This window comes from Eutrema salsugineum, unplaced genomic scaffold, assembly GCF_000478725.1.
Source record: "Eutrema salsugineum unplaced genomic scaffold, Eutsalg1_0 scaffold_14, whole genome shotgun sequence".
In the NCBI taxonomy this organism is placed as follows: Eukaryota; Viridiplantae; Streptophyta; class Magnoliopsida; order Brassicales; family Brassicaceae; genus Eutrema; species Eutrema salsugineum.
In genome coordinates this window covers 4,970,504-5,040,689 of record NW_006256877.1, presented here as the reverse complement: position 1 = coordinate 5,040,689, position 70,186 = coordinate 4,970,504, and the positions used below count along the sequence as shown (strand labels likewise).

Genomic DNA, 70,186 nt, shown 5'->3' with positions numbered 1-70,186 from the left:
GTTAATCGACTGGGTATGTATTGGATTGAGGTTTTAGATGCTGTAATTGGTTGCTAATCGACTGGGTATGTATTAGATTAGAGTTTCTCCACGAGTTAACAATTAGATCTAATTAAATGAGAGAGATAGAGTAACAATTGGTATTACCTGTGTATTTCTGGAAACAATTGGAAACATTTCTTATGCGGTTGAGTATGGTCTATGTGTTATTTTTTCAGGTGATAATGATAACGAACCTATTTTTTGATTACGGGGGATATTATTCAACTTCGGAGGATAAATGGATTTCAGCCCCAGCGTCCATGTATGGTATAATGTTTAAGTCTTCAAGTTTGGAGGAGATTACTTATTCTGATTTAGTGGAAAAGATATGCACGAAGGTTAGGATTGTTGAATCTTCGAGTAAGTTGATACTGAGTTACATTCCGGTACTATCGCAAACTCAGAAACAGTTTTATATTTCGAATGATGACGACCTAGCCGTGTTCCTGACCTCACTGGATAAAGAGGGACGCAGAAGTATTATTAATGTAGAGGTCATCAAAGGTGTTGAAGTTGGAGAGGGATTTTCCAGAGTTGAGAGGGTAAGTTCAGTTGGTATAAATTATGGGGGGTTGCGTTTAGGTAATGGTGGATCAAATAATGGTGTACTTGCTATTTACACAGGCAACTGTTCAGCAGGACAACAACATCATGAGAATATCCCATTGATAGAGGAAGCTGACGGTGATGAGGGAAAAGATGGTGATGATGTTACACGTGATGGAGAAGATGGTGATGATGTTACACGTGACAATGGAAAAGATGGTGATGATGTTTCCCGTGAAAATGCTGATGTAGTAGATGATGATGCTAAAGCCAAGTTTGATAACGAAGAGGAGGAATACATAGGATTTTGATTATGGTCCCCCTCCTGAAGTTGTAGAAACACAACATTTTGAATGGGAAGATGGTATGAATCTGAGAGTGGGGCAACAATTTGCATGTAAACAAGATTTGATAGATTTAGTGTATAGAGCTTCACATCAATATTGTTTTGGTCTGACTATAAAGAATTCAGATAAGAGACGATATGTCGTGAAATGCAGTGAAACAGGTTGTAATTGGTATTTACGAGCTTGGAAGGATGCGAAAACACTCTGTTTTTCTATAACAGTATACCGAAAGATGCATACTTGTTCTCGGGCCAGTGCGAGTACAAACAGCAAACAAAGGAAAGGAACACCAGGATTAGTTGCAACTGTTGTTAAGGAGTTGTATCCAGGGCGATTAGATACATCAACTCCTCACACTGTCATGCTTTTGGTTAAACAAAACGCTTCCGTGAGTGTGTCATACTCCACCGCATGGAGAGGAGTACAGCAAGCTAAATCTCTGGTTCGTGGTTATCCTGCAGACAGCTATAGAGATCTGTACTCGTATTTGTACATGCTACAGAAGGTGAATCCAGGAACAAAACACAAGGTGTTACTGGACGAACAAGGAAGATTCAAGTACTTATTTGTCGCTTTGGAAGCTTGCGTTGAGGGGTTTGTAGCTATGAGAAAAGTGGTAGTTGTTGATGCAACTTTTTGAAAGCCGGAATGGGTTGTCAGCTAGTCTTAGCTGCTTGTCAGCTAGTCTTAGCTGCTTGTCAGGATGGTAGTCGTCACTATTATCCGATTGCTTTTGGAGTTATTGATTCAGAAAAAAATGACAGTTGGGAGTGGTATTTCAGGCTGTTAAAAACGGTTATACCCGATAATCTTGAGTTGGTTATTGTGTCGGATAGAAATTTAGGCCTCATTAACGCAGTAGCTGAGGTGTACACGGAAGCTAAACATGGGTATTGCACCTGGCATCTTTCACAGAATGTGAAAATGCAAGTTCAAGAGCACTGGTAAGGGATACGACCCCGATTCATGGAGTGCGCAAGGCAGTATACAGAGGCCGAGTTTCTCGATCATTATTCGAGGATGGCATTAAAGTATCCTGCTGTGACAGATTATCTAGAAAGGCGTGTAGAAGTATCAAAATGGGCCAAGTGCTATTTTCCAGCAGAGAGGTACAATCTAGATACTAGTAACGTTGTACAGTCTTTGAATAGTGTGTTTAAAGATGCAAGGAAGCTGCCATTATTACCTATGATAGATGCGATTGTTGACAAGTTGTGTGAATGGTTTAACAAGCATAGGAACGAGGCTGCTTCAACGCCACCAGGACGCAAACTGGTTGCCTTTGTGGAAAATATTTTTCACAGTAGATGTGCTGAATCTAAGAAGCTAGGTGTCACCGAGTTAAACATGATTTAGATTGAATACAGCATTCTTGGATTAGATGGGATTAATTACACTGTGAGCTTGAAAAATAAAACTTGTTCGTGCAAGCTTTTTGATATAGACAAGTATCCATGTGTCCATGCATTAGCCGCATTAGAAGCTTACATGAAGCGGCCAGACAGAGAAGTGGATATAAACGTGGAGGACTTGTGTTCGATGTATTATTTAACCGAGCAGTGGGCTTTTGCTTATAACAGAACCATCTATCCTGTTCCACATAAGTCACAATGGGTTGTCCCCGATGATGTTAAGCAATTGAGCGCTTTGCACCCCCGGTTTACGAGCCAAAAAGGTGGGCAAAACAGCAGAAAAGGCGTCCATCTGTTGGAGAGCGTCGACCGAAGTCGAAGAGGACGAAGACGATACAAAATTTATAGCTATATTACTGGAGGTGAAAACGCTGGAAGTGAAAACGCTGGAGGTGAAAATACTTGATGTGAAAATGCTGGAGGAGGTGTCTCAGGTGATAACGTGGTTTAGTTTGGATAATGGAGAGATATGTTGGGATTGTATTACTCGGAAATACTTAGTACAACCATCTTTGGATTTAGGTTTTATGTTGTAATTGTATTACTCGGAAATAATTAGTACAACCATATTCATATTTGGATTTAGGATTTATGTTGTGGTTGTATTACTCGAAAATACTTGATGCGGTCAATATCTTCAAACGACGTCTGGTTTGAGTTAATGCGGTCAATATCTTCAAACGACGTATCGTTTCCCCCGAACGTGATAAAGCGGATTGTTATTTAACGTGGACCCAAAGTGTTTCTGAAACACAATCTCATTCATATACAATGGCTAGGCAAAGCGGATTTTCTGATTTGCCCATAGAGATGAAATTGAAATACTAAAGAAGGTAGTCAGTTCTAGCACTCGCGATTACTGTAGGGCTTTAGTGGCAAGTAGGGATTTATACCAGATCTCCAAGGATCCAATCTTCCTTCGAACCGTGGATTTGCTAAGCGTGCCCACACCTTGGTTCTTTGATATGGCATGGATGAGAATGTTCAAGGACAGATGTTTGGCAGAAGGTAATCCTACGGCTCTATTTGAAAGAGGTCTTTCAATTTTTTTCTATGACCATGATATAGAGGCAGGGATGGCAATGCTTAAGGCGTCATCGGAAGCGGGATTCTCGTTGGCAAAATATTGCCACCAAATGCTTGTCCTCGTCATGTCTGGATGCGACGTGAGCTTAACATCTGCCCAAGATTTTACACGGGCGGAATCAGAAGAAATGCGGTTACGAATTCAAAGAGCAAGCCCTAGAGGACCCCCGTATGTCACTCCAGCACAGTTTGGAGAGAGGATTACATTGGTGGTGGACAAAATAAATAACTTGCATTGTGGAAGTGGAGACATTCACCCAGTTATAATAATGATGGGATATGCAGACGTGCCCCCCGATTGGTGCGATTCTTGCCACTGGACAATGGAGGCGGACAATTCCAATGGGAACTTAGAAATCGCTTCGTGAAAGAGTGGCCAACTTGATCCATCAGAGTGAAATTTTGTTTTTGTTTTATTTAAGTATTACTCGTATAACTTGTAAAAACAAATTAAAAGGGAGATAAAGAAGAAAAAACTACGTGGATGATGAGTAACTAGAATTATTAGTACAACGACGTTAAACAAATAATTATTGTTCTGTCATTTGTTGATGAGTATAACTACGCTCTAGTTATACTCATTTGTTGTTCTGTCGACCACAAATAATTGTGAACTGGGGTGGAGAAGCAAAAGCGAAAAAGTTGTGAAAAAGAAAAGTGAAAGTAGTACTTTTAGGTCAGAGAATGTCGTGTAAAAGTTAAAAACACGATGGAATGTTCGTCGGAAGAAGAGAAAATTGATCATTTGTCAGATATAATATTATTATAATAATAGAAAATAAGATTAAAAGAGACCCGTTTCCAGGTGACGTCGTTTCGAAGAAGTTAACCAACCCTTAACCACCAATAGGCCAATTTAAACCGATTTCATAATTTGGAGATTGCAAAATACGACCACGATAAGAATCAGTATTTTAAAAAATGGTCGTTTTCATGCTAACACTAACAGGGACAAGTAAAGAGTGTTTTAAACTATTAAGAATAATGAAGAAATAATACGAATCTCACCATAACCCGACACTTAAGGCAATCTCCTTCTATAGTGACATTGTCAAGCTTATTCCATCAATGATGGAAAGAATATGTATCATACTTTTCCTCGAATTTTGTTTGATGAACAAGTTGATAATTTGCTGTTATAACCAATTATGAAATGTATTACCGGCATATATTCATGACATTTCAGTATTATTGCGAATACAGTATATCCACCAAAAGTAACACTATGTGGACGATGTGTATAACTGGAAAACAAGGCACAACTACGTTTAAAATTCCCAGTTGCAATAAACGACATGTGTCCATAATAAAATAAATTATGTCAGCCACACGTGAGTTACGACAGGTGTTCTTTAGCTGAACACGTGCCTATGTGTCAGGTAGAATATTATTAAATAAAAAATATTAAATAAGACCTGTTTCCAGGTGACGTCGTTTTGAAGAAGTTAACCAACCCTTAATCACCAATAGACCAATTTAAACCGATTTCATAATTTGGAGATTGCAAAATACGACCACGATAAGAATCAGTATTTCTAAAAATGGTCGTTTTCATACTAACACTAACAAGGACAAGTAAAGAGTGTTTTAAACTATTAAGAATAATGAAGAAATAATATGAATCTCACCACAGCCCGACACTTAAGGCAATCTCCTTCTATAGTGACATTGTCAAGCTTAGTCCATCAATGATGGAAAGAATACGTATCATACTTTTCCTCGAATTTTGTTTGATGAACAAGTTGATAATTTGCTGTTATAACCAATTATGAAACGTATTACCGGAATATATTCATGACATTTCAGTATTACTGCGAATACGGTATATCCACCAAAAGTAACACTATGTGGACGATGTGTATAACTGGAAAACAAAGCACAACTACGTTTAAAATTCCCAGTTGCAATAAACGAGACATGTGTTTTCATTTGAACATGTGTCTTATTGGGTAACAAATAGACCCCACTACAATTATTTATTATTTCTCGGGTTTATCCATGAAACTCAAATTTGTTTTCCCCGCCCCCAAAACCTCAAACATTTCCAATTTTGAGTTTCCCCCCCAAAACAGACATTTCCAAATTTGAGTTTCCCCCCAAACATCAAAAATTATTAAAATATCTGGGTTTACGCACAAATCACAACCAAAACACAAAATACTCACTTGTTTGCAAAACAATATTTTGTTGCAAGAATGCCAAGTCTCGGCTCGTCGTCCGACTCGGACATTTCAAGCGGGAGCCCTCAACCCGAATTGTACGAAGTTTTTCGAATCCCGCGATTCTGTTATTGTCATCGTAAACCAATCATCAAAACTTCCCACACTGTTTTAGATCCGGGAAGAAGATTCTTCGCTTGCAATAAGGAATACGTAAGTTCAGCTGTTGATTGCTTTTAATTTTGTACCAAAATTATTTATACAGTTTGTGTCTTGTAGAATCCCGGATGTCATCTCTTCAAGTGGTGTGATGAGGCGATGCTAGAATAGATTGCAGATGTTCGGCATGATTTGACCGAGATGCAGGGCCGGAGTGGTTGGACTAGAACCATGAACCGGATTCACTCGACGGAAATTTCCCAGCTACAGGAATCGGTAAACAACCTGAAGGAGGAAATGGTTGAGGCAAGGAGGTCTCATGCTCTCCTTTATGAGATGGTTTGTGACTTGGTTTTGAAGGAAATGGATAGGGAATTGGAACAGACGCGAAAAACTAAGATATTTAAGGAAGTTAAGGACATGGTTGTTCTATCTGTTCTTGCTGTGGCCTCTGTTTCTTTAACTATTTACCTGTTCAAGTAGTTACGATTCATGGTTGTACTCAAGACTTACTCAATTTTCCAAAAACATGTGGTTACACCAAGTGATACATATTTTTGATTTTTGGGATTACATGATGATACCGAGTATTACGTATTTTCGATTATCCGATAACATGTGGTTACACCAAATAATACCGAGTATTACAAATTCTCAATTATCCCAAAAACATGTGGTTACACCAAGTAATACCGAGTATTACGTATTTTCGATTATCCGATAACATGTGGTTACACCAAGTAATACCGAGTATTACAAATTCTCAAATATCCCAAAAACATGTGGTTACACCAAGTAATACCGAGTATTACAAATTCTCAAATATCCCAAAAACATGTGGTTACACCAAGTAATACCGAGTATTACAAATTCTCAAATATCCCAAAAACATGTGGTTACACCAAGTGATACCGAGTATAACAAATTTTCAATTATCCCAAAAACATGTGGTTACACCAAGTGATACCGAGTATTACAAATTTTTAGTTATCCCAAAAACATGTGGTTACACCAAGTGATACCAAGTATTACAAATTTTCAATTATCCCAAAAACATGTGGTTACACCAAGTGATACCGAGTATTACAAATTTTCAATTATCCCAAAAATATGTGGTTACACCAAGTGATACCGAGTATTACAAATTTTCAATTATATCGAGTATTAGGATTTCCTTAGTAGGGATTCCTTATGTATCGACTGAGATAATATAGTGGATAGAATAACACAAGGAATATATATATATATATATATTATATATTATAGCCATAATTTTTACTAATAATTTTTTTGTTAATAAATATATTATAGTCATAATTTTTAAATAATAAATATTTTACAGCGGAATATATTTAAACATAAAATTCATTATTTTATTGTGAAAAACACCATGAATTAATGGAAATTAATTCATGGCGTGTTGCTCGGTCATCAGGCGGGCCTCCTTCTTGAACCGCTCCGGTTCCAAGATGCACATGCGTGCGACGTCTGCGAGGTAGTTGTCCTCTTCCTCGACCATAGGGTGAAGCAGCATGTCATGGAGCGCTTGGAGGAGTTCCTTGACCGTCGTTCCAACCTTCCACGTAGCGGTGACGAGTAGCGAATGGAAGACGCGGGGTTGGTCGATGTTGGGATGCAGAATCGACATCTTCCACAACACCATTGGTGGCTTGAAGGGGTAATCCGGTGGGAAATGGATGGAGATGAAGAAGATGCCCCCTTCGTATGGACTACTAGGGGGGCCCAACAGCGTTGCTTGCCATTCGTAAATGTCTTCCGCCACGGGACCTACACTGAACCCATTCGCCGGAAACCGCACCAACTCCTTCAGATGAGTCATGATCCACGCCTTAGGGGCCATTTTGAAGTGATAAAGAGAGAAACGATAGCACTAAATAGAGAGAAGAGGATTTAGAAGATAGATATGAGTAAGAAAAAGAGTGAGTTATATTTATGGAAAGAAAAAGGCAAAACCCTAGGGTGCGACTCATATAATAAATACCCTTCATAACCGTTTAGCATTATCGTGCGGAGCAGTTAAAAGTCACATCTCCTTTCTCTCCCCTAATAAACCGGAAAATATTTATTTACTTAATGTAAAAATCAAATAAAGTTTGGTAGTTGTACCAGTCTTACAGCAGTTAATGAAAGCATTAACAGTCGTAAGACTGGTACAACTAGATCAATAAATGCGTGTCGTTCCCTCTTTCCTCGTTTTTCGTCCATGCAACGCATCTATACAATAAATAAATCCTCTCACGTGAGTAAATTCTGAGTAAACAAATATCATCCAGGGAACATTGTCTATACACTAAACATATTAGTAGTCTTCCCCACAAAACTAGAAATTCGAAAAAAACTGAATAGTATTGCCCACTCTATAAAAAGACACTTGAGATATTGTAGTTCTAGAATTCTTCAAGTCGTCAACAAAATGGAGAAATCAGATGGAAAAAAATATGATGAGAATGGTCTGCTGATCATCAACCCACCACCTTTGAACATGAGATTTGGTGTGGTGGAACCTAAGTCGCCACCTTCGCCAGCTGATTCTGAGATTGATCAAGCAGAGCTGTGGGAACTATTCAAGCAAAATCTGCCAAAGGTAGTATATTCTCTCTGTTTAATGGTTTATAAATATGTCCTGATCATGAGTGAAAATATATATCTATTTTTTTGTTGAGGAGAAGGACAAAGACATCTCAGTCCATAAACCTGGAGATAGGATTGAAGTGCATGCATTGCGGATTCGTGGAGAGAGAAATCCGAAACATGGACACATCCGAATGGGTAAGTAATTAGTCATTTGTTTTGGTCATGACAAATATAAAATAAGTTCAAATCTATATGACTGGAAAATAATCAGTTGATGTTGTTTGGTTTTTTAAATTTTAATTGTAGACAAAACTCATTATTAAGTAATAATTCTGAATACAAATTTAGGCTATATGATTTTTAAACATAAATGAGATTTTCTACGTTTCTGTTCAAAGGGAGAGATGAAGAATATAAAGAGGAAGAGGTCTGGAATGGCATCGAAATTCAAATGAAGCTTTTTTTTTTTTAACAATTCATATATGTAATCTCCTATTGTTTTTCCTCAGAACCTTGATATTTATGGTAATTTGATAATTTATCTTCGGAGAAATTATTTATGTTTTGGTTCAATTAATTTCATTATAAATTAATAACTCTCTCTAAAATATAAGACTCCCAATGTATATTTTCAATAACGCATTTACGAGAGTAGCAGTTATTCCGATATTCCTCTCTCTCTCATACGGTCGCGTTTATTCGACGTGACTACTGAGAGACTACTCACATCCTTTCACTTCCTCCATTTTCTTTTTCTCTATTTAAGTTCGCAAAGAAGTTTCAAAATCCATTCTACTTCTTCATTACTTTTCCAAATCCATCACTTTTTCCTTCCTCCTCTCTCTTAGGGTTCCTCTCAGATTTTCCTTTTATATTACAATCCATCAATTTCTCTTAAGGTTTCAGAACTTCTCTCCACAAAACTCGGCCTCCACCACTTTCATATATAAATCCATGGCAGAGTACTCCTACCTACTAGCCCTACCAGACGAACTACTGGAAAAGGTTCTAGCGAAGTCGGCTAACACAATTGGTGACCTTATACGGATTCGCTCGATTTGTCATAGGTTCAACGACTGCACCAGAGGCTCTGGCTTCTACGCTGAAGTTGATCCCTTTAATATGGGGCATCCAGAGGATCAAGATGTCCATCTCATCATCGATGTCTTCAGAGAGTTCTATGATGCACGAAATCCAGGCATGATTTTCATGCGAGGTATGCAACTCTTTTTTCATCGAAAAGATTTTGGAGGGATTCTACTGATCAAGGAAGCGGCGGATAGAGGGTACACGCGTGCAGTATATGTCTACGGGATGTTCATGAAACTTGTTATGGAACATCCGGAGGGTGATGAGTACCTCAACAAACTAAGCCGGGAAACAATAAGAAAGTGCACCGGCGACCTCGTTGCACAAGTATATCTTGGTTGGCCAATGAGTTTGCCAGAGATATTCAATGAAGGCCACCGTCGCTTTTTACATTGCCTCAATAATCTTATCCACTGTCCGTGCGGTACAGTTAACCGATGGGAGCGTTGGTGGAATGATGAGTATAAACCAGGGAACATCTGCGACTACAGCTTTTTAACTCGCAAATGCGGAAGGTTCTTCCTATATGTGTACCGGGTAGTTAGGGTTTTTCCTGATATGGGAGACTGGTGAATGTGACTGATGTTTTCTGTCTTATGTTTTTTGTACTTTCTTATGTTCTGGATTCCGTATGTGCACATTTCGTTATGTTTAGTACTCCCTTATGTTGTCCTTATGTTGTGTACAAACATTATTCTACTAATTTTAACTCGAACCGTTTAGGCCTAGTATTCCACATATATAAGTGGTTACACCAAATAATACTAAGATGGTTACACCTAATAATACTAAGTTACACCAAATAATACTAAAATGGTTACACCTAATAATACTATGTTCCCAGGTTTATAGGTGGTTTCACCAATAATACCAAGTTTTCCCAATATTTGGTTTTCAATAATCCAAAATCAATAATAGAAATAGAAGTACATATTTCAAATGTTCATAGGAGACTTAACGTCTCTGTTTTGTGTTTGGCCCTAGCTTCGATTGCTCTTGTTTCTGTTTACCTGCACCCACTTCTGCGTTCACACCGTCAGCACCGTCTGGTTCTACCTACACATACCAAGTAATACAACATAGTGTTACCACGAAATATAAAGTATTACAAAAAAAAATGGATATTACTCTTCAAACTTCAATACCTCTTTACTTCTAAGCAGGTAAGGAGATCGGGCTACAAGCTGCTCCGCCTCTTTCAGCTCCGCCTCATTCATATCCGGCTCTTTCTGCTCCGGCTCTTTCTGCTTTAGCTCTTTCTGCTCCGGCTCTTTCTGCTCCGCCTCCTTCTGCTCCGCTTCCTTCTGCTCCGCTTCCTTCTGCTCCGGCTCCTTCTGCTTCTTCTTCGGCTTCTGCTTCGGCTGTTTCTTCTTCGAATGTTTCTTCTTCACCAGACTTTCAAGTTTCTCTCCAGCTTGATCATGTTCATGTTCTACATCATTTCAAAAAACTTCTCCTCCCTCATCTCCTGGTCCTTCCCTTTCTCTTCTTGTCTCTTTTACATATTGTTCTACAGAGCAGAGTCTTGTATCAAAGCCATCCATTCGGGCACTGATTCGGAGAAACTGAGCGTCCATACTCTTCTGCAAGCTCTGAAGCTGTTCCACAATTCCAAGAGGCGCCTCCTTCTCCGTCCCCACATTATGCTTAGCCGCTACAGGATGGTTTACCCACTCCTTATCATCTCGGGCATCAACATCGATCTTGCATATCTCTTTCCAGAATATCGGCTTCTTTTCCTCAACTAAACGCTTCGTCCAATTTTCAGGAACGATATCACCGATATCTTCCTCTTCATTCCTCTCCATGACTCCCACAAGCATAATTACCTCATCCTCGGATGGTTGCAATATACTCTCGATGACCCTAGTGTTACCCAGTGTTTCATAGAGTTCCGACAAAGGAAAACCTTTTAGTGTGAATGGTTGGTACTTCTGCCTGCACATCCGGGGACAACCCCTCCCTGCTCCTCTAACATCTTCTCTGTATTTGTTCTTCAGACATGGGATGGCCTCAAATGCTAGCAACTACACATAAACCCAACAAATTACACTTACGCTCATAGTATTACATAGTTACAAATTCTTTATAATGTGACATACCTCCAAGGGAGTAACAAAGCTTGGAAATGTCCACGCATCTGGTCCGACGACCCCATTGAAATGCCTCATTGTGTGCTCAATCTCCTTCATATTTACATCGAATGAATATTTACCCCAAGGAAACCTTTTACAAGCCTTGAGATCATCCACAATCCTCAGGAATAACGGGTCAACAGATGGTGCTCCCTTACCGGTTTTTGTTTTCCCACTAATTATAGAGGATAAGAAGTAGACGACACACATCTTCAACCGATCAGGATTAACTAGTCCTCGCATTGACTCTAGCTTTTTCTCAACAGCAGCAAGGGAGGGGACGGTTTCCTGGAAATATCTATTCTTAAACGAAGAACTTCCTATGCTATCATAGTCCTCTGGGTACGGAAGACAGTTTAATCCACACAAAATGGCATGCTCTCTAAGGGAATAGAGAATTGGTACGCCATTCACTACAAACCAAGCTTCCCTCTTCTTATTTGTGTTTGCTGTCCGAAGAAGAAGCAACCACATTCCCATCATCTTGTGTGTTGTGTCCTCATGCATGGCCCTATGCATATGCCAAAAGTGCTTGAACTGTGGGTGTTCTGTAAACCATAACAGCTCATGTGGTTCAAGGTCTAGGGACTCCAATTTAGCAACAGCTTTGTGGATATAACATCTTGTTCCCAGCTTTATTGAATTATGATACTGACTGGGCTCGAAGAACATTCTAACGGGTGGCAATGGCTGATTCTCCTCCTCCTCAGCCTCAGCCTCAGTTCCCCTCCACAACACTATCTGATTATTACCCGTCTCTGATTCGGCAACTCCTTCAACCATTTTCTCCTGCGACGATTCGGAATCTGAGTAAAGTTCTAGTCTAGCATATCTAAACACTCTTTTCCTTGCCTAAATCCATGACTCTATTTTGTAATTGCCAACCGAATAGAGAACATATAAATCGAATTTTGGATTCTACACAAAACCGACTTGAAATCTACAAAGTAATCTAGATAGAAATTAGAAATCAGAGGACGAAGACGAACGAACCTGATATAGCGAGGCATTGACTTAAGTCAGGCAGCAGCAAATCACTCTTAGTTGTCCCAGAGAATACTAGGCGAAGACGACGACGAGAGGACGATTTTGAAATTTGAATTTTTTTTTTCTCAGACTTACCACAATTTTGTCTCCAATTTTTGACCATAAACCCGATTTCTTCGGATTCAATCCGATATGACAGACTGGATGTGGATCTTCGTGGTTGGGTTAGTAAATATGAAACTTTAGTAAGGATCTGCCAGTATTTGACCGATTTTCTTCCTTTTTCTTGTTTTAAAATAAATCGAAAACAAATTAAATATTATGAGGAGGAGATTTGAAAATTTCTATAATGCGGGAGGAGTACGCGAGATTATCTCTCAAATCAAAGCCAAACGATAGCTGAATCGTTTGATTATATACTTAATTTCTAATGTTCAATATATATATACATATATATATATATATCTTTATATGTAGTGGGAAAAAAAACATTTTTTGATTAATTTCATTTGAGTGTGATTGGGGGCGATGTATGGCACTGCTTACTCATGCTGTCAACACCACCACAACTTTCTTACTTCGATACACTTTCCAGGCCACGGTATACGCGATTTGGAGGGAACGAAGCAATAAGAAACATGGCGAGCATAATTTATACTCATAATCTCGAGGAGGCGTCAACGGTCTTCAGGATGGTGAAGATGATAGACAAGCAGATTCGGAATCAGATTTGTTCAATCCGCAGTAATGGCATGACGAGGTACACAGATGGGCTGGAGATTTGGTTCACATCAAAGATAATAGCAAAGTGTGATTTCATTGCTGTTCTTTAATAAAATGTAAAAGCAAAGCTAAAACAAGTTTGTAAAACATTATATATTTTTTTTTTAATATAATTTATCATTAGATTCAAAAAAAAAAACAGTTGCAAAACATAGATACAATATGTGTCGGTGACAATCTATCTCACACCTAATACTCTCAAAAGTAGTTATATGTATAATGCATGTTGAGAAAACAATAATGTTAAGAGATATTGGGATACTAGTTACATCATAAGTGTCTACAATATATAGATGTAAATCTAATAGTTGCAACTTTGTTGCTAAATTCAATTCCCCAGTTTTAACGATTTAGTCAAAGAGTTTCTCCATCTATATGGTCTTTATTAAATGCATAAAACAAACCCACACATCACAGCCTCACTTAACACCTCGTAAAGGGTTTACTGCCTCACGCGAGATTCCACGTCTTTTCTCAATTCTGTTAAATTTTAATATGTCTAATCTAAATTTGTATTTACTTAGACTTCGTAATTTAATAGTATGTAACTGGTACTAGTGTTGTGTCATTTAAATTTGGTTAGTTTTGTTTTTTTAATTGAGAAGATATATATTTTATAGTTTACAGATGAATTAAAAAAATTCACATGTTATAAATTAAAAAAAAAAAAATTAAGAGAAAATTATAAATAAAATTCACACGTTATTGTAGAAACTAGAAAGGGAAAAACTTTTGAAAGGAACCAATCACAGTACGACAAAGTAACATAAATAAAGGAAAAAACATCTTTGTCCTAATTACATATTCTACTTTTAGTAACTTTTTACACATACATGTGTACATAGTTAATCGGGTGTTTTTTTTTACTTCGTGGCCGGTTACGTTTTTGGGATCGATGTATTTTTTTTTTATCGATGTATTTTTGACATGAATATGTTCCAGTCTTCCAGAGCTAGTCCGTATCCATTAAAATCTGAATATCCCACTGAATACAGGAAACGTTCCATATAGTTTTTATTATCCATCACAAGAAAATTTTTAATATCCATCACAAGAAAAACTATTAAATTTTAAACGTTCCATATAGTTAAAAATCGCCAAAAACACGGGTCACTATTTTTTGTTCCAACGTAAAATTTTAAGCAAATAGTGAGCTTTAATAACCATCACAAGGAAAACTTTTTAATTTTAGTATTTAAGAGTTGTTTTCTTGGGATGGATATTAAAGTTCACTATTTGTTTTTCTTCTTAACTTTTGGTTATCTGAATGCTTTGAATCGAATCGACTAAAACAGATGATGAACCGAATCAGATACTGCATATATTTCCCAGCTAATGTGTATGGAGGGTGCACATGCACTGATGCATCCATTATATTTAAAATTTTATGTACTTTTTTTATAAAAATTTAGGTACTTGTTAGCTAATTTTGTATTTGTACCCATTATAATTTGGAACTTGCATCCATTAAAAATATAGATAAAGTCCAAAAGAAAAAGAAAACAAGTTAAATGCATTTAACAGGATAGAAACAACTTACCCAATTTATGTTACCATTTTTTTTTTAATTCATAAGTAAGATGAAAGTATGTATTTTAATATTTATTATTTAATATCTGCCCATGCACACGTATATATAGACTGAGATTGTGAACCATTATGCAATAATCAAAGTGAAAAAAGAAGGATACTGATAGTGATATAACCAAACCGTTCATGATTTACAAAAAAAAAGTTATATAATAATAATAATAATACTAATACTAATAATATAATAATAATAGTAAAATTAAAGTCGTTCTTTCATCCTGTCTTGACTATAAAGTGCTGTGTATTGTTAATCTATTTCTCCAACTTTTGAGGTGGTTTGGAAAAGCTGTCTCTATATATCTTTCGTCGTCTGTTTCAATCACGAGCCTCTTTTCAATCATCCACTTACGTTATGTCCTACGATCTTACTGGTCGTTCATAGTTTTCTTGTCCTGTAAGTTTCTCGCCACACGAATTGGAGAAAAAGCCGTTTGTTTTCTTGACTGAAAAGGGTCTCCTTACGTAAGATTGTTTATTTGTCTTCCTTTCCTTAGATTGAGTAAAGTGGAGGGTCTTGGATTCTCTAAGGTAACACAAACTCTGATCACGTGTCTTAGTTCAAAGCCTCTTCTTTTTTTTTAAACTAATGTTAAATTATATTCAAAAAAAAATAACTGTTGCTTAACTTTGATCAAAAAATTTCAGAAATAATCAAATAATGTGATCATGAAAAAAATTTGAACTTGTCTGGTTGCAAACCAGCGTTGGAGCCCATCATCATATCACCTATCCCCTGCATTTCTTATAGCACAAAGTTGATTTCGGATTGACTTATCCACGATCTTCACTATTTTGTACACTTTGTACGTTGGAGAAGGTTTTTTCTCATGTCGACGATTATTCCTCTCTCTCCATATAAAGTGAACTGTAATCTGAAAGGTATATCGGAGAAGGAAACTTGATGTTTTGTCCAAAGGAGGCTTCACCACCAAGGCAACTATCTTGTCCCATTCCCAAGTAAACTCATTACCCAAAATTCCTTTGACGAGCTTCCCTCAAACTTTCTCTGAATAAGTGCAGGAGAAGAACAGATGATTCCTGGTCTCAGTTAGATTTCCACATAACCTGCAGCTATTATCTGCATTTGCATTCCATGCCTGTATCCTGTCCCCCTGTGGCAAGTCGATTCTGAATAGCTAACCAGAGCATAAACGAGTATATTGGGGTAGCTTGTGAAAACCACACCCCTCTTCGATAGTTATATATATAATATATGCTTTTGTGGGTCTAAGAAGCAGTTAAGATCTATATATGAAATGTGATTTGCCACAAAACACAGCATTTTTATTTATTTATATAGGATTAATCATAAAACTCTAGACTGAAGGCCGTACATCTTCTAAGTCCATGCAAAACAATATTTTACGTCCATGCGCTACCAATACCAAGTTTGTTCCAAACATATTGTTCTGATAAACTCTTGGTGGGCCTAGAGACTTTCATATTAGCTTTCAGCTTTATATAGCCAGACTTGGAAAATTTTCGCACTCACTAAGTCACTATAAGGCCTTCTACATATAAATTCACATTCTAAGCCATTTTTAACATATTTTTCTTTTTACCAAATTCTTTAAACATTTTTTTTTGGTTAATTGTAAACATGCAAAAACGTTAATCGCAGACCAAAAATCTACTATTTGCATTTAAACATTGCGTTTACAGTTTATAAAACTAAAAATGTTTTGTATTTCGATATATATCGCATAAATGCAAACGCAACAATTGCGTGCCTTCGTTCAAATGCAACAAAAGTTCAGAAATTTCTTTTTTCAAAAAAAGAAAGAGTAATTTACCAATTTAACGTCCTTATCTGAGATAAATCTCTGGATATACATCTTTAGATACATACTAAAGCCTTTTTAAACCATCTATACAATGTCATCTCTTAAACAAGAAAAAGGGCTCTGATTTTGAAGCTGCATATCACTAATCATTTGCTTAAGAGTAAAAGTTTCCTCTTTGAGCTGAGCATTCTCTTCAATAACCTTCTCGCGAGACTCCAAGAGGCGGTTAAACTTATGAAGCAACTGATGATTCTCATTCCTAAGCCACATCACTTGTGACCAAAGCTCATCAAGCTGTCTCTGCTTCCTCATACGTGATCTCCTTGCTGATTCTCTGTTTGATAATTTTTTCCTCTGCTTCTTCTCATTGATTATATCCCTCTGATTCTCCTCTGCTTCATCCGAGGTGGAGTAATTGCTGCTCATGAACTGTGGAGTGTTTATACTATTTTGGAAGCTGTAGAATGAATTAGGGTTTTGCCCATTGACGCCAAATGGCGAGGATGTAGGGAAATGGGAAAGGTACGAAGGTGGGCAACCGTGGAGGCTGAAAATGTTGGTTGATGGTTGCATTATTGGTGGAGACTTGGGACGCAAGGTAGGTCTCTTTCTTAGGTGATAAGAGAGAGACGAAAGATAAGAGGATTAGGAGTTGTGATGAATCTTTGGTGCGTGAAGAGAAGAAGTGTTCATATAGACTAGTAGAGGACAGAGTGGACCCCGGTTTCTTCAATTGGGTCAAACCAATGTAAAAGCATCTAACAATCATGCAGCTAGGATGTGAATATTTATATAAAGGAAAAATAAATACAAAATGCGATTTTTTTCCACCTAAAAATTTATTGAACTACTTTAATGAAAACTGAAAAAGCTTTAAGCTTTTTGGAAACCTGTCTAAAATAGTTGTTGCTAAGTTATTATGGACCGCATGCGTACTTTCAAAATTTTAATTTTAAAATTGCATGAATGCACCACAATTGAATGGTAACAAATAAGTAATGTTTTAAAACTAGATAGGCAACCGAACCGGGAAAACTTTTGGGTTGTGGGTCAATAGTCCGACCGGAGTCGACGAGGCTTGAATACATATTTCTTTGCTACAAACTAGAGTGGTTTATAAACCCTTTTGGCCGAAACAAAGGCAAAATCATTAAAAGTAACAAAACTGATTAGAGAGGTAATGGCTAGATGTGAAAGAACAGAAACAATCCAAGCTAAAGATATGGATGGAAGGAATATCTGAAAATAAACTTAATAACGTAAATTTGTTTGTATAGCTTTCATAAATAATCCAAGGTAAAGATCTCGAAGAAGAAAATCCATCGACCTTATTGTTGAACGTGGGATCGCACGGGTCAAACAAGTCAACTTATGTTGGAGAGTTCGGAGATTTTCTGTTAAATAAAGTTTAGGTCGACAACGAAATAAGAACAAAGTTTAAGAGGTGGTGAGGTGAGTTTGACGAGATGGCGATGTGAATTTGACGAGGTGACGAGGTGTGGTGAGCTTGACGAGGTGACGAGGTAAGGTCAGCTTGATGAGGTGACGAGGTGACGAGGTGAGGTCAGCTTGACGAGGTGACGAGGTGAGTTCAGCTTGACGAGGTGACGAGGTGAGGTGAGCTTGACGAGGTGAGGTGAACTTGACGAGGTGACGAGGTGAGGTCAGCTTGACGAGGTGACGAGGTGAAGTCAGCTTGACGAGACGGCGGTGGGGTGGTGGTGATTTTGGCGAGGTGATGGTGAATTTGGCGAGGTGGTGGTGATTTTGGCGAGGTGATGGTAAATTTGGCGAGGTGGGTGTTCTCATTCCTTCACGAGTTTGTTCTCTTCTCCATTCTAGATCCCCCTTTCTTGGTCTCTTCCTCTCTTCTATTTATAGTGAGCGAGTAGGTGATGTGATGACGGTGAGCTGACTTCGTGGCCTTTGCTAATGGGCCGAAATTGTAATGTTGGTGGATTTTGATGGGCCAGTTGGGCTAAATAAGGGGTGCTAAACCCACCTCCAACAATTGCCCTCCCCCCAGTTCGTTGAAAGAGAGTTGCTCGAGTTTGGCGAACTGCAAGATATGCGAAGAGCTGCGAGGTCGACAAGCTGTGAGGTTGACGAGCTGTGAGGTCGACAAGCTGCGAGGTTTACAAGCTGCAAGGTTTACGAGCTGCGAGGTTGACGAGCTCAAAGTCAAATAGACGAGGAGCCGCAAAGCTGCAAGGTTGATGAACTGCAAGGTCGACAAGCTGCGAGGTCGACAAGCTGCGAGGTCGACGAGCTGCGAGGTCGACAAGTTACGAAGTCGACAAGCTGCGAAGTTGACGAGCTGCGAGGTCGACAAACTGCGAGGTTGACGAGCTCAAAGTCAAATAGACGAGGAGCCGCAAAGCTGCAAGGTTGATGAACTGCAAGGTCGACAAGCTGCGAGGTCGACGAGCTGCGAGTTCAACAAGTTGCGAGGTTGACGAGCTGCGAGGTCGACAAGCTGCGAGATTGACGAGCTCAAAGTCGTATAGACGAGGATCCGCAAAGCTGCGAGGTCAACAAGCTGCGAGGTCGACGAGCTGTGAGGTCGACAAGCTGCGAGGATGACGAGCTGCGAGGTTGACGAGCTATCTAGCTACAAGATTGACGAGTAATATAATGCGAGTTTGAACTTGGTTAATCGAACATATATATATAGACTGAAATAAATGCGAAGTGGGAACTCGGCTTATTAGATCTGTAGGTGTGAGGTAAGACCTCGGCTTATCCTGTTTTGTTTACGAGTAAGGACTCGGTTTAGTATGCTGTAGGTGAGAATATTAGATCGGCCCACCTGTTAGCTTCTTAGATCGCATCCGAGTAGCGAAGATGTGTTCGGCATTTTTACTCGTGCGATCTAAGAGATTATGCGGGACTGGGCCCGGCTTACTTTCGTATAGTCATAAGGTTTTTGTTCCTTAGGACTTATAAGAAATTGCACTACTGGGAATGCATTTTTTATGGATCGCGCATCTAGCTAGGATGTCGATGTCAATGATGTCGAGGTATTTCAGCGAGTTACGTTGTAACTACGATTTGGCTAGATGAGCTCGGCTTTAAGAAAAGAGAGTAAAAAATGAAATTGGCTCAACACTTATCTTGTTTGTACGTGAGTTCCTTTGTTTGATGTCGATGAGCTACGAGGTTAGCTCAATTATGCATGGTTTCTTTTGGCGAGGTCAGCTGGGTTCTTAACATTGCCGAACTGCTTTGGGGTGTAGAAAATCTTCTTGCCCCCCTTCCTGGCGCGCCATTTGTTGAATGTGGGATCGCACGGGTCAAACAAGTCAACTTATGTTGGAGAGTTCGGAGATACGGAGTCTTTGCCTAAAAAAATGCGTTGATTTTCTGTTAAATAAAGTTTAGGTCGATAACGAAATAAGAACAAAGTTTAAGAGGTGGTGAGGTGAGTTTGACGAGGTGGTGAGGTGAGTTTGACGAGGTGAGGTGAGCTTGACGAGGTGACAAGGTGAGGTCAGCTTGATGAGGTGACGAGGTGAGGTGAGTTTGACGAGGTGACGAGGTGAGGTCAGCTTGACGAGGTGACGAGGTGAGGTCAGCTTGACGAGGTGACGAGGTGAAGTCAGCTTGATGAGGTGACGAGGTGAGGTCAGCTTGACGAGGTGACAAGGTGAGGTGAATTTGATGATACGGCGGTGGGGTGGTGGTGATTTTGGCGAGGTGATGGTAAATTTGGCGAGGTGGATATTCTCATTCCTTCACGAGCTTGTTTTCTTCTCCATTCTAGGTTCCTCTTTCTTAGTCTCTTCCTCTCTTCTATTTATAGTGAGCGAGTAGATGATGTGATGACGGTGAGTTGACTTCGTGGGTTTTGCTAATGGGCCGAAATTGTAATGTTGGTGGATTTTGATGGGTCTGTTGGGCTAAATAAAAGGTGCTAAACCTACCTCCAACACTAATGGACTATTCCATAAGCTTGGAGAGAAAGCAACCAGTTATGTCCCAGTTTTATATGTCCTAATTTCCGCTCTTGTTTCCGGCTTAGCTTTTTATATTTCAAATTTATTGTGTTCGCTTATATCTTCCATCTTTCAAATGTCTTCTACATCTTCAACAAGAGCCATCGCGTTTTATTGTGTAGGCACACAATCGCTGCATTTAAAATCTAAGATAGCTTCAGTTGCTGTTTTTGCAACATTTTGCAAAAAAAACTGTTGAAAATGTTCTTAAGGTATTTTTTTTGGGCGCTCTTTTTAGCCGTTAAACCTAGTTGATACACAAAAATTCAATTCTAAGCTCATGAGAGAATGAGTCAAAATATTCAGCTGCAAAATTCTGAGCTTATCTTATCTTCGAGTGAAAGGACCCACTAATGTGAAATTTTGTGGGGGAAAAACCTTGATCCAGTGAACAATCGATTATTATATCTACCCTTCCCACCTAATTTTGATATACCAAGTCAACGTTTCTGTTTGTGATTAATTTTGCATTGAATATAGAGAACTGAGAGACTCTAATTAGTGCGCCAAGTTGGTATCGTATATATCATTGTGTGTGTGTCTATATAAAGAGGTTAGTAGGAAACTATATTTTCATCACAAATACCATACTTTGTATGAATAGTACTTAAAGAAGATGAAAAAGTCTTTGTATTCAGCGAGTACCATTCTCTTCTTCATTTCGATTTTTCTAAACACTTTTGCTGCAACTCCTACTGGTCTCTTGTGTCATCCCAACCAAAGGGATCTTCTTCTCGATTTCAAGAATGAATTTCAAAATGTTCCTGAGCATTTTTGTTCATTCTACTCTGATGATCTGTGCAGCGCAAAGAACTGGGATAAAGAAGAGGATTGTTGCTCTTGGGACGGTATCACATGTGATGCCAAGTCCGGGGAAGTGATTGAGCTAAATGCTAGTTGCTGCTTCTATGGCCGCTTCGATTCCAATAGTAGTCTTTTTAGACTCCAGAGCCTGCGTTCCCTCAATCTTGCTTACAACAATTTCAACTCTTCTCTCATACCAACTCAATTCAATAAACTCATGGAGCTAACACAGCTCAACCTGTCTTTTTCTTCTTTCTCTGGTCAAATTCCAACAGAGTTTCTTCAGCTTACCAAGTTGGTGTGTCTTGATCTTTCTTTTAACTTTCTTTTATCTTTTGAAAAGTCAGTTTTTAGCAAACTTGCTCATAATATGACAAACCTAGAGGAGTTAGACCTTCGCATGGTTAACATTTCCTCAGAAATTCCTCAAAATATCTCAAAACTAAACTCTCTCAGATCTTTAAACCTCCGCAGTTGCAGTTTACTGGGGAAAGTTCCACATGATCTTTTCTTGCTCCCTACCATACAGTCCATTAGTGTGGATATGAATCAAAATCTAGAAGGGTCTCTTCCAGAGTTTTATGGAAATAACTCTCTTGTAATATTAGACCTCTCTTCCACATCTCTTTCCGGTAACATTCCAGATTCTATTAGCAACCTCAGACATCTTAGTGTTTTGAGACTTAAGTACTGTGAATTTTCTGGAAAGATCCCATCTTCATTTGGAAATCTTTCTTCTCTAACCACTCTTGACCTTTCTCATAATCGTTTCAGTGGTACGATTCCTTCTTCAATCGGATACCTTTCTAATCTCACCACTCTTGAACTTTCATTCAATGATTTTAGTGGTTTGATTCCTTCTTCAATTGGAAACTTTTCTCAGCTCACCAAACTTCCTCTTTCTTCTAATAATTTTAGTGGTTTGATTCCTTCTTCGATTGGAAACCTTTTACTCTTAACGGATATCGACCTTTCTTATAATCAGCTTTCTGGTGAAATACCATCTTCCTTTGGAAATTTGAACCAGTTGACTAGCTTACGTGTAATACGTAACAAGCTTACCGGTAACTTTCCCACTAAGTTACTGAACTTGACAGAGTTGACAAATTTAGAACTCTCTCAAAATCAGTTCACTGGCACGTTTCCTCCTAACATGAGCTCACTTTCCAAGTTGACAATGATTTCTGCATTTGACAACGCTTTCACTGGAACCCTTCCTTCTTCTCTTCTCAACATTCATAATTTGACTTCTATATTTTTGGGTGATAACCAACTCAATGGCCCTCTTGAGTTTGGGAATCTATCTTCACCATCTAAGCTAAAAGCGTTGTACATTGGCAACAACAACTTCAAAGGGCCAATCCCAAAATCTATTTCAAGATTGATCAATCTTGAGAGCCTTGACCTTTCCAATCTCAATACAGAAAAAACAACAGTTGACTTTTGTAGCTTCTCGCATCTCAAGTCACTTAAAGACCTTGATCTGTCCCATTTGAACACCACCACTATGATCGACTTGAATGAAACTTATCATGTCTAAATTCGCTCTCTCAATTGGTTCTCTCGAGCAACCAAGTTTCAGACGCAAACAAGAGTTCAACTTCAGATCCTCCATCGCAATCGATGATATCTATTTTGAGGTTGTCAGGCTGCAACATCACAGAGTTTCCAGAGTTGATAAAACACCAGCAAAAAATGGCAGCTTTAGACCTTTCCAACAACATTATCAAAGATCAAGTGCCAGACTGGTTATGGAATCTACCAGAGTTGAGATACGTTGACCTTTCCAACAACATTGACATCAGTTTTGAGAAGCATTCAGTATATGATCTTCCATCAAATCCATTGACAACGTTAACTTTGTCAGCATGCGGTATCACAAGGGTTCCAGAATTCATAAAAAAGCACCAAAGTCTAACTTCACTAGACCTTTCCAACAACAAAATAAAAGGTCAAGTGCCTGGTTGGTTATGGACATTACCAAATTTGATGCACATGGATCTTTCCAACAACTTTTTCATCGGTTTTGAAGGATCAACGAAACCTGGATTATTCTCTTTCCCGTTAACATCTATGAAGTTTTTGTTAGGGTCTAAGAACTATTTCTCTGGGGAGATTCCATCTTTCATATGTGTGTTGCGCTCTCTAAATACTCTTGATTTATCAGACAACAAGTTCAACGGCCCAATCCCTCGTTGCATGGAAAATCTCAAGGATACTCTTGCAGTTCTGAACCTTCGTGGGAACCGTCTCAATGGAAGTCTTCCCACAACAATATTTCACAGCCTAAGGTCACTTGACGTAAGCCATAACCAGCTGGTAGGGAAACTCCCAAGATCTTTGGTCAGTTTATCTACTCTTGAAGTTCTGAACGTGGGAAACAATGAAATCAATGACACGTTTCCTTTCTGGTTAAGTTCTCTTCAAGAGCTACAAGTTCTTGTCCTTCGCGCCAATGCATTCCATGGACCGATTCAGCAAACTCGGTTTTCTAAGCTGCGTATCATTGACATATCTCATAATCACTTCAGTGGAACTTTGCCACCAGATTCCTTTGTGGACTGGAGTTCTATGTCCTCACTGGAGACAAACGAAGATCAATCAAATCTAAAGTATATGCAAGAGGAATATGGCTATTACCATGATTCAGTGGTTTTGGTGAACAAAGGTGTAGAGTTGGAGTTTGTACGTATCCTAAAAATCTACACAGCATTCGACTTTTCGGTAAACAAGCTTGAAGGAGAGATTCCAAGGTCCATTGGTCTATTAAAAGAGCTTCATGTGCTTAACATGTCAAACAATGCTTTCGTTGGCCACATCCCATCATCTATGGCGAACCTGATAAAGCTCGAATCACTAGACGTTTCTCAAAACAAGCTTTCAGGAGAAATTCCACAAGATTTAGGGAAGCTCTCGTACCTTGCGTACATGAACTTTTCTCATAACCGGCTTGTAGGTCCAGTACCAGGAGGCACTCAGTTTCGAAGGCAGCCTTGCTCATCTTTTGAGGACAAACCGGGTCTTTATGGCCCTTCACTTGAAGAAGTTTGTGTAGATAAACGTGAGACAACACCACACCAATCTGAAACGCCAGAGCCAGAGGAAGATGAAGAAGAGGGTTTTAGTTGGATAGCAGCTGCAATAGGATTTGGACCTGGTATTGTCTTTGGATTAACGATTGGATACATACTGATAGCTATGAGGCCCAACATCCACCAATTCTGTACCAGTACCGCAGGAGGAAGAAGGCCCAGGAAGGAGAGGCGACATCTGCCTAAACCTTACTCACGAGGTAACTATAGTTAAGGAATAAACTCTGGTAACTTGGATCCCGAGGTGCTGCAACGACTCACGTGGTGTGTTGGGAGAATGTTGGTGATGAGTCTTAGGAGATTCCGTAGTATATGAGTGAGTACTGGTATTAGCGTCTGTTTCATCAAAAGATTGATCAAAGTTGTTAGGGAGGTGAGAGACTCCATTTTCTCTCAGGTCGTGTAACTTGATCTTTCTGAAATACAAATATCTATCCTATTCATCTTTAAGCTCTCTTTTGCTTCTACAAATCGTATCAACTTGGTATCAGAGCGGTACGTGACTGTGGACCGTCTATGGCACCAAAGCGAAGCGACGTAGAGAAGGGTGTGGAGGTCTCCTCGGCGGATCCTGGCAAGATCGCAGCCCTGGAACGATCGGTTGAAGAGATCCGTGGGCAACTCCACTGTGTCCACGAAATCAAAGAGCAGCTGAGCTCTGTCGAGGAGATGCGCAAGCAGATCAGAAAGCTGAGTGTGCTGGAACGTATGGCGCAGCAGTGGAGTGAGCAGCAGGAGGATCGACGCCAGAAGGAGGAAGTTCCAGCGGTCTCTGATCCGGTAGCTACTCCGTTGGGAGTTACGGTGGCGCAGGACAGCGGGATCGAAGGGTCGGTACGTCGCGGAGCTCTCTCTCCCCAGAGTCCTCCGTGGGCCGGGTCTCAGGAGGGTCACAAACCTCTTACCCGAAGGATCGAGATCCCGATGTTCGATGGCGACCGCGTGGAAAGTTGGGTGATGCGTGTGGAGCAATATTTCGAGCTGGAGGATTTTTCCGAAGGCGAGAAGCTCTGAGCAGCTCGGATGTGTTTCGAAGGTGATGCTCTGTCGTGGTTTCGTTGGGAACGCGATCGCAATCCCTTCCGGAGTTGGGACCATCTCAAGATGCGGATCCTGACTCAGTTCGCCGCGGCGGCGGATACCAGTGCCGGCGAGCGGCTGCTGACTTTGCGACAGGAGGGGACGGTTCGTGATTACTGTCGCGAGTTTATCGCATTGGCTACCAACGCGCCAGAGATTTCGGAGAGGGTGCTTGAGATGACGTTCCTTATCGGTTTGAAACCTAAGATCAAGGCCGGTGTACGGATGTTGGGGGCCCGAGGGTTGGAGAACATGATGAGTGCGTCCAAACTGGTGGAGGAGTGGGCCCTACTGGATCTCTCGGAAACGACGTTAGGTGGTGGCGGATGCGTGACCAAATCGATGGGGTCCCGCAGCACGACTGCTCATCACGTGGGTCAACAGGGGGCGTTTGTTGGGCCTCACCAACATTTCGGCCCAATCCAGGGAAGTGGGTCCTTTTCGTCTAAGCCCAGAACGAACCCAGGAGCTGGAGGGGGATCATATCAGGGTAGAGGCGGTGGTCCACGACCCAACAGTAACAACCACAACCGATTGAAGCCGCCGTTCTGCCGTCTGACTCCGGCGGAGGTCGCGAAGTGGCGCGCAGAAGGTTTGTGCTTCCGTTGTGACGAGAAGTACCACAACAACCACGAATGATCGGTGCCGGAGCTGCAGGTGTTGGTGTTGCAGGACGATGGCACGGAGGTCGACATCGAGGATTTCGTCGCGGCAACAAAAGGGGAGGTCGACGCCCCTATGACCGAGCTCGCTGAGCTCTCTCTTAATTCGATGGTGGGCATATCTTCCCCGCAGACGATCAAACTCAGGGGATCGATTCTAACGGAGGAAGTCATCGTGCTCATTGATAGCGGTGCCTCTCACAATTTCGTATCCGAGAAGATGGTTCAGAAGTTGGGGTTGGCGATTGACACCACCTCGGGGTACGGTGTTCTGATGGGTACCGGTATCATTGTGCGTGGCAAAGGGCTATGTCGGAATGTGACCTTGGTAATGCAGGATTACTCCGTGACTACCAGTTTCTTTCCCCTTGAACTGGGTAGCGCAGATGTGATCTTGGGTGCGCAATGGTTGGAGACGTTGGGCACGACGAAGATTAACTGGAAGTTGCAGATACTCAAGTTCAAAATTGCTGGAGTAAAGGTGTGCTTACAGGGCGATCTTAGTCTGTGTAGTGCCCCGATTTCACTGAAGTCTTTGTGGAAGGCGTTGGCACAACAGGGAGAAGGAGTATTCGTGGAGTTTAGCGGTCTCCAGACTACGGAGACTCCAGTCACACCGGTTCCGGGGGTGTTACAAGGTGTTCTGGAGGAGTTCGAGGGGGTCTTCGCAGAACCTCAGGGTCTACCTCCGTCTCGGGGCAAAGAGCATGCTATTGTTCTCGAGCAGGGGGGCTAAACCAGTGAGTGTCCGCCCGTTTCGAGACCCTCAAGCGCAGAAGGAGGAAATCGAAAAGCAAGTGTCTGCAATGCTTGCCGCTGGGATTATCCGTGACAGCAGTAGTCCTTTTTCGAGCCCGGTCCTCTTGGTCAAGAAAAAAGACGGGAGTTGGAGGTTTTGTGTCGATTATCGGGCTTTGAACAAGGCAACTGTGCTCGACAGCTATCCCATTCCGATGATTGACCAACTGCTCGATGAACTGTGGGGAGCAGAGGTCTTCTCGAAGCTCGACCTGAAATCCGGTTACCATCAAATCCTCGTGAAGGCTGAAGATGTCCAGAAGACCGCTTTTCGAACGCACGGCGGCCATTATGAGTTCATGGTCATGCCGTTTGGCCTCTCTAACGCCCCGGCGACGTTTCAATCGCTTATGAACGACATTTTCCGACGTTTCCTCCGACGTTTCGTGCTCGTCTTCTTTGACGACATCCTCGTCTACAGTAAGACAATGGAGGAGCATGTCTCTCATCTCCGAACGGTGTTACAGGTGCTTTATCAGTATCAGCTCTATGTTAATCGCAAAAAATGCCAGTTCGGGAGTCTTCAGGTGGAATACTTAGGCCACGTTATCTCGGCCGCGGGTGTAGCTGCTGACGACAGCAAGATTCAGGCTATGACTACCTGGCCTCAGCCCAAGAACATCAAGGAGTTGAGGGGGTTTCTTGGGCTGACCGGTTATTACCGGAGATTCGTGCGCGGATACAGAGAAGTCGCCCGGCCTCTCACCGAGTTACTGAAGAAAGACAACTTCCATTGGACAGGGGCGGCTACGAATGCCTTCGAGGAACTGAAACGCGCGATGACATCCGTGCCTGTCCTGTCATTGCCCGATTTCACTTCTCTCTTTGTGGTCGAATCGGACGCCTCAGGAACCGGATTGGGGGACGTTCTCATGCAACATCAGCGCCCTATTGCTTTTTTCAGTCAGGCTCTCACGCCGCGACAACAACTCAAGTCGGTCTACGAGCGAGAGCTAATGGCAATTGTCTTCGCCATTCAGAAGTGGCATCATTACCTGTTGGGCCGGAAGTTTCTAGTTCGCACTGACCAAAAAAGCCTGAAGTTTCTGTTGGAGCAACGAGAAATCAACGTCGAGTATCAACGCTGGCTCACTAAATTGTTGGGATTCAACTTCGAGATTGAATACAGACTTGGGTTGGAGAATAAAGCAGCCGACGCTCTGTCTCGAAAGGGAGTGTCGACGGAGTTGATGGCATTGTCGGTTCCGGCCGCGTTCCAGCTCGAGGAGATTTGTGGTGAAGTGGAACGTGACCCGGATTTAAGGAAAGTAATGGAGGAGTGCATCAAGGATCCCAACTCTCATCCGGACTACTCGGTGATACAGGGCAGGCTGCTACGCAAGGGTCGTCTGGTATTACCTCGTACTTCACAGCTGATTGGGTTGATACTACGTGAGTTCCACGATGGTAAGATGGGGGGCCATGGTGGCGTCCTCAAGACTCAGAAACACATTGGCGAGCTGTTTTACTGGCAAGGGATGATGACGGAGATACGTCGGTATGTGGCGGGTTGTCAGATTTGTCAGAGGAACAAATATTCGACTCTGGCCCCGAATGGTCTGCTTCAACCCCTCCCTATACCTTCAAGTGTCTGGGAAGATGTCGCTATGGACTTCATTGAGGGGTTGCCACGGTCGGAGGGGTACAACGCCATTTTGGTGGTCATCGACCGGCTCACTAAATATGCACATTTCATCAAGCTGAAGCATCCCTTCTCCGCCACTGATATAGCTGTGATCTTCGTGCAAGAGGTTGTGAAACTGCATGGTTTTCCCCGGTCCATCGTCTCTGATAGGGACAAGGTCTTCACTAGCAGTTTCTGGAAAGAGATGTTCCGACTGGCAGGCACTAACCTGTGTTTTAGCACCGCCTACCACCCACAGTCTGACGGGCAGTCGGAGGTCACAAACAGAGGCGTCGAGACTTACCTGCGTTGCTTCTCGAGCGAGAAGCCGCGTGCCTGGTCCAAGTTCTTAGCGTGGGCAGAACTGAGCTACAATACGTCGTATCACTCCGCTATTCAAATGACTCCTTTCCGTGCGCTCTATGGTCGTGATCCACCTGCGTTGCTGCGTTATGAGAACGGTTCAACGACAAACGCGGATTTGGAGGAGCAGTTGCGTGAGCGGGATGCCACCCTGTCCCTGCTTCAAACACACCTCCACAAGGCGCAACAGGTGATGAAGAGGAGAGCTGATGAGCATCGGCGTGATGTGGAATTCGCGGTAGGCGATATGGTGTTCCTCAAGATGCGCCCTTACCGCCATCGGAGCCTGGCTCGCAGAACGAACAAAAAACTGGCTGCACGTTTTTATGGGTCCTTTGCTGTTGCTGCGCGAGTGGGAGCAGTGGCGTATCGCCTTGCCTTGCCTCCGGAAGCTCGTATTCACCCCACCTTCCATATCTCGCAGCTGAAGAAAGCGATTGGATCCGACATATCACCAGTGTCTATCCCACCACAGTTGACCGCAGATGGCGTGTTAGAAGCTGAGCCCGAAGCTGTTTTGGGTACACGGAAGAATGTTAACACTGGACAAGCTGAGGTACTCATCAAGTGGAAGGGACTGCCTGACTTTGAATGCTCTTGGGAATGGGTCAGTACGATTAAGGGCCAATTTCCTCACTTCGACCTTGAGGACAAGGTCAATTTCGGAGGGGGAGGGGGGGTATTGATAGCTATGAGGCCCAACATCCACCAATTCTGTACCAGTACCGCAGGAGGAAGAAGGCCCACGAAGGAGAGGCGACATCCGCCTAAACCTTACTCGCGAGGTAACTATAGTTAAGGAATAAACTCTGGTAACTTGGATCCCGAGGTGCTGCAACGACTCACGTGGTGTGTTGGGAGAATGTTGGTGACGTGTCTTAGGAGATTCCGTAGTATATGAGTGAGTACTGGTATTAGCGTCTGTTTCATCAAAAGATTGATCAAAGTTGTTAGAGAGGTGAGAGACTCCATTTTCTCTCAGGTCGTGTAACTTGATCTTTCTGAAATACAAATATCTATCCTATTCATCTTTAAGCTCTTTTTTGCTTCTACAAATCGTATCACATACTTGTTTGCTACAAACCGGAGTGGTTCATGAACCCTTTTGGCCGAAACAAACGCAGAGGCTAAAAGCACATGAACTCATTTAAGAGGTAATTTTCTGATTTATGAAAAAATTTGTTTGGAGAACATAGTGGAAGACAAAAACATAAAAGTGATATTACTTGAAATTAAAATTTCAAGAATAAAACTAAAGCTTATCACAAAAAAAAAACTAAAGTATTTAACTATTTTTATTCTTGGCATAAATATAATGTTTTTGATTGTATAGGCTACCTAAAGAATCTTGAAGAAGAAAATCAAAGCAACCATACGAACTCCAAAAATATCAACTTCAAACTTTCTGCACATCAAAAAAAAGGTTTAGATTTCAGAGAAAGCATCAAAATATTATCTTACTCTATATGGATTGGTTTAGATTTCTGTGATTTGTTTCATGTTTAGCTTGGTGTGTTTCTCATTTACTATGTTTTTAGTCCAGTTTTGTTGTTCTTTGTAACTGAAAAACTCGATTTCCCACCACAAATCACTTCTTTTTGAATGGACATGAATTAAGAGAGTGTGGAACTGAAAAAATATGTTTCTTCTTTCTCTGTTAGGTCACATAATCATAATATCAAATCATGTTTAAACACTAAAAATAAAAAACACTAGAAAATGTTGAGTAATGAAAAAAATAAAACGTTAGAAAATATATTTTCGTTCAAAAATGTGTCTTTTTAATTGCTTCAGCGCCAAATATCACGAACTATAATTTCCCTCGTCTTCCTTCACCTCCCATTCTCTGGTTCTTCTTCTTCCCCCAATACGTCTTCTTCGCAGAAACCCAATTCTCATATCTTTCAATCATCTCCATTGTTTCTGGAATCGCGCGTTAATTCAAGGTAGGGTTTATAGATCTTACAAGTTTTTTCCTGGTGAAATCATCATATTCCGAACACATTCCAACTGGATCTCGAGAAACAATTCGATTTCGAAAACTAGGGTTTCGATTTCTACTTCTCTTATCAGTTGAATCGAACTTCAACGTCTTCGATTCCTGTTTATTGTGTATGGTATTCAAAGATTCAGTGCTATAATGCGTTTCAATGGATTTTTAACAGAATCGCTGATATCGTCGAGGTTCTTCGCTGCTTTATGCTTTTCCGAGATATTCTTAGTCAACGGAACAATGGCGATTGAAGATAATCGGATCATCTCCTCCGATGATACTACCGGTCCACTGCTGCAAGAATCGGAGAGAGACGACGAGATTTCTCATCACGACGAATTCAACGGAGCTTCTTTCGGTGGAGCGGTTTTCAATCTGGCCACAACAATCATCGGTGCTGGTATAATGGCTTTGCCTGCGACGATGAAGATCCTTGGGCTTGTTCTCGGAATCGCAATGATCGTATTAATGGCTTTCTTGACCGATACAACGATTGAGTTCTTGCTTAGGTTTAGTAGAATCGGGAGAAAAAGATCTTACGGTGGCTTAATGGAAGATTCTTTTGGCAAACCTGGAAGGATTATGTTGCAAGTTGCTGTTCTTGTTAGCAACATTGGCGTATTGATCGTTTACATGATCATCATTGGTACTTTTCTCATCCTTCTTTGGTTTTGATCGCAGAAATTGAACTTTCTGTTAGTTTCTTGATAGTCTTATAGCTTGTTCTCTTTGGATCTTGATAGATACTGTTCATCATTGGTACTTATCTGATCGCTATTTGATTCTGATTGCAGAAATGTAACTTGTTCTAGATTTATATTCGATTTGCTGTTAGTATCTTGATAGTGGTTATTGTCTTCTTTCGACTTGAAGGTGATGTTTTGGCTGGAAAGAATGTATATGGAATCCACCATGCTGGTATGCTTGATGGATGGTTTGGGGAAAATTGGTGGAACAGAAGAACTTTTGTTCTTCTTATTACTACTCTCTTTGTGCTTGCTCCATTGACATGCTTCAAGCGGATTGGTTAGTAATATGTCTCTCTTCTTCTTCAAGTTCTGTTGTATAAGACTCTTTGCTTCATGACTATAATCGTTTATGCTTCATTGCAGATTCTTTGAGATTCACATCTGCCATATCAGTTGCTCTAGCGGTTTTTTTCCTTGTCATCACTGCGGTAATTGTCATCATAAAGCTGTTCACTGATGGTTTGATGATGCCAAGACTTCTACCAAATGTCACTGACTTGGCCTCATTCTGGAAACTCTTCACTGTTGTTCCTGTTCTTGTCAACGCATACATTTGTCATTATAACGGTACACACTCGAAACGCTTTTTCCCCAGCTACATTAGAAGAATCAAAATATGAACCTAATGGTTCCATTTCAACTTGGTTGTTTCAGTTCACAGCATACAGAACGAGCTTGAAGACGCCTGTGAGATCAGACCTGTTGTTCGATCAGCTCTTACCATGTGCTCTTCTGTTTACATCATGACAAGCTTATTCGGATACCTCTTGTTTGGTGAAGCTACTCTAGATGACATTCTTGCAAACTTCGATACCGATCTTGGAATCCCTTTTGGTCCGGTACTAAACGACGCAGTGAGATTTAGCTACGCAGCTCATCTCATGCTTGTGTTCCCTGTTGTTTTCTATCCTCTGCGGGTTAACATCGACGGTCTCTTATTCCCTACGGCTCCATCTCTTACCAACTCTAATCTGAGGTTTGGCTCTATCACTGCCGGTCTCATTGCAGTGATCTTTGTCGGTGCAAACTACATTCCAAGCATTTGGGATGCTTTCCAGTTTACTGGAGCAACCGCTTCTGTCTGCCTCGGTTTCATATTCCCTGCTGCTGTTATCTTAAAGTAAGATCCAACGCTTCATAATGCTCAGATTCGTTTTGGAACCTACTGAATCGTGTTATTGAATGTAACTCTTGTGTTTCTTTTAGGGATCGTCATAACCGAGCAACAAACAGGGACAAGACTATAGCCATTTTCATGATCATTCTTGCGGTGTTCTCCAACGCAATCGCCATTTACAGTGACGCTTACGCCTTATTCAAGAAGAACGAATCTACATATTCAATATGAAAAGGGTGGTTTTGTCTTCTTCTCTCACTCTACGTGAAACCAAGTGTTGATACGATGTCTTTAGATGATTTTTGAACGGCATGATAAATAGTTGTAGAATCTCTGTATATAGAGTAGGGAGAGAACAGGTTTTACTTGTTTTCATTTAACATTGAACTACTAGAGAGAAATGAAAGATGTTCATGTAATCAACAAAACAGAGATTTTGTCTGTGATTCCAATTGAGATCATACTCGGCTCTAACAGTATCCAAAGTAGAACATTGTTACAATTGATATAACTGTCATTGTAAATATTAAGATACAAACAAAAAAAAAACAACAAGTATCTATTAGGAGTCATTGGCGCAACTTCAAAAGCAAAGTTATAAAGAAAGAGCCTCAAACAAAGGCTAACGAAGAAGAATCAGAGAAATGAAGAAAGTGTTGACTTTGGGAAGTTGACTATCTCCATCTCTCTGTTCTTTTGCTCAATCACTGGAATTAGGCTGAGAAGGGAAGCATGGCCTCCACACAGTTTCTTTGCCAATATCCATTAATGCTATACCTTTTACTGTCAATTCTGCTCTAATCTGATCACTTTTCTCAAACTCTTTATTCTTCCTCGCCATTATCCTTTCTTCTATCTTCTGCGAAATAGCTTCTTCGCTCAATCCTGCTCTTGTTAGTGTTTTTTGTTTCATTTCTTTCAAAATCTCGGCATAGCTCAGGGTAGTGAGCAAACCAAGTACATCAAGTACTTCCCTAGCTGCTTTCTCTATCTCAACGAGTGATACAAGCAGCGACATCTGCTGCTTTTTTTGCATTTTCTACAAAAAAAAGATGATTATACACAGACAAGTTTAGTATGCATAGTTGTGAATGCAAGAGGTACAAAAAAAAGAAGAAGAAGAGAAAAGCAGAAACCTTGAGCTTTCCGAGAGAAGCGTTGATAAATTTCAATGCATCTTGGTAAGCACCCGTAAGTATATGGGCGGTATTCAAATCGTCTAACATCTTTGCTTCAAACTCACTTTTCAGCTTGTTAATGATGTCTTTGGCCTCTGCAGTCTGTTCAGCTTTTCCAGAGTCCTTAGACATTGCTTCTCGATATGGCAAGAGAGCATCATCAAGATCTTGCAATGTCTGATACAAAAAAAAAAAGATGAGAGGTTACATAGTCAGGACTAAAGATTCACTTTGTCTCAACTTTAAATTTTTGTGTTACCATATAAATCAAACTGTTGAGTAATATTGGAAACATATCTGAAGCACTGCACCTGATAAACATAATATAAAGCTTCTGATGAACTGTCTAGCTGCGACTCCGAAAAACTCAGAGGAGACCGGTACTGTGCACTCATCAAGAAGTGCCTCAGAGCCAATGGATGGTAACTATCTGTGATCTACACAGATTCAAACCAAAACAAGAATCAAAACCTGTTAACAATTCTACATTTAGCACAGAGAACACACTTAAAGGAAAATTCAATTATTATAGTTGAAACAAATAAGAAACATACTTCTCTGATTGTTTTAAAGTTTTTCTTTGATTTTGCCATCTTCTCGTTATTGATAGTGACATGCCCATTGTGCAACCAGTAGTTAACACCACCATCCTCACATGCAGCACATGTCTGAGCAATCTCATTTTCATGATGAGGGAATTTCAGATCTGCACCGCCACCATGAATGTCAAATCTCGAAGACAGATAATGAGCACTCATTGCACTGCACTCGATGTGCCATCCTGGTCTTCCTGGACCCCAAGGACTCTCCCAACTCGGCTCATCGGGTTTTGCAGCCTGCATTGTTCAAAGTAACCTCATTTCATCATAAACTCCAATTCTCTAGAGTCAGATATGAAAGTTGAAAAGATTTTGAAATCTCAAACCTTCCACAATGCGAAATCAGCAGGGTTACGCTTTCTCGAATCAACAGCAACACGCTCACCAGCTCGTGTATGTTCCAGCATTTGCCCAGATAGTTTACCATAGTTTGGTGATTTGTCTACCGAAAAGAACACATCGCCTTCCACTACATACCCACAATCTTTCTCAATAATCTGTAACAGGCAAACATATGGATCATGATAAGTCCGAGCTTCATGTCGTATCACACACAGCGTTTAGGTAGACCAAGAGAAGAAGAATGTGAGATCTCTTATCAAGCCAAACATACCTTTTCTATCATCCTTATTATGTGATCCATGTGGTCGCTGACACGAGGCTGGTGTGTGGGAAGGAGGCACTGAAGAGCACCCATATCAACCAGATACTCCTCGCAAAAGCGATTACTCAGCTCCAACGGGTTCTCTCCATTCTCATTAGCTCGTTTGATAATCTGCAGAGATCAGTAACTTTCATCTTGTTATACCAATAGTTCACTAAAAAGCACATAAAGACTCAAAACCGCATAAAAACGTCTTGTTAAATTCAGGATGTTTCAGTGAATTCGTGAGTTGTGCTATATTCAGAACGTCACAAGACGAGAGAAATAGCCATACCTTATCATCAACATCTGTGAAATTCCTGACGAAGTTAACTTCATAGCCCAAATGCTTCAAGTATCTGCATAACCAGTAAACGTAGAGAGACAATAAATACCGAATCCAAGAACATTCCTTGATCCAAGCCTCAAACTAAAGAAGAAGCTAAACCCGTATGCAAATAGTTCAAACATTTTTATCTTCAAATCTAGAGTTAAGAGATCGGGTTTCAGAACTGCATATCCCCAATATAAACCTCGTCGATCTAACAGATTCAATTTCAAACAAAAACCCTAATTACAAAAATTTGTTCGAGAAGAAAGAGACCTGTAAAGGACATCGAAGGAAACGGCGGCGCGAGCATGGCCGATGTGACTGAAATCGTAGGCGGTGATACCACAGACGTATAATCCGATTTTCCCGGGATTGATTGGAATTAGAACTTCCTTCTGCTGCGTCATCGTGTTGTAGAGCTTCAACTCCATTTTCTCCGCCTCCATGGTCTCAGAATCCCCACCACAACTCCACGGCGAGGAAAACAAAAGTCGAAAAACCCTTTTTCTTATTTTTCTGTAACTTAATAATGGTTTTTTTGTGTGACCTGTTACTTTATTTCAACAGTTTCTCATTACTTTCTTTACCGTGGGTGAATTAATTTTTGAAGTTTAATCTCCGGGTCGGACCCAATTCGTTTCTCCATGGGTGTGGGTTTAAGTTAAAAAAAAAAATTGATCCATTATGGATATGGTTTAACCGTGTAAGTTAAAAAAATTTAGTTTTCATTGGTAACAATTTTACGGAAAATACATGGCGAAAATAATTTTGCAAAATAATCTACTTAAAACTTATTTTTCTGCATAATAGCTTGTTTGTATTCGTTAAGTAAAAATACAATCTAAATTTTTGTGTTTTATATTTTATTTTGCAGATTTTTGTTGATTGAAAAAATATTTGCGGAATCGAGTTTAAAAATACATTTCTGCAATTCTGAAAATTACTAATCAAAACTCTTGATCTTTTACGTGGAATGGAGGGCCAAACAAACGAGATCTGTTAGATTATCTACAACGCAGTATCAACCGAGTTCATCAGCGGGGTACAATGTAATTTGTTTTAATCATTTTGGTCCACATAATCGTTGATACCGTCTCAAAGAGATGAGCCGAACGAACCTGTATCGTCGAGGTTCAATGGTACGTGGCACACGCGTATTAACTGTTGGAGGGAGTTAATTTTTTATTATGGAAAGTAATTTTTTTGGTTCAGTTTTTTTTTTCCCTCACCAAAAATATTATTAAAAAATTCTGATAAATTCTAACATGAGTATCAGGGTTAGACATGGTCTTAGGACCACGGTTTCTATAACAAGTGGCGGAAGCAGCATAGAATGAAGGAGGTCAACTGGCCTATGTAAAATCTGCAAAAAAATTGAATTGTTGTTGATTTTTTTATTTTTAATTGAGCCATCATCTAAGTCCAAAATAAGGATTGGCCTTTCTAGAATTTAAAATTCAAATATAATCTAATATTGTGACTCATGTAAATAATTTACAGCTTTCGCCTATTACTATATTTAAATCTACTCTGTTTCAATGTCCTTTATATATATTATAATTCTAGGGTTTTTTTTCTTTCAATTCTGATAAGTAATCTAATCGGATACACTCATACACGCGAGATTTCATGATGAGATTAGGAATGATGATTCCTCTATATTATTAAGACTTTATGTGAGATTGGCGGAGACGCAAAATAGCTTACGAAAAAACAAAATGCAAAAAATGGAGTTTCTTACGTGAAAAGCAACCTTAAACCCTAAGAGAGAAAAACGATCCATACATAACTAGCGTTGATGTGCACTACTTCCACAACCATGAATGGAGAAGAGCTACCTTTTATAAGAAGATATATGACAATTTAGCCCACATTTTTAAGATTGAACTATCCAATTCTTTCCTTAATAAGAAAACATAATCCCACCTAACGACTAGGTGCTCGATATTATTTTTATACCAAATTTGAGATGATGTCTAATACTACAACAAAACTCCGAAAACATAACACGCCTACACAAACACATATTGTAGAGATGGCCTAAAAGCTCATTGGATAATCAACCATCAAAATTGTCATCAATTATGATACTGTGGCAATGGCATATCAACTGGCAAACATAGGAGAACTCAGACCAAAGCAAGAAAAAACTAAAGAAAATATATTGAAACGGTTGGAGAAGGTAAGCTGCATATTGACTAAGTCTTCACATTTGTCTTTTCAATCTGCTTGTTTCACCCTTTGGTATCTAATTCAGTTTAGGCTGATTTAACTTTCCTTTATTCATAAATATAATTATAGACATTTCATTTAATTCATAGACTCCTCCTACTTTGCTTCATCCTTGTACGCATGTTTGCTTATGAAGATAGCCAGGAATGAGCAGAAAGTAGCCGAGGTAACCTTTATGTTAATCTGAAGTGGTAACATAAAGTGTTCAATCTCTAAATTTTCATTTTTCATGTAGAAAGTATAGCAGTGTATCTTGTGTTGTGATTCTCATGTTCTTTTTTCTTTCAATGATGAAGATGACTTCTATGATCGGACCAAGAAGAAACCATCAACAAATAAATTAAAGGAAGCGAAAGCCAAACAGTAGAAACTGACGTTGACTCTCTTCTAGAAAACATAAATTACTTATTTCAGTGTGATAAGTTCTAATATAAAGACTCTCAAAGTAACATATGAAAGCCTTGGGACACACTTACATAAACTTCATATTCTCCACATAGTGTAAAAAGGTGTCAATAGTTATATCATGATGCTTAAACTCTTCTATTCCCTGTATACTGACCCTTGTTAAAGTTTTCCTCTCGAGATTGTAGAAGAAAACGTAGAAAAGGATTGATAGGTCGTCGTCCTTGTCTAGGTCTTCGTTGTCGTCCAGGTCATCGTCCTCGTCCAGGTCGTTGTCATCGTCCAGGTCGTCGTCGTCTAGGTCAACGTCGTCGTACGACGACCAAACAATTTCACCTGTACTAGTCATTCCAACAAACATCATCATCTCATTGATTACATCAGGCAATACGTAGACATGCTTGGACCATTTATGATTTCCAGCATCTTCTAGAACCCACAACACAAGTTCTCTATCCCGATCTATATCCCAATCATATATACCTAATTTACCTTTGTAGTTGAACAAAGTCAAAGAATCCCCAAAAGAAGAATCCTCTACTTCCAAGTCTTTATTTGTGTTAATAAAGCCAAACTTTTCAGACCTAACGTCGAAGGAAACTATCACAGAAGATTGTCCAAACTGAGCTCCGAAATACAAAACACCATTTAAGCATACTTCACCACGCATTCTAAAATTCTTAATAAAATGGAACTTGTGTTCGATCCTTCTCCATGAACGTTTTCCAGTCTCCAATGTCAAAACCTGATGAGTATTGGGTCTTTCATCACTTGACGAGGTCATACACAACACTTTGAACTGTCTGCTGATCGGATCATAGCCAAGTAAGATTCTTGAAATCTTCGTGGGGGAACTCTTAGCTTCCACTTCGACTAAGTTGTTTGTTTTTATAAGCACTTTAGGTAAAGTTAGGAACCCTCCCGTGGCAGGGTTACAAATTACCCGCGGCTGTCTTATTGTCCATCCGTTACGCAAGACCAATCCACAGACCGTGTGGGTATAGTACATATTAGATGAAAAATATTCGGGAAAAGACGCATAACGGGTGGCTACAAGAGAAGAGTTCTTATCTGGATTCTGAGGCTGAGTTGAAGAGTAGAAGAATGACTTGCCATTAGCTTTTACGGTGAAAAAGAGGCGAGGACGAGTGGAAGACTTAGTCAGAAACAACTCGGTGAAATCAGGAAGACGAAGTATCCATGCGCAGAATTTTGATACGCAACGAAACCTAGCTATAGACTTTCCAGAGACTCGAGAGAATATATCTATAAGTAGATCAACTGGGATTGGGTCTGAGTATTTTCTTACCGAAGACTTTTTCATGGCGGATTTTTGCAAACCCTAGAATCGCTTCTGAGCTTAAGACCAACGAAACCCTAGTCTTCGGAGTCATTTATATGCAAGAATCCTAAATGGGCTCTAGTAGGCCCAACCTATAATAATAAGTGTGTGACTCCATAAGTATCATCTTCCACTTGGAATCGTTATCTTCTTTCTTAGCATCATTGGTTACAATACATTGAAAGATCAATCCACGAGAGAAACCAAGGTACGTAGCTTGCGCCATCGGGTGAGTCCTTTTCAATAAACTATCATTGTGTTGTGTATTGTACAGATTAACGAAAGTGAACGAGGGATGGTAGATCCTCTAATATTCCAAGTAACAGCTTTTCGTTAATCTTACGACTTGACACGTTTCGTGATATATGCACAATGATGTGACTTGCATGCTAGATAAAGGCAGATTGAGAGTGGCAAACAAAGTGACATTCCTAGTTCCTACCATTCACTGATACAAGGAATATCACTTTATTTTGATCATTTTTAAAAATTTATTGTTTATTAATTCTTGTCTATATTATTTGTGCACTACAAGAAAACATACTATATCTGATACATTATTTTGAATTTTATGAAATTATTTTTATTATATTGATAAGAAACTGATAAGAAATTAGTAGGAAAGATTAGTAAGAAATTCATCAGAAATAGGTAGGACGTAATATTTCGTAAGAAATTAGAAAGAACATAAATCGAAGGAAAATGGTAGTAATTTAGTAGGAAATTTTCAACTAAAATCTTACCAAAATTTCTGTCAAATTTTCCTACCAATATTTTCGTAAGAAATTTCCTATATATTGTTTCACTCGGCCATCCTGTTGTGTGTCATTTCCCCCTTGGTTCGACTCCGAGTCATCCGTTATGGATCACCCAATTGACCATGGTGATTCACGCGGATGTTTTCCGCGTTCTTGTTCCCCCAATCTATTTTTGATCTGATGAATCTCTTCCCAGGCTGCAATCTCTTCCCCTGATCCAAACCTTCTTTCCTTCCCAGTCGATCTTTTTGATCGCTCATGGCTACTCTCAGCCAGATCTTCACTTTTTCCATCAACACCCTTGGCCATAGATTACTTCCTTGGCCCTGTGTTACTGTCTGGAAACAACCGTTTGCCCACAATCCTTGTTTGGATTGCGGTAGGCCTGGCTCCGTTCCCGTACTCCTGGTGGTCCATGCCTTCGGCGAGTTTCTGTTTTGGTTGAGAAATCTCCCTTGGCCATAGATCCTTTCTGTATCTCCGTGTTTTTGTGTGTGTGTGGGTGGGTGATCCTATAGCTACAAAATGCCATCCTTTTATAGGATATAGATGGGTGTCTCTTTCCATAACTGCCCATCATTCGCACCCCGATCTAAGTCGTCTATTTCTCCAAGGGTCTAGATCGCACTCGTAGGATTCATAAGCGGTTATTTAATCCCTTGCACCTTTTGGTCGCATCCTCCAACCGCCCATGACCTAATTAAAGCCACCACAGTCCCACCTACCTCATCAACTAGCTGTTAGTCCATCCAGCTGGATCAGTACTCGATCCGCTTATCCAGCTAGTTCAGCTAGTAGCTCAGCTACTTCATCTCTTACAGCTGGTTTAGCTCGACAATTTCCTCTTTTTTATCCCACTAAGTCACTTGGCTCGTTTCTCGGCCCTGACTAAGCTTATATGATCACTCCTTTAACATGCATTGTTCACCATCATTTCCTTGATCTGGCCCAATTCACTTCTTTCCCTAAAACAAATTGGCTCATTATAAGTTCGCGGAACACGGACGTTACATTTTTGCTGATTGTTTTTCGGTGTTTCAATGTCTTCTACATATTACAAAACTAGGGTTTCTTTTTTCAATTCGACAAGTAAACTAATCTTATACATGTGAGATTTTCTAATGATAATCCCTATATGTAAAGACTTCACGTGAGATCGGTGAGATCATAAAATAGCTTACGGAGAGAGAAAATAGACAAGCGCAGAAATCCAAAGCAGAAAAAAATAGTGTTTCGTACATGAAAAGCAACCTTAACTAAACCCTAAGAGAGAGAAAGGCGATCCACAACTAGCGCTAATGTGCACTTCGTCCACCACCATGAATGGAGTTTATAATTAAGAAGACGAGTAACAATTTTGATGCTTCCTGATGAAGTGATGATCATTAAGTATTAAATTGTTTAACTCGCATCATAGGATTGTATTATCCAATTCTTTATTTAGTTTTTAAGAGATTTTGATCTCTCCTTCAATCAATAGAGTTTTACATGATCCGAACGTTCTTAGGTTGCAGTGAGTCGCACCGATAGTTGTCTATACATGTGTCTGCTTACGGCTCCATAACAACTCTAACCCAAGTAGCTCCGACAAAAATTTGGTTCTCATTTCTCCATTCATCATATTCTTTTTTTAGCTAATAGTTTAATACTCCCTCCGGATTTATTTAGTTGTCGTTTTAAGGTTATGCACACAGATTAAGAAAATATTAATTGTATAATTTTTCAATATAAAAACATCATTAATTATCTCTTTAAACACAATTCAACCAATAATAAAACAAATTACATAATAAAAATAATCCTAAAAAATAAAATCCTAATAAATGTTGCATTGAAAACTGAAAATGACAACTAATTTAAAACAAACAAAATTCTCTAAAACGACAATTAATAAAAAACGGAGGGAATAGATAGTTTAGCCAAGTTGACTCTTTTACGTTGTAATGACTCAATTCTTTACTGAAAAATAATTTAATTCTTTTGTTTTTTTAATTGAAATGGTTGCACACATATACACAAAATTTGATACATAATTTTTTTATTCTTTTATATTTGTTTTATTATCAATAATATTATAATTTGTAAAATTTCTTAATTTTTAATGTTGATAATAAGACATTACTTTATGTATATTAAAAAAAAATAATGTGTCTAAAGAAAATTGCAGTTTTAATCTTAAAATTATAGTTAATTTTTGAGGTTTCATAATCTTATTTTAAATATATATATATATATATATATATTCAGTTTGGAAAACTTATTATTTCATATAATATTTATAATTTAGTATATTAAAACTAACTAAAAGTATAACAAATTAATCAAATGCTATTTAATAATCATAATAATGATACAAATATTAAAAATCATAATTCAGTTCTTCAAATAAAAAATTCATTGTTTTTAAGTATCTTAATTTTATCTTCAATACGTTTTTATAAAATAACAAAAATAATAAAAATAAAAATTATTTTACTTTCTTAACTAATTTAATCAATAAAAATTTCTGATTTAATATACTACATTGAAAAATAATAATCTTATATATAAAAGACAATCTATTCTCTCCAGCTGAGTGGCACATCAGCAATGGAGAAAGTGACATGTGACACATTCAAAAATTGACAAAATACATAATTAATTAAATTTAAAGCAAAACACATTAAAAACATAAATAAATATTAAAATATTTATATATACATTAGATGCAATTCAATTTTAATTTAAATATAGAAAAAAATATAAATATTATATAATACAAGATTTTATAAATGCACTATTCTATTTTCTTCTCTAAAGTGATTTAAATTTTATTTTCAAACTAAACATATACTAAATTTTAATGCAAAAAAAAATTGAGACTGAATAAATTAAGAAGTTTCAAATACTCTTATATAAAACTTCAACTAATAAATTATTAAACACAAAAATATTTAATAAACGATTAAAGAGATAAAAATTATTAAAAAATAATAGTATAAAGAAAAGTGTGAACATACAAATGTCATACATGGTTTTATTTTAAATAAAAAAAATCGAATCAATAAAATATATAGAACAAAAAAAATCAAAATGGTAAATTGAAAAAGTTAACAAGTATTTAATTAGTAAGATTTACAAAAATAAAAGAATTTGTATGAAGATCGAAGAACAAATAAATATTCCTCTCTGATATTCAACGTATATTTTTAAGTGAATTATTACGTTTTCATACAAAAGTTAAAATAATAGATTTTTAGTCTTTTATTATTTTGGGAGAAAAATTAGACTATTTGGCACAACCGGTGTAAAAAAATACAAATAATGTATCATCAAAAAGAAATCGAAGAAAATATAAATATTTTAAACGCAAAAATATTGATAATAAACATAAAATGTAATACAGATTTAAAAATATACTATTTAAATATAAATTAAAACAAGATCCGCGCATATGTGCGGATTCTCTCAGAGTAATTATAATTCTTGCTTTTAGATTCATGACAACTTTTGTCTTGTATCATATTATTTATGGTAACTTTTAAATAATTTTGAATGATTATACCTCATTTCTTCCAACCAAAGTGAATAAATTTTTTATTTTATTTAATTTCATTCTTATTATATATGTTTTCTATGGAATTTAAATAAAGAGCAAGATACTGAAATTGCAATCTATTCTTCTTCTTTAGCTACTTTAATCGATATAATTTTGAGTTTAAATTACATATGAAAAAGCAAACTTATACGCACAAATATTTTGTATCTAATGATTAAGCAATGAACTTTGAAAAAAAATTACTAATAATAGAAACCGACAAAGTAAATATGATTTTCGTTTACCTGGAAGATATAGAAGCCGGAATTTTTTTTCCAGTGACATATATTGGTTGTGGTAAATTTTCAATGGTTCTTTGATGAGATCATAAACCTAATTAAGTGATGATGATTCAGTTCTCATACTCAGGGATTTACAAAGAATATTGAAATAGCAAACATTATTTTATATCAGAGAAAACTGGTTTTTACAATTTGTTTTTTTTTTACCTTCTTTGAAATCGTTTTCTTTAATCTATGGATAAACTCTTTCTGTTATTTTTTATTCTTTTAATATTTCATCAAAACACAAATAAGCAGTCAAAATCAATACAACTTACATAAAAAATTCAGTAAATGAATCACATAAAACAACTCAAAACAAAAGATATTACATTAATCTATGACAATCATAAGCTGAATATTAAATGTAATTTTTTTGTATCTTTCTCGCATTATCTTTTTCATGCGATCACGTGGAAAAATTTTATGAACATGTGGCAACAACAAATTATTTTATTTTCTTAACTGATTTAACCAATACAAATTTTTGATTTAATATAGTACATTGAAAGACAAACTAATAATCACAATTGTGTGAGTCGAAACCTGCATAATCAAAACTTATCAAGAAAATCAAAAAGGAAACTGAAATCTCTATGGTTTATCGCAAGAACAAAAAGATCAAAAGAGGTTTTTATTTCTATTTGGGAAAAGCTATAACTTGTTAATTATGCTTAAGTGCTTAGGGTTGAAAAAGATGTCTTAATGAATTTTCCTAACTCGCTATTTATACAAGTTTTATAAACCACATAGCCGAAAATCTCGGGAAAGACTCTCAAAAAATTTTCATTATTCTTTTCCGCCACCTCAAACCCTCGTCTAGGGCTAAATGCTTCGATTTGTTTGATGGGCCTTCTGACAACCGTGGCTCGGCGTTGTTGACGCTTCTGGATCCCCAGATTGGTCCATCTCTCCCATGGGCTCGGTTTCTGGGCTTGTGTCGACCCATTCTTGTTCGGCTCAGCCCAGCATCATCTCTGGTACGACATACCAAACTGAATCCATGGTTCGGCTTGGTTTAATCTTCATACCGGGGTTGGTCCCTCTTGCTCAAGACATCCATTGGGCTCGGTTTGGTAACGATGAACTTGGCCCCCCCACCTCGGGCCCAATTTTCATTCTTGGTCATTTTCAATTGTTAAACTTAATGGAGTGAAAACCGACCCAACAACAATTCTTGCTTTCAGATTCATGAAAACTTTTGTCTTGTATTATATTATATATGGTAATTTTTAAATAAATTTAATGATTATATAAACCTCATTTTTTTAACCAAAGTGAATAAGTTTTTTCATTTAATTTAATTTGATTCTCATTATATTTTTTTCTATAGAATACAAAAAAATCAAGATAGTTATATTATGTTCTCCTTTCTTAGCTACTTTAATCAACACAAAATTTTCTGTTGAATTTACAAATAAAAAAGTAAACTAATAAGTACAAATATTACTCTCGTATCTAAGAAATTTTAGTTTTAAAACCAAGACAAAATATGATTATGGAATGAACTTTAAAAAAAAAATAGTAATAACAAAAACCGACAAAAGAAATATGTTTTTCGTTTACCTCAAAGATATAGAAACAGTAATTTTGCCCAGTGACATATATTAAACGCACTCACGATCTTATGTAACTTCAATTAAGTAATTTCAACTTCTATATAATCTTCAAGCCCGTATGTATTAGAAATCAAAACTGGAAAATCTAGCACAAGCCCTTTGTGGTAAGTGGTTGCGGTCTCTCCTCCTTGTTTTGAGGCTTACCGAATGTACTCGGATGCTGCTTGGTCAGCTAATTGTTACTTTTGTGATTCAGGTTGGGTTGTTAAACCCTCGTCAGATGTCATGTTATTCCAACAATCTTCCTTGGATATCTTGGTCTCTTTTGCCTTAATAACATAGCCTTTTTCTCTATTCTTAGTGCTTTGTTTATCAAAAATGTCGGGTATTAATCACTTGACATGTTTTTCGGATTGCTTGAAATTTATCATTCTTTTTAAATCAGATGACCAAGCTTTGGAGATTTATGATCTCTTTTTCGACATTAAAACAGTTTGTTGTGGTTTTGTCTATATCTCCTTTCATCATATTTTTTGTTTAGCTAATGGTTAAACAAATAATTTAGCCAAGTTGGTTCTTTTACATTTTACATATTCCTTCTTTAGTGAAAGCTAACTCTATCCTTTTGCTTTTTTGAATTGAAATAGTTGCACACACATAAAAATAACTTAAAATTTTATTTTAGTTTTGTGACAAAAATTTGAATGCTAATATAGAAGTCTCTAAATATGTGTGTATACATATGTAAATAAATTTTACTATTTTATTTGTTTTTAGTTATTTATATAATTGAAACATCTCATTTAAATTTAAATTTTCTTACTTTGATAATATTTATTTTAGTTTTTTATTATTAATATGAATTTTATACATAATTTCTTTATCTTTAATATTTTTAAAAATAATAATAGAATTTAGAAATTTTTTAATTTCAATGTTAAGGTGGGCCAATGAAAACTTTATATGGAATTTCCTTATTCATCAATAATATTAGAATTTGTAAAAAAAATTTAATTTTTAATGTTGATGTGGACCAATAAAATTATCTAAAAATTAAAAATAAAAACAGAAAGATATAATTATATCAACAAGAAAGCATATATATATACTAAAGTATTATTAAGTAATAAAACATTTATGTGTTAAAAAAGTGTATTATCTAAAAAAGATATAAATTCTAAGCAAAGAAAAAAATCAAATAAAAAAAGAGAGATTATGAAAGCAAAAAAAAGTAAAATGGAATGAATATAAAAAAAAACAAAAAATCTAGTTAAATTTATTTATGAATGTATTATTCTCCTTTCATTAATTATGAAAATTAGATTTTTTACATTTCATTAATTTATAAAACTTAGATTGTTTACATCTCTATCTCCAAGATGCATGAGATAGGTTTGCTTCTTAAGAGCCCCCAATAAGTGTAACTGGTTGTGTTAGGTTTGTCTTTCGTATGGAAAGGTCATAAGCATAAACTTTTCTCAGGTTTGTCAAATGTCTTTTCCTTTAATTATCTTGTTCCAATATATTATCTAGATGGATTCTAGCTCTATGGAAATAAAACTGAAAGCTAATTGCTATATAACTGTCCACGCAAATGAGATATAAAGATAAAACAAAACGTCCAAGAAGTTGCTTCTGTTTTCGTGATTAACCTGGGTGATTTGAGACCCGATATTCAGGAACCCGACTAATCTGAAGGACGGATTGGATCGCAAATCTAGCCCTCCAAGGTTAATGACTTGACCAAAGCTTTTTTAATTCGGCTACAATTTGTCACTAGACCACAACAACTCTTGGCTACTGGCAAGTCCAATAAGTTTCATATTTTTGACCAAATTACAGCATTTGGCTCAAAACTACTTTCTTTACTTCGCGTGCAACAATATCTACTCTCTTCTCAACACACGTACAAGAAGATAAATATAACCCATGAAAAGATAAAGAATAATAAGAATCCTCTAGGGAAAGAAACACATATATAAGAAGAATTCTTGTTCCATCCATATAATGAATGAACACAAACTCTTTCACATAAATAAACCAATTTATTAATGAAAATATCAAAAAATACTAATTTGTTTCAGAAAGATAGAACAGCATAATTTGGAAAAACACAACTAGAAGAGAAAAACACAATCTTAGTTGCATAAATAAAAAACGTAAATACCTTTATGATCATTTAGCAGGATCCGGCCTCTCTTGACCGAGACAAAATAAGCATCCTAATACAATAATGCCAAGAATTAGAAGGACACCGGATATGAATAAAATCAGAGTCTGTGACATTCTCTTCTTCTAAGATCCTATTTTAGCTTCCTCTTGCCTGTGCTTTTTGTTTCTGTAATCGAAATTTTAATTATAAATGATGAGGAATTGTATAACATAATATATATAGTATAATATTTTAGCATATTACATCTGGTATATATAGTTTTTATAGTATAATATCTTATATTATTATTTGAGAAGGACAATTTTAAAATAACTTTCATTTTATGTGTGATTTACAAGAGTGACATGCTGATGTGTTATCATAAAAGATTTTCTCAAAACACATAAAAATGCTTGTTTTACTAAAGTAATTACATCATATGCTATTAATTTGGTTAGAGATTAATTTATATCAATTATATATTTAATACATAATATTAATTTGTAAAGATATTCTTTCTCTTTCTATTTCTTATAAACATATTTATAAAAATTTAATACATAGTATTACTTAGGTTGCTAAACATTATGTTTCTTTATATCATATTTCTTTGATCTTAATTTTGTTATTAAAAATCACATTATCCATTTAATAAAAAAAATCTAAATTTTTTAATCTATATATATATATATTTTTTATATATTAAAAGCAAAATATCTTAGTCTGATATTGAACCGGTTATATAAAACGTATTAATCTAATTAAATATATTCAAATTTGCAATTTCATCCATATAAAAAATACTATTAAAATTAATTATAAAACCAACAATTATCTAGTATTTATGCAAGTATATTAGAAAATAAATGTAATTATAACCATTATTTGTAATTGTATAATCAGCACATAAATTTGTAATTGTAAATATCAGTTAACATTTTTAGTTGTATTTATATATATTATATTTACATATTCGAAGAAAAAAATTATAATTAATATTTATTCTGCATCATGTGCGCGGCTAATCACCTAATATATATAGTATGATAGCACACTATATATAGTATAATATTTTAGTTTAGAAAAAAAGTTAAATAGAAAGAAAATAAAAAATTAATTGTTGAGACGAAGCAAATTTGACATCATAGAAGAAAGGAATGTAAACTACTTTGAGTTTATTTGGTTCAATAGTTACCATTTCTCTACTAATACAATTATATGAATCTTATATATAAAAGTTGGTCAACTCTCTCCAATTGAGTGACACATCAGCACTGGAAAGAGCGACACTTGTCCTAGAAAATTATATCTACTATTAATGCATATAAAAAATTAATTTAATTTTTATTCTGAATATTATATCATCAGAATAATATAAACTAAAGTTAAATTTGAATTAAACATCACAATGTATAAAAAAAAAATTTAGATTTTAGTTTTGTTTTTCTATGTGATTTATTCATATTTTTAATTAATAAAGATAATTTATTCATAAAAAATAAAGAAAAAAAGATAAGTAATAAAACTAAAAATGAGAATAATAGATTAAAAAAAATTTAAACAACTGAAGAACAAGTTTTTAGAATTAAACATTCATTAAACAATCAAAAAGATAACAAATTATCAAAAATAAAGAGAAAAAATGATAAAATAAAAAAGAAAATGAATATGATAACAAAGAAATAGAATCAATGAAATATGTAAAAATAAAACATGAATATGGTAAATTGCAGAAAGTAAAAATGATCGAAAAAACAAGTTATGAAATAAAAAATAAAAAAATAGGTTAGAATTTCAAACAACCGAAGAACAAGTTTTGAGATTGCTAGATTGAGATTTCAAATGATTGGTAGATTGAGATTTTAATGAAAAATGTAAAAAAAATAATAGATAGAAAAGATTATTAGAGTCATAAAAAATATTAAAGAAATAAAAAAAATTGATAATTGAACTAAAAAATTAAAAACATAAGTAAATCAAGATCCGTGCGTTGCACGGATTCTCTCATAGTGAACACTCTAGTTGAAGATGCAAAAAACGTCTAAATAAGCTCTTTATTCTTAGGCTATATTACAAGAAATACTCGACCAGATTTCAGCCGTGGCTCAAGATTACTCTCTTCACGTTGCTTTCAACACTAAATATGCTCATCTCAACGCAGTTACAAGAAGAAAACACAACCACTCACAATGCATATATAAATGAATTGACTTTCTGTGCTGGGCTAAAGAATCCTCCAGGGAAACACATAAGTATATGAATCTCTCAAGAAGAGATAACGACAAACATTTTTCACCTACGAGCAAGTCTTTGTCCAGCTCCAACCATTAAAGCCTTGCCAAATGAAGTCCACAAGCCAAAGCAACTCCTCCTACAAAGATCCATTTCCAATCTACACTGAATAGCTTCTTTTGTCTCCTTGCATTCTCCATGGCTCGTCCTTTCTCTTCTTCCTCTACCCTTGATGTTTCCACCAAATCCACGTTCAGTTTTGCAGTGATTCTCGCGATGTAAGCACTCCGTGACAGAGTCGCCCCTTGTTTTCTAGCGGTTTGGTAAGCCCTTAAGCCGGAGTTTAGCTTTTTGACGGCTCCCCACATGCCATGACGGACTCCTAACTTTGCTACGTCACAAATTATAAGTAATAATATATTCTGTAAATTTTATTATTATTGTTTTTGCGTTCACGCTATGCGTGAGTATTTTATAGATAAAAATTATATACAATCAATTATATTCATTAAGATATAAATTTATATATTAGTGTTTTAATAATATATTAAAAATATTATGGTGTTAATCTAATAATTTTAATGTAAATTGTAAGGTTTTAACGGTTTTTTATTTTAATCTATATACAGTATGTCATATTTTAAAAACATATTATTTGTTCAAACACTTATAAGTTAATATACCCAACCCAACTAAATTTTTTTTACAAATGAATTAAATGCTAGGTTTTTAAACATAGTATTGACATGATGATAAAATATCATACATTCACTTCTTTAATTCAAGAAGATAATTTTGTTTTCATCATTTTCACTTTTATTCTAATTATATATATGTCTTTTAAAAACAATAAAAACAATAAAATTATAAAATTTAATCTTTTTGCTTCTCTTGTGTAACCAATAAATTTTTTTATTTTGATATATTAATTTAAAAACAAACTAATAAATAAAATGTTTGCTTTGAGATTAATAACAACTTTAAATTTGAAACTAAAACAATAGTTGAATATAAAATGAATAAAATTATACTAAATTTGTGAATTAAATATGTTTTTGTCAATTGGTTTTGTAAACTTTTAAATAATTTTTCAATGATTATACGTCATCTTTTCTAATAAGAATGAAATTTTTTTCATCATGTTCATTTTTATTCTTGTTATATCTGTTTTTCAATGAATATATCAAATTTATTTATTTTAATGATTCTGGTATGATTATATTCAGTTTCATCATATTCATTCTCATTTTTTCTAAATATAATTAAGTAGGAAAAATCGATACAATTTAATACATACAAATTTAGAAAAATAAAATAACAAATTGAATAACTAAAACTAATATATTGCATTTCCAAGTCGAATATACAAAATGTAAATTTTTTGATCATTTTCACATAATATAATACATGAGATTATGTGGAAATATGTTTTTCATATTTGAAAAAAACAATTAGATGAATATAAATCATAATTATTAGTTATTTAAAATTTTATGTGAAAAGCCTTAAAATCAATTAAATTAAACTTGTATAAGTAGCATATATTTTTTATAGATAATAAATTATATTTGTAACTTACACAGTGATAATGAAGATTTTAATATCATGTTGGTTTTTTTTGTTGCTAATAGAAATTTCTTTATTTTTAATTTTATTTTCTTAACCATAATATTAGAATTATGAATTTTTTTAAATTACAATTTTGATATATATGAACACAATTGAATTTTTAAATGCTGATGTGGATGCCTTGAAAATAATTTAGCTTTAGCTCTAACAGTTATTAATAATAGAATAATTTTAAGTTAACAATTTTCCTATATTGTTTTGTATTAACAATGTAATTTTATAATTTTGAAACTTTTTAAATTTTAGTTATTGATGTGGACTAATAAAATTGATCTTTTAATATTTTGTGGTTGTCCTTAGAGGCATATAGCTTCAAATTTTATTTTTTTTATAAATGTATTTTTTGTTAACAATTTAATTTTAAAATTTAAAAATTTTCTTAATTTTAAATATTGATGTAGATCAATAAAATTAAAATTTTAAATCATATGTGGACATTCTTAGAAGCATATTTTTAAATTTTATTAGTAATAGACTTAGAAATCAAAGCTGGAAGATCCCACATGAGGCCCGTTGCGGCAAGTGATGTTGGTCTATCCTCCTTGTTTTGAGGCTTACCGAATATATTTAGATGCTGCTTGGTCAGCTAATTGTTATATTTGTGGTTCGGGTTAGGTTGTTAAAACTCCATCAGATGCTATGTTATTTCAAAAATCTTCTTCAGATACATCAATCTCCTTCCTCTTTATGACAAAACCCCATTAGTGTCAAGTATCAATCACTTGACATGTTTCTCGAATTGCTTGGAATTTATCATTTTTCTCAAATTTGGTGGCCAAGCTTTAGAGATTTTACGTTTTCTTTTTCAATATTAAAGCAGCTTGTAGTGGCTTTGTTTATATCTCATTTCATTATATTTTTTTTAAATTTAGCTAATAGTTAAACATATAGTTTTATTCAAGTTGGTTCTTTTACTTTATAATGACTCATTCTTTAGTGAAACCTAACTCTATTTTTTTGTTTTTTTTTTTATATTTGAAATAGTTGCACACACAGAAAAATAAACTTAAAATTATTATATTTATGTGACAAAAATTAAATGCTAATATTAGAGTCTCTAAATATGTGTGTATACATCTAATTTAAATTTAAAATTTCCTATTTTAATATCATTATTTTAGTTTTTATTATTATTATAAATTTTTTATATAATTTCTTTAGATTTAATATTTTTTTAATTTTTAATGTTGAAATGGACCAATAAAAAATTTACACATAATTTCTTTATTTAGCAATAATATTAAAATTGTAAACTTTCTTAAATTTCTTATTTATCAATAATGTTAGAATTTTTAAATTTTTAGATTTTAAAGGTTGATGTGGACTAATAAAATTATCTTATAAAATCTTATGTGGACACCCTGAGAGGAATTTAACTTTAACTTTTATTAGTATAAGATTTATCTATTTTATTAAATCGAAGCACTTTTTTTTAAACACTCCTAAAGATTTTTTTTTTAATTCTGTTTGGAAACAGTTTTAACATTATCTCAATTTTTTTTTACAAAAATAAATTTATAAAATAAATATAATTAAGAATTTAGGATAAAAATATCTCAACAAATATTTGAGATTTTTTGTTTATATAAAAAAGTAAATAAATATTGATAAATTGTTTTTTGAATTTATATTTTTGATTCTTCGTGATAAAAACTCTCTGATTTTTTTCTTAGGGTTCTGTGTTTTTTCTTCATTTGTAGTATCTCTACTATTGAAAAAATCACTTTTACTTTTTGTTTCCAAACATTCTATTTTTTTTAAAACATATCTTTGGAAATAAATTTAGCATTAACCCTGTTTAGTGTAATATTTATTAAAAAGTATATTTTATTTTATATTTATATTTAATCCAAAAATTTAGATGTTTTATGATAGTCCTATGCGGGTTAGTTTGTCAAAACATGTAAGATATTAAGATAATATGAGACAATTAAATGGACATGTAACCTATTTTAACACTTATACGTATATAGATTGTTTGTATTTTAATTTAAATTAGATTTTATCTCGTGCATCTACACAGGAATTTCTTTTTTATTAATGAATTTATATATTATAGTTTTATTTTATTTTATTTTATAGATATAATTTTTCTAATAAGTAACAACAATTTATTTGTGTATTTAGATATAATTCATTTTTTAGATTTATTTTTAAGTATATTTATGACTATAATTATAAAACATAATTCTAATCCGACACTCTTCATTACCACAAATTTTTAAATCTATCTTTTTATATCATCATCTTTTTTTTAGTTTATGCAGATTACCAAAAGAGGACGGAAGCTCTACCAAATTCTCGCAAGCACTCAGATTCAATCTTTCAAGTTTTGTAGCATTTGAAAGATCCGGAAACTCCTTCAAATACCATGAACATAACAAAGACATCTTCTTCAGATTCGTAAGCGGCTGAATGTAAACCAGAGGGTAGAGGATGAACATCAGAACAGAGAAAATATGTACGAAATAACTAAAGTAGGGTTCTCAACAAGAATTCTATTACCCTTCTTGTTTTATATCAAATATCGTAGATAGTTATGATAACTAACCTGAGTTCCTTCCCATAACTTCTCGAGCAGGCTACGCTCCATATCAAGTTCGACAAGATATTCCAGATGAAATGTAGGACAAAGACTTCTCCTTGGATATCCTTTCCACTGTAGTAACCTTAGACGAGGTGGAAACTCCATGTTCTCCGGTAAGTGCACTCTGTCTTTTCCATCATATCCTAACTTAAAAACACTGAGGAATTGGAGATGACGCATTCTCTTAAAAGCTCTCTCGCTTAAAGACAGTTCGCCGATTCTGGATATATCAAATGATATCCCTGACACGATTCTAGAACCCTGAAAAACATTCCGAATGTAAGAAATTGTTTAGCACAATAATATGTAAGATCTTTTAAGCTTCACCATATGATTTGGCTTAGATCATGTAGGGCTTACTGTATCACTTTCAAGGACATCTTTCAAGGACATCCAAGTTACTGTCAGCGAGCATGGCCATCACAAGATGAGGGTCTTTATAGTTGAAGAAGACTGCAATGTGGAGAAACAGAGTTTGTTCTTTCTCATGTGAGCTATCATACCCAACTCTAAGTACGCCCTCGATGTTTCGATCAAGACTAGTTTCTCACTCACGTTTCTCACTGTGGAGAATCTAGTTTCTCACTCTAAGACTAGTTTCTCACTCATACCCGACTCTAAACAGAGTTTGCTCTTACAGTTTCCCACTCCTCCTTATTCTTCCCACGTAAAGATGAACCTATGATGCGGAGACCCAGAGGAAGATTACCACAAAGCTCTGTTACACTTTCTGCAAGCTCTATAAGCCCATCAGGTGGGGAGTTTTGTCTAAATGCATATCTACAAAAGATCGTAAGAGCTTTGTCTCTAGATGGAAAATCAACATGGTAGATATTGTTGATACCATGTTGCTCCAAAAGCTCTTTATCTTCTGTTGTCACGATAATCCTACTTTCAGAACCAAACCACGTAGTCTCATTAGCCAAAGCATACAATTGTTCGAGATCATTCACATCATCGAGAATGAGGAACTTTTTGGTCGTATAACCAATCCTTTATCGCGCCTAAATGATATACCCCCATACTCTTTTGGTTCAGAATCTTTGAAAGGAGTCTTTCTTGTAAATGCAACTTCAGACCATACTCGTCAAACCCAAGATTTAGACTTCCCCTAATGTTCTCCATAAAACAACTACGCTGAAAATTGCTAGAGAGTCGGCGTTCTAAAGCTCTGGCAATGGTAGTCTTACCAATTCCTGCAGGGCCACATATACCTACCATCATCACTTGATCACAGTCTAGGTTTAGCAAAGAACTCAACTCCCTAATGTGAACTTCAAGTCCCACCATTCCATCAAAATCCCTAGAGGGTGTAGCATTTAGTTTATCTGAAATATCTTTGGCTATCTTCTCAATCATATCTGCTTCATTTTCCCTAACAAAGAGAATCAGATTGTGAGACAAAATTGATGCAGAATCCCCAAATTAAATTACTGAAAACAAACGAACCAGTTTAGCAAGTGTAATCCAGCTATGTTTGCCACATCGGTTAAAGCTTGGCTCCATCTCTGCTCCTCTTCCTTCGTTTTACCTGCACAACTTCTTTTGAAAGCGATTCCAAAATCTCCAGTCTGTTTCCGTACATCGGATGGACAACTTGGAAGAAGATTGGCATCACTATGTTCTTGCATTCCAATATCTCCACCAATTCATTCAAGCACCAGCTCGAAGAACCATAGTTCTTTGAGAGAATTACGATTGAGATCCTCGATTCTATAATCGCTCGTATGAGTTCCGATGCTATGAATTTGCTTCTCTCGATTCCTTGATCATCGAACATCGTAATCCCGTTCGAGTTAAACTGCTTGCGTAAATGAGTAAGAAAAGTCTTACGGATGTCTGGTCCGTGGAAGCTTGGGAAGACGCGGTATCTCCAAGTTCGTGAAGAAGCCATGGGAGAAGTTTAAAGATTGCAAATGTGTTTGCATATAGCTCTGTGAATGGAAAAAATGATGAAGGCTTATTTGCTTTTGGGTTTTGACTTTTAAAGAGACGTAAGCATTGCTTTTCAGGGACCCAACCTAATATAAAATAGGTTTATGAGACATTCAGAAGTATATCATATAATTGCCGAAAATTAACTCTAAATTGCAATGCCGACGAAAAAAAGATGAAAAATACTCTAAAATTGTAAAAGAAAGTAGCTCATATAGGTGTTAACTCAATTCTCACTCTCTTTTAACTATTTTGCAGTGTCAACTTATAAAAGCCTCCTAATATCAACATTTAACTTGAAATTAGTCAACACATTTCAAAAGGCAAGCGTAAGAAGAGAACTAGAATGGCACTAACAGGTGATATCATATTCATGAATCTGTGTGCTCTGAAATTGAATGTGTCTTTGTCGAGAAGAGAGGGCTCGGAATTTGAATGAAGCTTGCGTTGTTTCTTGTAAATTTTACTCGGTGAAGCTTTGCGGTTTAGGGTAGGAATTCACAATACGAAACACTGGCCAAGAAGAATGGTGCAAACTTGCCAGATGTTTAAGCCACTTCGACCTTCCCTCGATCACATGGTTTACTTTTGGGGACTCACTCACCGATCAATATCCCAAACGGTCATTCAGAGACGTTCGTCCATCGCCAGATTGTCCTGCACATTTCAAGTTAGACATAATTACTTATCTTGATTCAAAATGCATAGTTTATATTCTAAACGTTTCTTTACTTTACCTTCAGGAGGTACCCATGATGAATCATAATCTGTGCTTTCATCTAGAAATTCTGGTTTATCAGGACCAATGACTTTCTTAGCCTTCTTCTTCTTTCTACTATGCCCACTTCCTTGCTTACTTTCTTCCTTTTTACTAATTTCTTCCTCTTCTTCATTTCTATGATGTCCAACAGAATGTTTCAATAAGAGAGCAACTGCGTCTTGTGCCATGGCTTCTGCTTGCTTTTCCTTTGACTCATCATCTTCTTCTTTGCTCTTGACTTCTTGCTTCCGTTTTCTTATAATCAATCCTGTTGCACCTTCAATCATCTTCTTCCTATCTTTATAATCAACAAACTCATCGGCATCATCTGTGCTGTCAGTCGCAGCAGCTACAATAATAGGTTTCTTCTCTTCGACCGTGTCTTTATTTGCAGCGGAACCAAGCCATTGGGGTTTTGATGGAACAAACACAGTGGTCTTTTTCTCTTCAGCTGTTTCACTTGCTTTCTTTTCAACTTCAGGCTTACTGTCCGAGTCCACTTCATTTTTCCCCACCTCCTTCTCCCTATGCTCATCAGGACCAGCTGGTTTCAAAGGTGGACTGTTCTTCATTTCTACAGGAGGTATTTCAGATTTCTTCATATTTGCTTCCTGTGATTTGAACTCCCTTTTCTTAACCTCTTGTCCGGTTGGGTCAGCAATCTTTAGAAGGTACAATATCCTATCAAATTCTGACTGAAGAGCAGACAATTCTTGCTGGATCTGGGCAGTTTTATCTTGCACTGACGTCAATAAAAGGAAAAACTCATTAGATCAATCAACAACGTTTTCCTTGAAGTGAGTTTGGTAAATTTGAAAAAATTGGAACCGTAGTATTACCAAGTGTAGTAGAAAGCCCAGTCATGTATGCGTCAAGGGCGTCTCCCGATGCATTCTCTGCGACAGTCTCTGTCTCCATCTTATTCTTCTCTGCTGAAAGCTGTTTATTCTTTTCTTCTATTTCTTTCAAGACCTTGTCTCTCTTTTCTAGAAGAGAATCTACAGTTTCTACAGTTTGGCTTTCGCTGCCTTTCTTTGTTGATGGTTTCTTCTTGGTCCGATCATAGAAGTCATCTTCATCGCTGAAAGAAAAAAGATAACATTCCCTATGAGAATCAGAACACAACAGACACAAGCTATACTTTTTACATGAAAAATGCAAAATAGGGCTTGAACACTTTAAGTACCTTGAGAAGTCTTCCTCCTCTTCCGCAGGTCCTTTCTTCTTACCATTGGGTTTTCTCCCTGTTTTCGCACCCAAACTTTCTCGGATGCTGTCATTCAATGTTTCCTCCAAGCTCTCAAGCTCTTCCAGAAGCTATCATAAACGGAAACTCTACTCAGATATATGTACCAGCCATGCTTGAAAGAGACTAGATGCCAAACAAAGAATTCTGTTACCACTTCAGATCAACATAAAGGTTACCTCGGCTGTTCTCTGCTCATTCCTGGCGATCTGCGTTTGTTGTCCTTGTGTCAATCCACCCTGAGAAATGTCTTTAGCTCGAATAGCAGCTATTTCCTTCTTCATATGGCCAATCTACACATAAGCAAAAATGCGTGCAAGGATGAAGCAACGTAGGAGGAGTCTATGAATTGAATTTAATGTCTATAACTATAGTTATGAAAGAAGTAAAGTTAAATCAGTCTAGATCCTAAAGGATGAAACAAGCAGATTGAAAAAGACAAATATAGAGACTTAGTCAATAAGAAGCTTACCTTCTCCAACCGTTTCAATACTTTCTCTTTAGTTTTTTCTTGCTTTGGTGTGAGCTCTCCCGTATAAGTTTGCCAAGTGATTTCTTCAACATCATCCTTCATGTCCAAACAATAGAAGAGACAACGTAAATCAGAAAAATAAATTCCACAAATCTTGGAAATCTGATACACTTAACTCTGCAACACTAACAAATACAATAGTCATGGTTACCTCTTCTTCTTCAATAGCATCTTCCCCCATGCCCCACGAAACACCATCAGCCATTGAAGCTTGCTGTCTTGCTCGCCGAAGTGAAGCTTCTCGTTCTGACATCGCCAGTCTCTGCTTTGCTTCTCTTATTAATTGCCAGTCTTTCTCCTGAAAACCAAAAAAGTAAATTAGCGGGCACATCAAACTAAACGTTAGATGATTATAGAGTCAACAGATGACAAAAGTAAAAGATATCCTTTAGTGATTTTTCTCTAATAGCAGCATTGGTACGAAAAAATACGAAATACAAATACCAAGTATTTAAGACCAAGAAGCTAAACTGTGTAAAGTGAAATGTTTATCTTACAGGTGGCATTAACTCCGAGGGTCCTTGGAAAATGTACAGCCGAGTCGAACTGCATAAGAAATAAAGAATAAGCTCTAGAATTTCAAAGCAAACAGTGGCAAGGTAATCATCATGAGCTTAACAGAAATATTGACTAACCCGCCAAAGCGAATAACATCACCAACATGCAAATCAACATAAAGTCTTTTGTCCACCTGCAATAATCACATCACATTGTTAGAACAACACATTGTTAATCAACCTCGATCAAGAAGCTGAACACATTAAGGCCAAAAATAAAACACCTTATTCTTGTTAATTAACGTTCCATGAGTGCTTCCAAGATCGAATAGATATGCAGCTCCACTTCTCTTGTACTGAATAACTGGCAAATCATTACAAAACAGGATTAAACCGACGTAATCCAAACTGATACCATTAACACTCTAATATAAGAAGTAAGGTATTAACCTGCATGAAACCGAGAAATCGAAGGATGCTCAAGGGAAAAGTCGCAAATACTGTCACGTCCAAACAAGTAAGCTCCTTTCTCATACCTGCAGAGAGAAGAAGAAAAAAAAAACATACGATTTTCATATACAATAGATTCACAAGAACCAAAGAATCTACAAAAGGCAATCAAATAGCTATATCTTATAAGAAGACGGATTCAAAAGAGCTTACACTTCTAATTTTTCGACAATGGCGCCTTCCTTGAGGACTTCAAGCTGAAATTTGTGGCACGGAGGTCCACTCCACTCTGGAATCGTGTACGGGACGGGATTCTGCTTCACGGCTCGGGCACGGGGTGGATTTTTCGCGTCTATAGCGACGGAATCGTCCTTAGCTTCTTCGATTAGCTCCGGTTTTACTACTTCCTTTGACTCGAGATCAGGTAGGTTAGGGTTTCTGGGAGGCGGAGGGTTCATCGACGAGACTTCCGTTGGAGCGGACGATTCATCGCTGTCCAAAATCGATGTAGCATCCGGAACAGGATCTGAAACACGGGTAGGGTTTCGCGGCGGAGGAGGATCCATCGCCGATGCAGTCATGGTTGCAGATGAGAGAATTCAGGAACTTGGCCAACAAAGAGATTCAATGAGGCGGCAAGTGATCTTGGGTCGAGTTTGGGTTCGAGTTCGGATCCGGGTCTGGACTCGAGTATGGGCCGTTTTCTCTTTCCCGCTTTGGGCTCTAACTTTAATCATTTAGTGGTGAATTTGGATAAATCGATCCGATTTAAATCGAACGGATTTAATCAATTAAAAAATAGCGACAAAAAAAAAATCAATTAAAAAATAAACCATATCTTAATAAATTTAATTTTCTATATTCGAATAACTGAATCTGACTCTGAACCGAACCTGGAAAAATTAATCTAAAACCAAAGCTTTCTTTGAAGATTTAAATAAACCAAAGCTTCACAAAATCCTTATATATTGATCTTTTTCATGAAGACTAAGATATTAATTTCCATCTTCTAATTACTTCCCTAAAATATTGAAAAATATTATAAGTGTGACTCATTCTAACATCCACAAAGCACAGATAATGGATCACAACAAGAATTAATGAACAACTAGATTCTAACCCTATGTTCCCGAACGAGATTTTTTTGTTTTTTTTTTCTTATTAAATTTTGTAATATAATTATTTTTGTGTTTAGATATAACTTTTTTGTTGATTTATTTTTTCTAAAATCAAGAATTTTGTTATCAAGATTTAATAGCATAGATTTGTATATCCCATTAGTAAAATAAGAATATGAGTTAGTTAAGTTTATATCGATGTAATGTTAATTGTAAATTTTGTAATTATACCATTAAAACAGAAACACTTTTAATGTCTGTATCCAAACAGTTCTAAAGTATTTTTAAAATTTTATTCTAATAACAGTTTTAATATTAATCCAGTTTGGTATAATTTTAATTAAAAATGCATTTTATTTTATATTTATATTTAATTCGAAAATTAGATATTAATTTAGATAACTAAAGATTTCTTTAAATATAGGTTACATTTAATTTAAAGTTCAAAACTATTCAAAATTTTTGTAATTAAATTTAATTCTAAAAAATTATATATTAATTTAAGAGAGAAAGAAGAAAAAAGAAGAAAGAAAAATGGGCTGTTAAAAAAATGATGCTTTTGATGTTGAGAAGAGAGAGGAAAACAAAGGTAAGAGAGACTTTTTATTTTTCTTTTGCTTTACCTTTTTACAATTTCGGAAAAATTAATTATTGGTTTACTTAAGTAACAAAAACGTTATTTTGTCTTTTCAGATTAAAAAAAAATAGTAAAAGTATAAGAAAATGATATGGTGTAAAAGTGATATGAAGTGTAATCAACTCATTTTTTAAGCATCTAGCTTATATTTTTGCTAAACTTTTTTAGAAAATTGATTTAATTTAATAATTGACTTATTTTGTCTTTGTTGCTTCTTTTTTTTTTTAACGTCTATGCTTATTTATATAGAACTTAAATAGTCAGAGTGTAATACATCTGTTAAATTAGAAGGGACATAGAAATGAGATATATATGTCGAACTATTTGGAATAAGAGATTTCCTTAATGTATTTGCAGCTTGATTGTTTTCTCGTGTCCATGTGAACTCTGTGCTTTGCAGTTTTCTCTTCCATTCCCATATTTCTTTGATCAAGTTGTGGAAGCCAAAATTGAGGGTAGTCTTATTGACTAAATTGACTAAATTCTTGCAATCTCCTTCAAAAATTACTTTTCGATATCCCATAGACCAACAGTTCTGAATTGCCATGATGAGAGCTTGCGCTTCACTTTCCAAAGGAAAATGTGCCTTGTTGCTTTTTGCCTGTCCTGCCCCTATAAACTTTCCTTCTTCATCTCTTATTATCCATCCTGCTTTTGCACAATGAGCATCTTTGACATAGGAGCCATCATAATTGCATTTAAGCCAGCCTGGTTGCGGTTTTTTCCAACAATGATAGCGGGTATGCTTAGTCGTAGTGTTTCTTGGAACTTGGTTATTGTATTTGTCGATTAACTAATGGACGTCTAACCATTCCTTGGCATCACCTTCAGCAAGCTTCATAGTTGTTTTCCATGGAATCTGTTTTTGTTGAAATAAAAGAGTGTTGCGGCTTTTCCATATTCTCCAAAGAATCATATGGCAAATTGATGTACTTTGTGAGGCATCAGGTCTCTCCGATTAATGATGATCTTCATTTTATCTTCAAAAGTGTGACTCCCACACCAAATATGTTTCTGTTAGGGAATCCTGAGGCTCTCCATATTCGTTGAGCATAATTACATTAAAAAAATAGATGGTTTGCTGACTCCTCTGCTTGTTGACATCTTGGACAAAGTGATTGTCTTGTGATGTGTCGTGCCTTTAGATTGTCACCAATCGGAATAGCATTTGAAACTACCCTCCAGAGAAAATGCCTTATTTTTGGAGCAGTATTTAGTTTCCAGATTTGTTGCTTTAGGTAGACATCACCAGGAGGAGAAATAGGGCGCTGTTGATGTTGATGTGATGCTAACCAATAACCTGATTTTAACTGTGTAGATTCCAGAGTAATTGTAGTGCCACCCCAATAAATCCTTTTCAGCTCGTGAATTGACTCTCAGTGATAGGATTGTATTTGCATCTTCTTCAACTACCAAGTTTCTGATCTTTTCCTCATCCCATCCTGTGGAAGCTAAGAACATATCTTTTACCAAACAGTGAGTGACGTTCGGGTCTTTTGGCTGTGGTGGTCGAGGAGGATCTAGTGGAAGCCACGGATCACACCAAAAGCTAATAACAGCACCATCACCAATGATGAAACGCATTCCCTTCTTCAAGAGATCTCTTCCTTGGAGTATAGATTTCCAGATATAAGAACTTTTGCGACTTTCCTCTGCAATGAGTATGTTTGTATCGTGAAAGTATCTGCTCTTAATCATTTTAGCCATTAGACAGTGAGGGTTTTGTAATATTCTCCAAGCTTGTTTACCTAACAAAGCCAGGTTGAAATTTTATATATCCCTAAAACCCATTCCTCCCTCCTTCTTTGGTAAACTCATACGTCTCCAATTGAACCAATGCATTCCACGGATATCATCTCCTTTTCCCCGCCAGAATCTTGCAAGTATTCGATTAATATCTTCACAGAGTCCCTTTGGGAGTTTAAAGACATTCATAGCATATACCGGCATAGATGTTGCAACTGACTTTAGAAGAACTTCTTTCCCTCCTTGAGATAGAAAACTTTTATTCCAACCTTGTGTCCTTTCATTGACTTTGTCGAGAAGATATTGAAACATTTCTGATTTTTTCTTGTCAAATTGTTCTGGAACTCCCAAATACTTTCCTCCACCACCATCATTGTGAATACCAAGCAGTCTTCGCATCTGTGTCTTTGTTCTTTCTTGTACCCGGCTTCCAAATGTAATTGCAGACTTCCTTAAATTAACAGCTTGGCCTGATACCTTTTCATACAAGCCCAAAACTCTTTTGATAGCTCTGCCTGATTTTGGATTTGCAAGAGAGAAGAATAGAGAGTCATCTGCAAAGAGTAGATGGTTGACTGATGGTCCTCTATCACTGATTTTGATGCCTTGAATCTTCCTATTTATTGAAGCTTGTGTCATCATGTGAGATAGTACTTCTGCACATAAGATAAACAGATAAGGAGATAGGGGATCTCCTTGTCTTAATCCCCTCTAAGGTTGTATAAATCCCTTTGTTGATCCATTAATTTGCACTGAGAAGCTAACTGACTGAACACACATCATGATCCACTGAATCCATCGTTGATCAAATCCCAATCTTCTCATTGTCTCTTCTAAAAAAATCCATTCTAGCCGATCATAAGCTTTTGTCATATCTGTTTTGAGAGCCATATAAGATTTGGATTGTCTTTTCCTGACCTTCAAAGTATGGTAGATCTCATGAGCTATAATCACATTATCAGTGATCATACGACCAGGTATGAAAGCTGCTTGGTTCTCAGATACTAATTCTGATAGATGTTGCTTTAGACGATTCACCAATATCTTGGATATGATCTTATAGCTAACGTTGCATAGAGCTATAGGTCGGAAATCCATCATTGACACTGGGGGAGTGATCTTGGAAATGAGACAAATGTTTGTGTGGTTGAGATTTGCATCCAGTGATCCTTCCTCAAAAAATTGTTTCACCTCCTGAAGTATAGCTGGAGAGATTTCTGACCAGTAATTTTGATAGAAAGATGTAGAAAAACCATCAGGGCCTGGTGTTTTATGTGCTCCAATGGAGAAAACTGCATTTCTTATTTCATCCATGGATATCTCTCGTGTCAAATCTGTATTCATTGCTGCTGTAACTTTTGGTTCGAAGTTGGTAAACACCTCATTTAACTCTTCTGTTGACACTCCCTGAGATGTAAATAACTCTGTAAAATACTCTTCTGCAGCTTTCCCAATGTTATCATCCCCTCTTTGAATTATACCAGCCTTATCTTGAATAGATAATAGTCGATTCTTGACATGTCTTGTTTTTGTAACAGCATGGTAAAATCTTGTATTTCTATCTCCAACCTTGAGCCATTTGTTACGGCTCTTTCTTTTCCAGTATAGCTCTTCATCTATATAGGCTTGATTCAGTTGAGCTCTGAGAGACTCTCGTTTTGTTTGTGTTGCAGACATTGAGGAGATCGCTTTGCCAGTCTGTATCTGAGAAGATTTATTTTTTCCTTTGCATTGGTTCTATTCCTCTGTTTCCATCGGGAAATATGCTGACGGCATTTGATAATACGGTCCGATAGAGAAATCTGAGCTGATGTATTATTCCAGCCATGAGTAACCGTTTGTGAAAAACCCTCCTCTGCAATAATTCTGTCATCAAACATAAAGCGGCCCCTTCTTTCTTGAGGTTTGTCACCCAGAAAACTGAGCATAGGACGATGATCGGATTCTCCCATTTCTAAAAAATGAGTTTCAGAATCTGGGAAAAGAAGATGCCATTGAGTATTCGCCATTGTTTTATCAAGGCAACATTGCACATAATGGTCACCTCTTTGTCCAGCCCAAGAGAATTTATTACCAATCGATCTCAATTCCGTGAAATCACAATGTCGAACCATTCTTCTAAAATCAAGAAATGATGCTTCTGGTCTAATTTTTCCTCCTAATTTCTCTTCATTTCCCAGCAATTCATTGAAGTCTCCCAAAATGAACCATGGATCTGTTCTGTTTATAGATATTCTTTCCAATCTTTCCCATAGATCATTTCGTAAATATGGATCAGGGTTTCCATAAATAAACGACAAGTAGAAACCAAATCCATTATATTTCACAAAACAATCTACAAGATTTGGTGATTGAAAAGAAATAGAAAGATCAACAGAATTTTTCCAAAACATAGCTAATCCACCACTTAATCCCATAGGTGGTACAGTTACATACTTAAGATAACCCATTTCACAACCCAGATTCCGTATGTAGTCATTCCCTTGTTTAGTTTCCGAGAGGCAAATGATGTCCAGAGAATACCTTCGATGTATCTCTTTTAGGCGTCGAACCGTCGAGTCACTGCCAATACCTCGACAGTTCCAACTGAGTGTCCTCATGGAGGAAGAGGTGGTTCAGGGCCCACCGCGCCTCCCTCGGTTGTGTTAGTCGACTCCTCTTGAGTCGTTCCACTGGTTTCTCCTGTTTCTCTGATCTGCATCTTGTTGCCCATCTGATCCTCCTTTGTGTCTGGAAATTTGCGTTTACGAAATCCACTTTGTGTGACTGGGATTGATTGTGGTGTCGCACCAAAATCTTCATAGTTTCGCATCATTTCCTGTTCTGGAATCGAGAGTTCACCTCTCTGTAATTCGCGTCCAGGTATATCTCCACAGCTGTTGGAGAATATTGGCACCGGATTGTATAGCTCATTCATTTCCCATTCTGCAACATCTGCCTTCTGGTTATCCCATTCTTCCCACATATGTTCATCCCTTGGAGCCTCTTCTTCCTCCTCTTCTTCACTCGTATCAGTGCTCTCCATATCCTGGTCCTGCATCATCTCTTCTCTTCCGTTCATCTGATCTGCATTGTTCACATTTTGCTCCTCATTGTTGACGTTACCATTAGCACCTTCGCGCCTTATGGCTTCAGCTTCATCATCATTGATTTCCCGGATTTGAACTCCGTTGTTGACAGCCAAATTTGGGTTTGGTCCCCCCTCCTCATCATCGCCATCAGACTGATGGTCATCGCCACCATTTTGGATCAAACAGGCCCCCGAGTCATAGGTAATCAATCCACAAACATCACAGAACCCTCTGAGTCTCTCATAACGGAAAGAGAGGAGGGTATTTTCACCTGGAATGAATTGGAATTGTCTCTGAAAGCGCAAAGGATCAGTGTTGTAGTTGACATCCATGAGCATTCCCAGAGCCCTTCCAATATGTGCTACCACATCTTGGTTCATGAATTGCCAGGGAATGCCTCTGATTTGAATCCAAAATGGAATGAAATTCAGAATTTCGAAATCCATTAATGGCGACCATCTCTGAAGCACTAGCATGCGATCAGCAAAAGCCCAAGGACCTGTTCTTAGTACATTTTCCATTGCTTCTTCAGTTGGGAAAACGAATTGAAATCGACGTCCCGCCACAATCCTACCATGAACCATACCTTCAATCCCCCAAAGACGCGGGAGTGAAGCAATTATGGACCGCAGATTTTGGCGTCTTGGAATGGTAGGACAGCCCATGATAATGAAACGGTTTTCATTCTCCGCACGGTGTATGACTTCAATTGGAAGGAGCACCGGTTCATCATTCGCACCGAGATCCAAGTCTTGAATAGCCCGTCGTAAGTTGTCTCCCATTTTGCAAAGGACTTTGTAAAATCGCAAATGAAAGTATGATTTGGATTGTGATTTGTGGAAGTGTGGGGAATTGAGTGAAGAATTTCTCGATTTATAGACAAAATACGCCGATAAAGAGGGATAATGGCCATCACTACTTTGGGTAGTGGAGATAACTTCCATGAGGGAGTGGGGATCATCCGTGATAATCGCTTCAGGAGTTGCATCACTTCGAATCGTGGGAAACGAAGTGGAGATAATCGGAGAAGTTGGAGTGTAAGTTCCGGCGCCAACATCAATAACCATTAAGACATTAAACCATAATCGGATAATGAATCGTTTGATAACCGCTATTGAAATCGCGTTTTGTGTCGCCATAGACTTTTTTATAAACATATTTAAACACGAATTTTGTCTTTGTTGCTTTATTTTTGTCTTGGTTAACTTATTTTTTGTCTTTGTTAACTTATTTTGTCTTTGTTAATTTATTTTTTCTTTGTTGATTTATTTTGTCTATATTGATTTATTTTATCTTCGTTGACTTATTTTATCTTTGTTGACTTATTTTATCTTCGTTGACTTATTTTGTCTTTATTGACTTATTTTGTATTCGTAGATTTATTTTTTCTTTGCTAATTTTTTTTGTTAACTTATTTTGTCTTTGTTGATTTATTTTTCTTTGTTGATTATTTTGTTTTCATTGACTTATTTTGTCTTTGACTCTTTGTTGATTTATTTTATCTTTGTTGATTTATTTGGTTTCTTGGTTAATTTATTTTGTCTTCGTTGACTTATTTTTATCTTTGTTGACTTATTTTCTTCGTTAATTTATTTTGTTGTGGTTAAATTAAATTCTAAAAAAAACTCAGCAAAAATATAAGCTAAGTGCTTAAAAAATAGCCAATCAAAAGCATAAATAACATGATTTTTCATTTTCATGTCAAAATATGAGATTAGATTTTTTTAAATATAGGTTAAATTTAATTTAAAAATCAAAGATATTTAGCGCGATGCGCGAGTTATTACAGTTGTTTTTCATACTTTCAAAAATTATTTGTGTTGTGAGTTGTATATATCATATAATAAAAAGTTGTAATGATGTTCTAACTATTATCAAAACTTTTTTTCCATAAGTGTTGATACCCCATCATACTAACTATTATTCAAAATCGACAAGCTGAAGTACCTGAACATATACATTATAGATACATATTAGTAAACACATTATTACACTTATATAATTTTCAATACTCATTCGATTGGTTTAAACCATAGAAAGGTTTTAAGTTTAAATTGTTTTTACAATTATCATTCTATCAAATTGTAAAGAAACTAAGAAAATTATAAGATGTTAGAAATGAAAGTGAAATTTGAAAAACTGATTATTTATAGAGATGAAACTCATGGAGTTGCATTTTGAAATTAAGTTACCATAAGAATTTTATATGAACTTTTATTTTGAATTTGTTTAATTTTATGTATATGTTTTAACATTTCAGTTTTTCACTAATGGTCCATTAGGTTGTAGTTAATGTAGGAAAATTTCAGTAGTGTATGGTATTTTGAAAAAGGTAATTGAATATATGCTGTTGTCAAATATACCTTTTTTATAAGAATTTTGTCAAGTATATGTTTTAGTTGTAACTGTCGATAATAATATTAATATGTTATAGTTGTAAGCTGTCTTTTATTGCTTTAAGTAAAAAAGATAAAACACCATTTTTATTAAAAAAAAAAGAGATGATATAAAAGAATATAGAATTTTTTGGGACTTGAAATACACCTCTTATAACCATAGTAGCATATGATCATCTTGATTGAAAATTAAAAATCTTTGTTTGCTTTCAATCCTACAAAAGTGACATAAAAAAAAAAGTAAGACCCCATTTTGAAAAAGATGATATAAAAGAATTTATAGAATTTTGTGGAACTTCAAATACATCTCTTATAACCATCTTACATATCATTTGCATATAGGATTCTGGATTGAAAATTTAAAATCTATGTTTGCTTCCAAACCTACAAAAGTGACATAAGAGAAAGTTAAACTGCATAAAGCTACAAGTTGTTCCACCCCACATCAACTTAAGATCTCTTGAATTGGTCAACATGTATGGATGCTCTCTGTTGAGAAAGTTCCCAGATATTTCTACAAACATCACTGAACTCAACATAGCATACACAGCTGTAGAAGAACTTCCTGAATCAATTAGGCAGTGGTCTCGTCTTCATACTCTTGAGATATACAAAAATAGAAACCTCAAGACAGTAACACATGTCCCTAGAAGCGTAAGGTCTCTAGACCTAATCAAGACTGGAATTGAGATGATTACAAACAACATCAAAGGTGTTCATGGGCTACAAGATTTATTTCTAGACGGTTGCAGAAAACTCGCATCACTGCCAGAGCTTCCTGGTTCACTCTTGTACCTATCAGCAAACGAGTGTGCATCACTTGAGAGCGTATCTTGCCCTTTTAACACTCCATACGCGGAACTCAATTTCACTAATTGCTTCAAACTAAACCCACAAGCACGAAGAGGAATTATCCAACGATCGTTTCTTCAAGGGTGGGCATGTTTACCTGGAAGAGACTTGCCCACTGTGTTAGACCACAGATCTACAGGAAATTCCATCACCATCCATCTGGAGGGTAAGAGTCTCTTTTCTGCGTCCTTGGGATTTAAGGTTTTCCTCGTGATCTCCCCTAACCAGGATGCTGAAAAATATATCGATCCTGCATTATTTTGTCGTCGCATAGGCATTGACGAAACACCTATTTTCATTTGTTGTCTCGTCCACCAAATGCCATGCGGAACATCTGGTTATGTTTCACTCTGATTTGCTGAACAAAGACAAATGTCTTGAAGTGGGCAATGAGATGCAGTTTGAATTTAGCAACATATCTAACGCCTACAAGATTATTGAGTGTGGTGT

The 70,186-nt window shown here is 36.7% G+C and overlaps 10 protein-coding genes and 1 pseudogene across 10 annotated transcripts; 4 read left to right on the top strand and 7 right to left on the bottom strand.

The window, feature by feature from the left end:
- Positions 1-1,167: 1,167 nt before the first annotated feature.
- On the top strand, positions 1,168-1,883 carry LOC112088392. The gene is made up of 2 exons (XM_024158659.1): positions 1,168-1,551; positions 1,596-1,883. The coding sequence occupies exons 1-2, from the start codon at positions 1,168-1,170 to the stop codon at positions 1,881-1,883; spliced, it is 672 nt and encodes a 223-aa protein (XP_024014427.1).
- Positions 1,884-1,901: 18 nt separating this feature from the next.
- LOC112088391 lies at positions 1,902-2,753 on the top strand. The gene is made up of 2 exons (XM_024158658.1): positions 1,902-2,265; positions 2,380-2,753. Exons 1-2 carry the CDS (start codon positions 1,902-1,904, stop codon positions 2,751-2,753), a joined length of 738 nt encoding a protein of 245 aa, XP_024014426.1.
- Positions 2,754-7,156: 4,403 nt separating this feature from the next.
- LOC18022680 (ubiquitin-conjugating enzyme E2 11) lies at positions 7,157-7,612 on the bottom strand. The gene has a single exon (XM_006405637.1). It carries the CDS (start codon positions 7,610-7,612, stop codon positions 7,157-7,159), a length of 456 nt encoding a protein of 151 aa, XP_006405700.1.
- Positions 7,613-10,877: 3,265 nt separating this feature from the next.
- LOC112088390 (uncharacterized protein At3g43530-like) lies at positions 10,878-12,353 on the bottom strand. The gene is made up of 2 exons (XM_024158657.1): positions 11,538-12,353; positions 10,878-11,462 (listed from the first exon to the last, which is right to left on the bottom strand). Exons 1-2 carry the CDS (start codon positions 12,351-12,353, stop codon positions 10,878-10,880), a joined length of 1,401 nt encoding a protein of 466 aa, XP_024014425.1.
- A 4,445-nt stretch (positions 12,354-16,798) lies between these two features.
- Positions 16,799-17,644, bottom strand: LOC18022679 (basic leucine zipper 43). Its single transcript, XM_006405636.2, is given in 3 exon segments — positions 16,799-17,390; positions 17,392-17,487; positions 17,640-17,644. Coding segments are annotated over 3 exon segments (693 nt in total).
- A 3,657-nt stretch (positions 17,645-21,301) lies between these two features.
- On the top strand, positions 21,302-30,287 carry LOC112088347 (receptor-like protein 12). The gene is given in 3 exon segments (XM_024158590.1): positions 21,302-23,045; positions 23,048-24,699; positions 30,198-30,287. Coding segments are annotated over 3 exon segments (3,438 nt in total). The 5' UTR covers positions 21,302-21,325; the 3' UTR covers positions 30,264-30,287.
- A 722-nt stretch (positions 30,288-31,009) lies between these two features.
- LOC18022677 (amino acid transporter AVT6B) lies at positions 31,010-33,426 on the top strand. Its single transcript, XM_006405634.2, has 6 exons — positions 31,010-31,078; positions 31,298-31,771; positions 31,999-32,151; positions 32,238-32,441; positions 32,529-32,994; positions 33,081-33,426. Exons 2-6 carry the CDS (start codon positions 31,366-31,368, stop codon positions 33,220-33,222), a joined length of 1,371 nt encoding a protein of 456 aa, XP_006405697.1. The 5' UTR covers positions 31,010-31,078; positions 31,298-31,365; the 3' UTR covers positions 33,223-33,426.
- Positions 33,427-33,443: 17 nt separating this feature from the next.
- Positions 33,444-36,253, bottom strand: LOC18022676 (cysteine--tRNA ligase 2, cytoplasmic). The gene is made up of 8 exons (XM_006405633.2): positions 36,016-36,253; positions 35,707-35,770; positions 35,382-35,543; positions 35,095-35,265; positions 34,724-35,005; positions 34,481-34,606; positions 34,128-34,346; positions 33,444-34,030 (listed from the first exon to the last, which is right to left on the bottom strand). The coding sequence occupies exons 1-8, from the start codon at positions 36,186-36,188 to the stop codon at positions 33,692-33,694; spliced, it is 1,536 nt and encodes a 511-aa protein (XP_006405696.1). The 5' UTR covers positions 36,189-36,253; the 3' UTR covers positions 33,444-33,691.
- A 2,193-nt stretch (positions 36,254-38,446) lies between these two features.
- On the bottom strand, positions 38,447-39,703 carry LOC18022675 (putative F-box protein At1g53360). The gene is made up of 2 exons (XM_024158656.1): positions 38,687-39,703; positions 38,447-38,602 (listed from the first exon to the last, which is right to left on the bottom strand). The coding sequence occupies exons 1-2, from the start codon at positions 39,701-39,703 to the stop codon at positions 38,447-38,449; spliced, it is 1,173 nt and encodes a 390-aa protein (XP_024014424.1).
- Positions 39,704-54,158: 14,455 nt separating this feature from the next.
- On the bottom strand, positions 54,159-56,392 carry LOC18022674 (annotated as a pseudogene).
- Positions 56,393-56,624: 232 nt separating this feature from the next.
- LOC18022673 (kanadaptin) lies at positions 56,625-60,545 on the bottom strand. Its single transcript, XM_006405630.2, has 12 exons — positions 60,130-60,545; positions 59,917-60,002; positions 59,751-59,830; positions 59,605-59,660; positions 59,467-59,515; positions 59,121-59,267; positions 58,910-59,005; positions 58,617-58,730; positions 58,378-58,508; positions 58,031-58,272; positions 57,169-57,933; positions 56,625-57,088 (listed from the first exon to the last, which is right to left on the bottom strand). The coding sequence occupies exons 1-12, from the start codon at positions 60,495-60,497 to the stop codon at positions 57,039-57,041; spliced, it is 2,184 nt and encodes a 727-aa protein (XP_006405693.1). The 5' UTR covers positions 60,498-60,545; the 3' UTR covers positions 56,625-57,038.
- Positions 60,546-70,186: the final 9,641 nt, after the last annotated feature.

Excerpts from the sequence above, each read along its gene's own strand:
- LOC112088392 (XM_024158659.1), top strand. The coding sequence starts at position 1,168 with ATGCATACTTGTTCTCGGGCCAGTGCGAGTACAAACAGCAAACAAAGG. Across the intron at positions 1,552-1,595 it reads TTGTAGCTATGAGAAAAGTG|CTAGTCTTAGCTGCTTGTCA; the intron begins GTAGTTGTTGAT and ends ATGGGTTGTCAG.
- LOC112088391 (XM_024158658.1), top strand. The coding sequence starts at position 1,902 with ATGGAGTGCGCAAGGCAGTATACAGAGGCCGAGTTTCTCGATCATTAT. Across the intron at positions 2,266-2,379 it reads TGCTGAATCTAAGAAGCTAG|ACAAGTATCCATGTGTCCAT; the intron begins GTGTCACCGAGT and ends TTTTTGATATAG.
- LOC18022680 (XM_006405637.1), bottom strand. The coding sequence starts at position 7,612 with ATGGCCCCTAAGGCGTGGATCATGACTCATCTGAAGGAGTTGGTGCGG.
- LOC112088390 (XM_024158657.1), bottom strand. The coding sequence starts at position 12,353 with ATGGTTGAAGGAGTTGCCGAATCAGAGACGGGTAATAATCAGATAGTG. Across the intron at positions 11,463-11,537 it reads GCTTTGTTACTCCCTTGGAG|TTGCTAGCATTTGAGGCCAT; the intron begins GTATGTCACATT and ends GTTTATGTGTAG.
- LOC18022677 (XM_006405634.2), top strand. The coding sequence starts at position 31,366 with ATGGCGATTGAAGATAATCGGATCATCTCCTCCGATGATACTACCGGT. Across the intron at positions 31,772-31,998 it reads CGTTTACATGATCATCATTG|GTGATGTTTTGGCTGGAAAG; the intron begins GTACTTTTCTCA and ends TTCGACTTGAAG. Across the intron at positions 32,152-32,237 it reads GACATGCTTCAAGCGGATTG|ATTCTTTGAGATTCACATCT; the intron begins GTTAGTAATATG and ends GCTTCATTGCAG.
- LOC18022676 (XM_006405633.2), bottom strand. The coding sequence starts at position 36,188 with ATGGAGGCGGAGAAAATGGAGTTGAAGCTCTACAACACGATGACGCAG. Across the intron at positions 35,006-35,094 it reads CTGATTTCGCATTGTGGAAG|GCTGCAAAACCCGATGAGCC; the intron begins GTTTGAGATTTC and ends TGAACAATGCAG. Across the intron at positions 34,607-34,723 it reads ACTTTAAAACAATCAGAGAA|ATCACAGATAGTTACCATCC; the intron begins GTATGTTTCTTA and ends GAATCTGTGTAG.
- LOC18022675 (XM_024158656.1), bottom strand. The coding sequence starts at position 39,703 with ATGAAAAAGTCTTCGGTAAGAAAATACTCAGACCCAATCCCAGTTGAT. Across the intron at positions 38,603-38,686 it reads TTTGGTCGTCGTACGACGAC|GACGACGACCTATCAATCCT; the intron begins GTTGACCTAGAC and ends GACCTAGACAAG.
- LOC18022673 (XM_006405630.2), bottom strand. The coding sequence starts at position 60,497 with ATGACTGCATCGGCGATGGATCCTCCTCCGCCGCGAAACCCTACCCGT. Across the intron at positions 60,003-60,129 it reads ATTGTCGAAAAATTAGAAGT|GTATGAGAAAGGAGCTTACT; the intron begins GTAAGCTCTTTT and ends TTCTCTCTGCAG. Across the intron at positions 59,661-59,750 it reads CGTTAATTAACAAGAATAAG|GTGGACAAAAGACTTTATGT; the intron begins GTGTTTTATTTT and ends TGATTATTGCAG.